This window comes from Sus scrofa, chromosome 5 (genome assembly GCF_000003025.6).
Source record: "Sus scrofa isolate TJ Tabasco breed Duroc chromosome 5, Sscrofa11.1, whole genome shotgun sequence".
NCBI classification, from domain to species: Eukaryota; Metazoa; Chordata; class Mammalia; order Artiodactyla; family Suidae; genus Sus; species Sus scrofa.
The window spans coordinates 33435699-33507787 of record NC_010447.5 but is presented as its reverse complement, the minus strand read 5'-3'; the positions used below and the strand labels follow the sequence as shown (position 1 = coordinate 33507787).

The 72089-nt window shown below is 43.4% G+C and overlaps 1 long non-coding RNA gene across 3 annotated transcripts; it reads left to right on the top strand.

The window, feature by feature from the left end:
* Positions 18982 to 48878, top strand: LOC106510333. Of its 3 annotated transcripts, XR_002344015.1 has the most exons (7): positions 18982 to 19700; positions 36991 to 37145; positions 43856 to 44011; positions 44301 to 44339; positions 45486 to 45541; positions 45919 to 46012; positions 48838 to 48878. It is a non-coding gene; the product is annotated as an uncharacterized LOC106510333 (long non-coding RNA). The 3 variants fall into 3 exon arrangements; XR_002344014.1 differs by lacking the exon at positions 48838 to 48878 and having other exon boundaries at positions 45919 to 48043; XR_002344016.1 differs by lacking the exons at positions 36991 to 37145; positions 48838 to 48878 and having other exon boundaries at positions 45919 to 48043.

Genomic DNA, 72089 nt, shown 5'->3' with positions numbered 1-72089 from the left:
CTTTAATGAAGTAAAGGGATCTCTTCTGCTAAGGTCACATTACCCTAAAGTTTCTACATCAAAAAAATATCCACCTCAGAGTTCCCATTGTAGCTCAGAGGAAACGAACCTGGCTGGTATCTATGAGGACCCAGGTTTGATCCCTGGCCTCGCTCAGTGGGTTAAGGATCCAGCATTGCTATGAGCTGTGGTGTAGGTCACAGATGCCACTCAGATCTGGCATTGCTGTGGCTGTGGTGTAGGCCGGCAGTTTGCAGCCTGATTTGACACCTAGCCTGGTTACTTCCTATGCCACATATGTGGCCCTAAAAAGGGGAGGAAAAATCCACCTCAATTTTCCTGTCACATCTATCTTCCCTTTCTAGTTTGAATTCCATCTCCCCAAACCCGACACATACTAAGCTCCAGTTGAAGAGGTAGGCACTAAATTATGGTTACATGGTGTTTGAGCCACAGTTAGGGCAATTTTGGATGCAAATATACTTCTAAGGGGGAGCAGAAACTAAGAGCTTTTTCCAGAAGCCAGACTTCAAAGACCAAAGTGGACAGAGAGCAGAGGTGAGAGAACATGCTGTCCTAGATACATAAAGAAAGAGAGTGGCTGTTCAGTGTTTCCAGTTACTATATAGACCATCTATACTTACCAAGATTGAGCTCCTTGGAAGTTCCTGGGATTCTCATGCTCAAAGTCTTTCTTTAAGCCACCTTGAAAGGCTTTCTGTTTCTTGCAAATGAATCACCTAGATTATGTGGTTTTGTAGTCCCCAAAGGGGCCTTACTCTTTCGAGGGCACAATTCTTTCAGTTAGAGAATGTTGTCAAGCATTTGGGAGTTAAGCCAGGTACTTGTTTATTTATTTATTTATTGGCTATACCCACGACGAACATGGAACCTGAGCCACAGCAGTGACAATGCCAGATCCTTAACTGCTAGGCCATCAGGGAACTCTGCTGGGTATCTGTTTAGTATACCTCCAAGCTGCACCAGAAACTCTTTGCATATTCTACCTTGGATTCTGACAGGGAACAAATCTTTGCCTCAATCCTTCCTCAGAGTAGGCTCCTAAAGTCCTAGCATTTAATTATTTTTTGTCTTTTTTTTTTTTTTTTAATGGCTGAACCTGCAGCATATGGAGGTTCCCAGGCTAGGGGTTGAATCAGAGCTATAACTGCTGGCCTATACCACAGCCAGAGCAACGTGGGATCCATTCCACATCTGCGTCCTACACCACAGCTCACGGCAACATTAGATCTTTAACCCACCAGGGATTGAACCTGTGTCCTCATGGTTACTAGTCAGATTTGTTTCTGTTGAGCCACGACGGAAACTCCCCAGTGTTTAATTTTTTGAGAAGGTGGGGAGCAAGCATTTAACTCTCCTGTCTTAATTTGGTTTGTTCTTCCCCAAAGCAGAGCCTGGGACTTCCAAGTTGATTTGAGTTCAGGAGGTTAATTTGGAAGGTGCCCGAGGAAGCAGGAAAGTGAGAGCAAGCAGAGAACATGACACAGGGCAGAAGGAAAATGTGAAGTCGTACATAACTGGGCTGGTTACCATTGCAGGTGACTGGGGCTCGAGTCCACTGGAAACGTTATGAAAACCAGTGTAGGCTGTGGGGCCTTAGAATTCACCTGCTCTGTCCACCACTGATTGAGGGTATTGATTCCTCTATACTTTTGGACTGTCCTGCACAGGCTAAGGAATCTTGTGGCTTCAGAAAAAAAAACCCAGATGCAGAACACCTGAGAGTTGCAGGAGCATTCAATGAGGGACACAGGCATGGAGCATGGGAACTGTTTAACTGCTGGTAAAGTCAGACGTGGACTGAAAGGATGTGCCAAAAACCATCTACTATGAAGTCCCTGTGTTGGCTCAGTGGGTTAAGAACCCAACTAGTATCCATGAGGATGAGGGTTCCATCCCTGGCCTCCCTCACTGGGTTAAGGATATGGTGTTGCTGCAATCTGCAGCATGGGTTTCAGATACAGCTTGGATCTGGCGTTGCCGTGGCTGTGGCACAACAGGCCTAAAGCTGCAGCTCCAATTCCACTTCTAGCCTGGGAATTTCCATACATGCAGGTGCGGTCCTCGAAAGCAATAAAACAAAAACAGCAAAAAACCCATCTACTTCATCTTCTCTTTGAGGTGAGGGTTATATTCTAGTACTCTTAGATCTGACTGCAGATGCCCCAAAGCAGGGACCCTGGAAGAATATATAGCAATCCTCTGTGAGGGAACTGCTCTCTGCTAACCAGAACTCCACGAGGTTCTGTTCTCCCTCCCGCTGGCCCACATTTCCCATCCTCCTTTGCGGCTGGGTGTGGCCAACTGACTGAGCTCCCCCCCCCCATGGAATGTGAACAGAAGAAAAGGCCCCTAAAAATCCCCCCAGGGTACTTCTCCATGTTCTTCCCCCTCCTGCAGGCTCCGTGTTGATTCTTGGAAACCACACGGCAGAGATAGTGGAGCCTCTGCTAGCCTGGTCTAACACACATCTCTTCCTCTACCCTCCTCCCATTCCTGCAGCCCCACCCGGAATTGCCTTGCCCTGAAAGACGTGAACTTCTGTGGTGTTTGGGTCATTATGTATTGGGGATTAATTTTTTACATTAGATACTCCAATGAATTTACCCAGCACAAAACTTTATCAGTCCTCAGGGACAGAAATGACTCTCCCCATGTCTCTGAATCCTACAGTTTATGAAAGACTTGAAAGTTTAGAAAGGTAATGATAATATTAATGCAAGCACCTGTAAAAAAAAATTAAACTGTAACAAGAGAGTCTAACATCAAGGTAAAAGTCTCCTGTTTCACTTCTTACCCCATTTTCAGTCCTACTCTCATTAGGTAATTACTTTATTTCTGCCTTTATTTTCCTGAATGTTACCTCTATACAGTCTCCTCTGTTTCTAATTTCACCACCATTAAAAAATATTTAGTGGCATTTTACCATGAAAAGATTTCTTTCAACTTAGGAAAGTGAGAAAGAGTAATAGGCAGAAAAAATAATATGGTGGTAGAAAACCCTCACACCTGCTTTAATTCTATGGAAGAGAAGCAACCTGGTGATGTGGGACAATTTGATTTGATTTCAAATTTTGTGTAGAGTTTGGTTTATACTACTTATTTGCAAGGTTGGGAGGTTTTTGTGAGATGAAATAATGCACCTGGAGGTGTTTTGCTGTGAGTTAATCCCTAGAAATATTTTCAGGGGTCATCACACATCACCAGACCAATCAGACTGTTCTGGAAAGTATGGAGTGAAGTGCCTTGCACATGTCTTTGTAGAAACAAATCTCAGGTTACTAACTTAGCAGTTCAACTGGAGCTAGCACCTTTTGCTCCAGCCAATAGAGGGCAGTAGGAGACATTTTGATCATTTAGAGCTTGGAAAGTCTTGCTTAGAAAACAGGCCAAAGTCAGATTTGAATTCTCAGCCTATCAAAGTGTTGGCCAGAAGCTCAGAAGTATATAAAATTGCCCTTCTCAAATGAAAGATCAATCAAAAAGATTTGGAAAAAAATCCCAGTATATTTCTTAGAACATCATAAAATAATACAAATTCCATGTTAATTTAGAAATAATCAAATTACATATCAAACACTTGGCTTAACCATCAGCTATCAGCTTTGAAAAGACTATGGTTTTGTGGATACTCAGTTCCCATATTAGAAAAATAGCTCATTTTCTTCTTATCTGAACTACATTCAAATCAATTCTTGTGCTGATTCATGTTACTAAACAAGTGACATTATCTATCGCAGAGTGATCTTCTTCTTTTTCTTTCTTTTCTTTTGTCTTTCTTTCTTTTTTTTTTTCTTGTCTTTTTAGGGCCGCATCCTAGGCATATGGAAGTTCCCAGGCTAGGGGTGGAATCAGAGCTTCAGCTGCTGACCTACACCACAGCCACGGCAATACGGGATCCGAGTCATGTCTGCGACCTACACCATAGCTCACAGCAATGCTGGATCCTTAGCCCACTGAGCAGGGCCGGGGATCGAACCCGCATCCTCATGGATCCTAGTCAGGTTCATTACTGCTGAGCCATGATGGGAACTCCCCAGAGCGATCTTCTTTAGTGAAACTCTTCTCGTTCAGACTGATTAAAGGTCCCACTATGGAATTTTTCAGATTGAAAAAAACAAACTTCTATCTGACTAGTCAGTAATGAGAATTCTCATGAATCCTTCAATTACATGAGTGAGTCATGGAGGGAATCTACTTTCAACCGCAAGTGCTAATACGGATTAAAAGATAGATGTCAGGCTTTTCGATGTAGAAAAGTAAGTGCTTGATCTTAGACTTTAGATATATTTTGATTAACTCTAAGTTTAGGCAGGAGGGTAATGAGGGGGAGTGGGAGTGAGGGAAGGAGGAAGATGGGAACACGCCTCTTCTGGAACATCATTGTTGCACTTCTTTAGCAGAAGTAAGTCTGCCAGGAGAGCAGTTGGGAGTCTCATTTTGAATAGGTATTACTTGCCAGAAGAATAAATCATATGACACACAAATGAATTTAATATTTAAAACAAGTAATTAATCATTAATATATATTTTAAACATCTCCATATAATAAAAAGAGAGATTGTGCCCATCATAAATATTCTTAGGTCAATGCATAATTCATTCATATTTTTTTCTGCATGTATTGCTAGAACCTTGATTGAGAATCCTTGCTGATCCTCTAGGTTTGCATATTTAAGTAGAAAAGGATAACACCATTGTTTAAATGTTCAGAATTTATTTGCCATAGGTGTTAGAAAAGAAAGTTGTATTTTTAGACAAAACTCATCAGGAGGTTGTATTGTGAAATGGTTAACTGACAGGCTCTTGTGTCAGACAGACCTGATTTTCTTCATTAGCTCTACTTTTTTTTTTTTTTTTCTGATCTTTTTAGGGCCACAATAGCAGCAGATGGAGGTTCCCAGACTAGGGGTCAAATCGGAGCTGCAGCTGCCACCCTACACCACAGCCACAGCAATGTGGGATCCGATCATGTCTGCAATCTACACCACAGCTCACAGCAACTCGGGATCCTTAACCCATTAAGCATGGCCGGGGATTGAACTTGCTTCCTCGTGGATAGTAGTCAGGTTTGTTACGGCTGAGCCACAACGGGAACTCCTTCATTAGCTCTACTGTTGACTAGTTGTGTGATCATGGGCCAGTTACTTTGCCTCTCTGTGCTCTGGCTTCTTATCTAAAAAATAGGAATAATAAAATGTTCAACTCATAAGTGTTGTTATATTTGAAATATGGTAAACACTTAGTAAATACTAAGTTTTTATTTTAGTGTCAGAAATAATTTTTGAGTAAATGCCTCATAAATGTTAGCGGCCATCATCATTATCTTGAGTCATAACTTCAGTAAATATCCATTGTTTAATTTTTAAGCCTGCCCAGTTCCTTTACTTACTACCTGCATCTGCAAACCAGGGACAGTGCACACTCTGACACTTCTTTATCTAACAAGAGTTTTACAGTGTCTGTCGTATAATTACTGGTCCTTTTTTGTCATTTTTATTTTATTTTTTTGACCACACCTGTGGCATGTAGAAGTTCCTAGACCAGGAATCAAACCTGCACCACAGCAGTGACCCAAGCCACAGCAGTGACAATGCCATATCCTTAACCTGATGCTACACCATAGAATTCCCATAATTACTGGTCCTTGATAGGACCAATCAGTGCGGACTGGAGAGTGTAAGCAGAATCCAGGACTAGAAGGTAAGATTTACAGTTAAGCCTGCAAATCTGAACCTGGAAACAATGGCAGGGGACACACATTTAAGACTGAATTTGGGACATCAGCTTACATGGGAGATGGAGGTGAAGGAGAGAGGGGAGAAAGGCGTATGGAGATATCATTAACCAATTATTTATACTGAATCCAGGATCCTGGGTGCCTAGGACTCAACACAGGAAATCAATGAGCCTTAAACCACCACTACCTGGAAGATCTTTATATGCAAGTGGCATTCAAGAAAATCATGTACAAATTGTAAGCCTCTTTAGTCTGACTATATGGTAAGCTCTTCTTCCACCTGCCCACACTGTTCTGCCCAGAACCAGAAGGCTGCTGCCAGTGCCGTTCCCCCAAATCAACCCAAAGTTGATCATTTGCTAGCTTTTGCCAGTGCGGCAACCGGTTACTGAGCCATTGATTACCTTGTCTGGTAGGGATCTAATTTAGTTGCTCTGCAGGTCTGAATAACGAAGTCAGCCACTTTGTGGTCTGTGTTGAGGACAGCTTCTGATCCAGTGTGTGGCGGGCAATGTGACTGAGGGCAGAGAAGGCAATCAGATGGGCACCTGCTTTCCTTACTGACTCTTACAGGCAAATTGCAGAGGCAGTCCTAGGAACAGCTCCTGGAATGGAAAGCTGAAGGACAGTCTTGTGTTTGTGCCTAATGTGGAAAAACCATGGGTCACCTGCCAGACATTTCAGTAACACCTGCACATTCTTGGTTTTTGAGCACAAATTAAAAACCAAATTTACATTCAGACATTAAAGTCATTTACATGAAATGCTCTATAGTCAATCATACAGAAGATCAGAAGGAGAGCCAGAAGCAGATATTACAGTTTTTAATTCCCATGTGTATTTCGTTAGTTTCCTGAGGAAATCATAAGAGGAATGGTCAAGTGTGAGTTTGAAGGGGGAGGGAGGTGTCCTATTTCTATACAGGAATTTCTTTTAAATTGTATTATATAGACCAATTATTGTATAAGCCTTAGTTCTGAAAGACCTAAGTCTTTCTTAAGAATAGAGTGGGAGAAAAGAAATGCATGGACTTGGAGAACAGACTTGTGGTTGCTAAGGGGGACGGGGAGGGAGTGGGATGGACTGGGAATCTGGGGTTAATAGATGCAAACTATTGCATTTGGAATGGATTGGCAATGAGATCTTGCTGTATAGCACTGGGAACTTATCTATTCATTTATGATGGAGAATAATGTGAGAAAAAGAATGCATATATATATATTTGTGTGAGTGGGTCACTTTGCTGTACAATAGAAAATAGAACATTATAAACCAACTATAATGGAAAAAATAAAAATCAGTAAAAAAAATAGAGTGGGGACCCTGTGCCCCACATCACTGATGGCATCAGGCATAAACAGCCTGATTACATCATGCTGCACATCCTGCCAGCTTCTCTACTGAAACCTTCCTAGGTGTTTTTTGCAGTTGTGAATTAATTATTATTCTAACTGAACCCAGACTCTTATTTTCCTCTTGAAGTTTCTCATTATTAAGTTTACTTGAATTGGTTGATGTGAAGTCACCGTCAATGCAAATTAGCGTTAAGCAATACATTATTAAACACACACAATTGTTTTCATTATGCAGTCTACTGTATTTGATGGCATATGTGGAAAAATCATATTCTAACCACTTATTTTAAAATTCTGTTTTCATTCCTTGATAGTTCATTTTAATGAGTTTGGGAATTTTGTCATGATCTCCTTTTCTTTTCGTGTTCTGAAACCTAAAATGAAAGCCACAAGCGTTTCAGTCTTTTCAGAAAGTGACCTGATTTCAAAAAAGAATATCAATAAATATTTTGCATGAGCACTTTTCAAAAGCAATGCTCTTCTCTGCCTTTATGTACATGAACAAAGCTCATAACAGTTTCATCATGATAAAAAGAATTTAGCAAAACTCGTCATTAATCTGTCAAGATGAAGATGTATAATTCCCCTTTTTCCAGAAGTTTCTAGTGCTTGAACTAAGGGCTTTCAATGAAAGTATCTCTTCAATAATAGCTAGAAGAGAGATGGCTCCTGTATCTAGGGAGTTAGTGGTACTCAGTAGGGGTCTAAACAGGAGACGTTCTAGCATTTGGCACAGAACCCCTACCTGGGGCAGGTCAAATTCTGGGGATGCACTTACTGATGGCTGATGTCCTAATTGACAAATTTGGGTGTTCGGTCGGTTCTAGTCTAAGTCTGAGGTTGGAAAAGAATGAACTAAGCTACAGAGATTGGAACCAGTTTTGATGCTTGGTAGGTTCCACTTTTTCAAGTGGATAAAATTTAAAGAGTCAGAAATTCAGGCTAGAAGCCATCATCTAGCTGATATTCATAAGCCACCGACTTGTTCAAGGAGCAGGACTTATTCTTGGAAGGGCAGACTCAGAGTCAGGCTCCTGGCCCAGGAAGGGAGAGAGTACCAGCAGGGTATTCTAGAACCTCTGGTCATAGAACTCAGTACTCACCTTGGCTATGAATACTCATTTAATGTTGTCCCCATAAGATCCATGAAGGCAGAGACTCCAGACTGGTCTCCCCTCTTCTACCCTTTCATCTGTCCAATATATCATTTGCATAGTGTCCATTGGGGTTTTAAAAATGCAGATCTCATTTTGCGGTCACCTTGCTTATAACCCTTCTGTGATTTCCCTTTGCTCTTAGGAAAAGGCCCAATTCCCACACATGGTCCCCAAGCCAAGCCAGCCACTTAGGCGTCTTTCAGTTCCTCATGCCACACTCTTTGCCACCTTCTCCCCAGCCTTCCCTTCCTCCAGCTAGATCCTTTGCATCCTTTGGCTCTCTGCTTGTGGGTCATTTCCATGGGAAACGCTTCCTTGAAACCCTGGTCTTCCTGGTATGACTTCAAGAGCATCCTCTGCTTCTATTTCATAGCACTTCCCCCAGCTTGCTATTCCGTCATTAGTATCACCTGATTGATGTCTCTTTTTCTGGAGTTCCCCTTGTGGCGCAGCGGAAATGAATCTGACTAGGAACCATGAGGTTGTGGGTTCGATTCCTGTCCTTTCTCAGTGGGTTAAGGATCCAGTGTTGCCATGAGCTGTGGTATAGGTCAAAGACGTGGCTTGGATCCTGAGTTGCTGTGGCTGTGGTATAGGCTGGCAGCTACAGCTCCGATTGGGCCCTAGCCTGGGGACCTCCATATGCCGCTAGTGAGGCCCTAAAAAGCAAAAAAAAAAAAAAACAAACTCTTTTTCTTTAATCTGACATTGATTCCATAAGTGCAAGCAACATACCCATTTTGCTCACTGTCTGCAACATAATAGGAGCCCTAGATATATGTCGAATTAGCTCAGAAATTCTCCAGGTACTCAGGCCAGGAGTAAGGTACTGAGGCCAAAGTGCCTAGGAGGTGATCTGGGAGGGTATAAGCACCCCTTGCCTCAGCTCTGGAGGAGGCTCATTGAACTCTCTTAGCAACCCTGAAGTTAGGTACAGATGAAGAAACTATACCTTCCCAAGATTACACAGTTGGTCAAACTACCTTTACATTCAGGTGTCCCCTTTCACACCAAGGGCTACTTTTCTTTTGTGTAAGAACAATCAGGTAGCAGATAAATAATTATTGAGGTGTTTGCCTGGGACATCTTCTGTCCTGCTTCTGCCTGGCTTACTCTAAGTAACAGCAGCATCTGTGTTACTCATTTATTCTTCAGTCGTATTCAGCGAGGGGACCGGATTATGATGGATGTCGTCTAGAGGTGTGTGCTGAACATCTGTATTCCAGGCTTTGCTATTGTGATTGTCTTCTGCCAGTCCCTGTGGGCTCTGGGCACAGCCAGCATGCTGATGGAGCTGCTCGGGAGGCCGGCGGGAACTCGGGCACACTGCAGAGAGGCTGATGGCAGACACAGTGGCAGAGCAGGAAGCAAGCAAGCAATATGGAGGTTCCTGTCTGGGAAAAGGCTTTGGACAGCAGCAAAGAAGCAGGCTCAGAAAGACGTGCCAGAGGAGTGCCATGTGGCACAGCAGGTTAAGGATCCAGTGTTGTCACTCAGGTCGCTGCTGTGGCTTGGGTTTGATTCCTGACCCAGGAATTTCCATATGCCCTGGGCCAGGGAGAAAAGAAAAAAAAAAAGTACAGAGATGGGTGTGCAACTACGGATCAAATGACATCCAGCAGGCTGGGTGCAAAACCTCAGCCACATTCTCACTAGCCTGCAGACTCTAGCAGGAAGAACACTCCATTTTGCCACTTGCTTCAGTGTGAAAGCTTTTTGTGAGTGAGGATCTCTGCGGTGGGGGGAATGCTCTCCCGAGTGTTCTATATGCTACTAAGGGTATTAGAAGGAATTGGTAACTTCGTGTCTACCCACTCTTTATACAGTTGTGCTCTCTTGATGAAAGGAATTACCCTTGGTATCCTATTTTGTTTGCTTCATTGATCCTCAGCCTTGATTTTAAATCATTTTATAAAACCAGAATTCATACCTAATGAGAAAATCTTTCATTTTGGAAGCAATGTCCCTTGAGCCAGTTAGAGATTGTAAAATCCTGTCTCTGCTTCAGTCCCACATTAAAAATACACCCATGCAATGAAGGTCTCAGAAAATGATGCTTCTTGCTCTCTCAAAAAGTACCTAGAATTCTCTTTTCTAGTTGTGCATGCAAAAATGGATTTTTATACTTTTGTCCCTTTTTGAGCAATTCTAAAAGCTTTATTTCAAATATCTTGGCTAATTTCTTCTGTAATTTATAAAGTTTTGTACCCATATGCCACACTCAGAGAAATGCCTTAAATAAAAACAGTAAATGGCCATAGGAAGATAAAGACAAACTGTTCCTTTTTGTCTTTTTGTGGAATGTTCTTCATGTGTCCTTGGCATTCTTTAGTGAGTTCCGTTTTTGTGTCTGGATAGGCAATATCTGCAGTGATACGTGAATGTGTTTAGAATCAACCTTTGAAATGTTGAACCACTGACTATTTTAAAAACTAAATCAATCATATATCTGAGTCACTTTAGAAACGAGGGTTACATAACATGCTTATTCCTCCGTATTACCTTTTTGGAAGCTTTTCAGATTTAAGATGTTCTTTAAGTATGGCATTATATTTAACATTTATCTCAAGCTATCTTTCCACTTGGTTATGCACATTCTTGAAGAATGGATCTTACGACCACAACATTGATTCACTGATTTGGGGGGTTTTATTCATGGAATGAAAGCTTGGACTTTCTCATAGTCTTTCCAAATTTTCCACCTGACAGTTACTGTTTAAATAAGTGACATAGAATCTCAGGGTTCAAAGAGCCTTTTGGAACTTATCTGGACAGCATAGGTGCTCTTAACATCCCCTCTGCTCAGGAATTTGACCTTGGGTGTCAGGGAAAGGCTCTCAGCCCTGGAGGATGGGACCTCTTCACACCTCCCTCTGCATTTGCTTCCTGTGTCTGTCTTCCAAACCCCAGACTTCTGTTTTTCTCACTCTGGTCTCCAGGAATCCAAGCTTTAGCCCTTTCCAGGCTTCCCAGTGGGCCTGGGTGTGTATTCTATTCACCTATGTTTTATGCATTTTATGCAGCTTCAGCTTTGGTTTTTTTCTTTCTTTCATCTTTTTTTTTTTTTTTTAGGGTCACACCATGGCTGCAGGTGTGACCCTAAACTTTACTCCAGGTCAAGGCTCCCTCTGGCTCAATTTCTACTCTCAGTCCAGCCCAGCCCACCTCGGGAGGGAAGATGGGACTTTTTTTTCTGAATGTGAAACATACCCATCATCTAATCAGTAAATATTTTGATGCTGGTTTATTTATTAAACAGGTATTGGGTACCTACTCTGTGCCAAGTTTGTGTAGGGAGCTGGGTATAGCACATAAAACCATCAATGTCCCTATTATCACCTGGCCGACCAACTGGTGTGGGAGGCAGACATTATTGGAAAAGTCACATAAATGCATATGTCAATAACCAGGGACTGAGAGGATGGTATAGGATGCTCTGAAAGTGTATCAGGGTGACTTGATCTGATCCAATAATAGAGGGGGAAAAGAAGTGGAAAGATTTTTAGACACAGTCCTGTTATGCAGCTTAAACCAGCTCTTCCCAATGCTGATTGCATGAAAATCTCCTGGGGGGCTTTAAAAAATGCTAAAGCTTGGGCTTTACCCTTAAAGATTCTGATGGAATTGGTCTGACCATCAGTATTTTTTCCACAATTCTCTATATGATTCTAAAATGCAGCAGGGTTAAGAGTTTACTGTTTTAAACCTTCATGTTGATGGTTTCTAGGTCCTATGCTTTTATCTGTTGTTCAAATGCAGATCGTCGACATTAGAATTATCTAACTAAAAGTTTCAATAATGTTGAAAACAATACTTGTCACTCCTTATTCTTTTGGATGAAATGCCATGAATATTTTGCAAAATATCCTTGGGTTATCTTTAATACAGTTTTCCATCGAAAAGTAACATGAGTGTCTTATTAAAGATTTTGGCAACTTAAAAAGAAATGCCCAATGTGAGAGTCATGAATTAAGCTTTATTTGGGGCAAAATGAGGACTATAGCCTTGGAGGCAGCACTTTGGAGAGCTCTGGAAAACTGCTCCAAAGAGGAAGGGGGAAATGTCAGTACATATGTGATTTTAGTGAAGGGGGGAGGTCCACGCAATTGAGCACATTTTTTTTTTTTACAGAAGGTTGCTGCTAGTCACGAGGAGCAGACGTCTTCATGAAAGATTTTAGTGCTTTTCCAGATATGAGGAGATGCAAGAATTGGGCTTATAAATTCTCCTGAAAATATCTAATTATCTGAAGACCTGTTCTGCCAGTTTTCCCAGAGTGCACAGAATGCCTCGCTCACCTTGAGCTCTTTCAGGGGTTTGGGGGAGGGGGGGATGAGGGTCAGCAGCAGCAGTGGCTCATCATTCAATCCTTGTAGAGGCAGATGGCAAGTGCCAATCACCAGTTCACAATCTGAAGAAGAAGAAGGAAGCAGAGAAGAAAAAGGGAGGCACACCCATACACTCACTACCCTACTGAAAGCACTGTGAGAATTTGGGTGTATTTTCTTCTCCTCTCCCCCATGCATCCATATAGACAACAATTAAATGGTGATTTAACCTACTAATAGTTTCAATACAAATTATGTAATATTTATTGCATACATTTCTTGGGGGGGTTGCGGAGAAAAATTCGTGAATCCTTCAATCACCTCCTCCACCACATTCAATCCTCTACACCCCCAGGCAGCTCAACAGAGATTCCTATTCTCACTGTTTGGTTGAGCATTGCATGCTGGCTTAAAGGAATAAAACTTGGCTTGGCCAAGGTCACCTTTTAACTGCCAAGCACACAGACTCTTCAGCCCCTATTTAGCTGCTCTTGCAGCATCTGGCACAGAGGAATACTCTTCTCTACTTGAAACCTTTGTCTCTTGTCTTCTAAAACACGTTTTCCCCTCTCCCCACCCCCGCACACTCCATTTTTCCCCCCTATTTCTCTGAAAACCCTTCTTAATTCCCTTTGCAGGTCCTCTTCCTGGTCTTAGATATTGGGCTTTACCAGGGTTATACCTCTGGCCCTTTCTTTTTTTAAATTAAAAACTTTTTTTTTTTTTTTTGTCTTTTTCTCCTTTTAGGGCTGCACCCGCGGCATACGGAGATTCCCAGGCTAGGGGTCTAATTGGAGCTATAGCCGCTGGCCTACGTCAGAGCCACAGCCATGCCAGATCCGAGCCGCATCAGCGACCTACACCACAGCTCATGGCAATGTCAGATCCTTAACCCACTGAGTGAGGCCAGGATAGAACCCGCAACCTCATGGTTCCCAGTTGGATTCGTTTCCGCTGCACCACGAGGGGAACTTCTCCGGCCCTTTCTTTTCTCATTCTACCTACTCTTTCTACAGCATTTTGTCCAAACCCAAAGCCTGAATTACTATCTGTACGATGGTAATTCCCTGCGGGAAGCCTGATATACTGAAACCTCTATTAAGCCTATGGTAGAGCAAGAAATAAAATGCAAACCCAACATTGTAAATCAACTACAGTTCAATAACAATTTTAAAAAGAAATAAAATGCAGAAGTCTGTAGTTAGGGTGTAGCGGGAGATTTCTTACATGGAGACAAAGCTCCATGCATTTGAATGCTGACTTGTTTTCCCCTCTTTGCACCATCCCCTACCCTGCCTAAATAGATAAAAGACAGCAGACTAAGCCCCACAGTTCTGCTTCTCCTGACCTACAGATTCCTCACACCTAAGGACTTTTGAGACCAGAGCTTGGCAGGTGAGGTTACCTGGGCAGATGAGCAAACATAGCTTACCTGCCCAGGTAACCTCAATGAGTATGTATTTTGGCAGAATTTGTTTGGAAGTAAAACAGAATAAAAAGTAGCCTTTGTGGAGTCCTCAGTCATCATTCTCACTAATCCTCAAACCTGGAGCAGCCTCTGTGGCCTACCTAGTTCACTCCTAAATCTGTATTTCTGGTCCAAGCCTCTCATCTGACCAGCCCATGCAACAGCCTCCCCACTCTCCGCAATGCCTCCCCCGCAGCTTACGCCACACACCCTAAGTACATTCTACACCCTAAGTGGGATCTCCATCTTCTTGCACCAAGCTTCTTGGGTTAAATCCCTAACTCAGTGCTTGGCCACAGCAAGCCCACTATTCCAAGCACTCACTCATGTCAGACACCTGAGAATCAATTTAAATTTTTTTTCTCCTCTTCACCATTGTATTCATTCATGAGTCCACCTTGTCAATACCTTACAAGTCTGTTTTCCTCTAATGTCCATTATCACCAGGTTGATCCAAGCTTCCAGGATCTCTTAAGGCTTAGAGTTAAGGCTTAAGTGTGGAGCCAGTAGCCTTTTTGATGTGAAAAATACAGGTACAACTAGGAAATAAGATAAATTTATTCCATTATTAAGAATACTGACTTATGGAGTTCCCATTGTGGCACAATGGAAACAAATCTGACGAGGAACCATGAGATTGCGGGTTCGACCCCTGGCCTTGCTCAGTGGGTCAAGGATCTAGCGTTGCTGTGAGCTGTGGTGTAGGTCGCAGATGTGGCTCGGATCCCTGTGCTGTGGCTGTGGTGTGGGCTGGTGGCTACAGCTCCGATTCAACCCCTAGCCTGAGAACCTCCATATGCTGGGTGCGGCCCTAAAAAGACAAAAGACAAAAAAAAAAAAAAAAAAAAAAAAGAAAAAAGAATACTGACTTATTTTTAAAGTAATTAAATTTCTGAAAATAGAAAGGGTTATATAAAGTCAACATTTATTTTTATTACCTGTGCTACCACAGACTTACTATTAGTTAACTGATGGTCGTCTTATTTTTCCCAAATAATCATGAAATTGGAGACTTTTTTGTTGGCTTATTTTCTTTTTAATTACAAGGTCTTTACTTCTCACAACTGTTAACTCCAATCATGTAGTATTTCTCGCCAAATAAACTTTTTTTTTTTTATTTAAAAACTGTCTTTTTTCTTTAGTTGAATCTTAAGGACTTGAGACCAAGGAAGCAAGTTCAGTCATCTGACGTGGAACAGAAACATGACTGAAAGACAGAAGTATAGTATAGGGCGGGACAGTGCATCTGGAGGGCTGAGAAAGTAAAGATAATATTCCTACAACATGCAAAGACTGTACTGATACTAAAAACAGCATTAGGTAGATTGGAAAGCCCTTTTAAATACCTTACTTTTTCTGTATTCTCCTATATTTCCAAATATAAATTATCATTAGCAAATTATTATGATGAATAATAATACTGTCACTTAATTTCCTGCCAGCTGAGGCCTGGCAGAATTGAAGCATGCTGAACTCAAGAGCGTGCAATTTTGGAATTGAACAATTAAACCCAGAGAAGATGAGAGCAGAGGTTACCATGGCAACCTGATCCCAGGACCTTGTGTGCAGCCATACTGTTTCACTGTTTGAGTCACAGAGGCTGGTTATTATGATTTAAAATCCAGGCAATGTTTGTGTACAAATAGGGAGTTTCCTTGTGCAAGTTTAGAAAGGATAGGTACTTTGGAATCTGCTGAAGAGGATTATATAATCTTCAGTGATGTGAAAATGAATTAATGGAAATAATTAGTTGAGGCTAATAACGATGCTCAGATTTAAGCTATGTCCTAAAAATATTGGAATTATGAGCTCTGTAAAAATCACTGCATTAACATTTAATGGTTAAGTGTAATTGTATAACTAGCATTCATTCCTCCATAATACTGATTAAACCCTAGTATGTGCCAGACCTCACTATACTAGATGCTGGGATTCAGTGAACAAAATGGGGAAGACAGACAATATAAAGTAAATAAATCATTTATAGTATCTAATGTGTTCAAATATAAGGACTATAAGAGCAAAATAAAGCAGGGCAGGGGGATTGAGAATGCTGGAGACAGTGGGAGTGTACGGTGATTTTATTTATTTATTTACTTATTTATTTTTTAGAGCCGCACGTGTGGCACATGGAAGTTCCAAGGCTAGGGTTCTAATCGGAGCTGCAGCTGCTGAAGCCATAGCCACAGCAATGCCTGATTCGAACCACATCTGCAAACCAAACCGCCGCTTGCAGCAACGCCATATCCGTAACCCACTGATGGAGGCCAGGGATCGAACCTGCATCCTCATGGATTCTTAACCCTCTGAGCCACAATGGGAACACCTGGTGATTTTATTTTTTGTTTATTTATTTGCTTAGGGCTGTACCCGCGGCATACGGAAATTCCCAGGCCAGGGATCGAATCCCAACTGCAGCTGCGACTCATGCCGGATCCTTTAACCCACTGTGGCTGGGCTGGGTATTGAACCAGCTCCTCCACAGTGCCGAGCCCACTGCAGTTGGATTGTTAACCCACTGCCCCACAGCGGGAACTCTGGCAATTTTCAATGGGGCTGTGAGAGAAGGCCTCATAGAGAAGATGACATTTGAATAGACTCAGAAAGGTTGAGGGGTGAGTCATGCAGACGTTTGGGGCAGAACATGCCAATGCAAAGGCCCTGAGATAGAGAGATGCTTGTCCTGTTCGAGGAGCAGTACGAGAACTGGAGTAAAAGGGAGAATAGTAGCAGGTGAGGTCAGAGTAGTCACAGAAAGCAGGATCATATAGTGTTTGCAGGTCACTGAAGGTATTATGGCCTTTGTTCTTGAAGAAATAGGCAGCTACTAAAAGATTTTTTTTTTTTTTGTCTTTTTGCTATTTCTTGGGCCGCTCCCGGCATATGGAGATTCCAGTAGGGGTCGAATCGGGGCTGTAGCCGCTGGCCTATGCCAGAGCCACAGCAATGCGGGACCGAGCCGCGTCTGCAACCTACACCACAGCTCACAGCAACGCCGGATGGTTAACCCACTGAGCAAGGGCAGGGACCGAACCCACAACCTCATGGTTCCTAGTCGGATTCGTTAACCACTGCGCCACGACGGAAACTCCAAATTTTGATCGGAAGGGTTACATGACCGGTTAGGAGGCAATAGCCTCCTTAATTATTAAGGGGGAATAGCATGGTCACCAGGAAGTTATGGTGACCATAACTAGTTAGTTATGGAAGTGGGGACAGGTGGTCGGATTCTGGATATATAGTGATAGTACGTAGATACAATGGCATTTCCTGATGGACTGGATGTGAGGTATAAAAGAAAGAGGAGTTAAAGATAACTACACGGTTTGGGGCCTAATAAACTAGAATAATGTAATTGCCGTTATTTGAGATGGGGAAAACTGGGAGGAGGGGGTTTGGAGGTGTAGTGGGGTGGGATGAGAGAGCAGAATAAAATCTGAGATATCTATTGGGAATACATAGAGAAGGAGAAGACATCTGGGGATACAAGTCTGGAGCTTAGGGGGAGGACTGGGCTGGAGGTATAAAGTCAGAAGTCATAGGATAAATAGATGGTATTCAGAACCACAAGACTGGGTGAGCCAACCAGGGCACTGAGAAGAGGCTAGACTGAGCCCTAGGGCATTGGTTTTGTTTTTGTTCTTTTTTTTTTTTGTCTTTTTAGGGCCACACCAGTGGCATATGGAGGTTCCCAGGCTTGGAGTCTAATCAGAGCTGTAGCTGCCAGCCTACACCACAGCCACAGCAACACCAGATCCTTGCCACCGAAATGCTGGATCCTTAACCCACTCAGCAAGGCCAGGGATTGAACCCGTGTCCTCATGGATACCAATCAAGTTCATTAACCTTTGAGCCACAATGAGAACTCCAGCCCTAGGGCATTGCAACTGTATGATTTTGAGAAGAAAAGGTAGGCCCAGCAAAAGACTAAGGGGGAGCCAGAGAGATAAGAGCAAAACACAGTAAGTGTGGGGTAACAGAAGCCAAACGAGGAAAGCATTTTGAGAAGAAGGGCATGATCAAAGGTGTCAAAGACTGCTACCAGGGTAACTGCCATCGAGGTAAACCACGTGGAGGTCATTTGTGCCCCTGACTCATCAGAGTGATGAGAGTGGAGGCTGATTGGAGTGGATGCAAGAGAATTCAGGTGAGACCTTGGAGACAGCCAGGAGACAGATCTTTCAAGGACTGCTTTTTTGGGGTGTTAGCTAGAGGGAAAGTAGCGTCAAGGGAAGGTTTTTATCAGATAGGACAGCATCTGTGCAGCCCTGCACAGGCATTTAACATCATGTTACGCTGTGCATACATGAAATTATTACTATGCTATATTTGATTATTTTATATTGAAATTTATCTTCCAGACACTACAGCCCCAGCCCTAGTACCTTCAGTTAGTCAAACCTTTGCCTTTCACTTGGGATACTGACGCTTTCCTGGCTACACTAGTGCCTTCATTTGATTGGGTGACATAGTGGTTCAATCTGGAATTTCCCACTCCCATGGATTCTGAATGCCTTTTGCCGTTTTGATGTGCCCAATGAGCCACTCCAACACTAGTCCATCCATGATATCATTGGTCTGTGTTCCTCATCTTGGGTTCCACCGTGATGCTGGAGGAAGATGCAGTACACGTGGCTGAGATCTGCCACTCATCCATCACGTCCTGCCCAATCCAGGTCCTTGGCACTGTGCTATATCTTGCTACTGTATCTCTTGCTACTCACCTACTGAATTGATCCCAGTGGGTGAGTCTAGGCTAAATGAGAGCTTTTGCAGGTCAGGTGCTGCTTGGAAGGCCCATCCTCCTGGCCAGAGGACAGGATGGCTGGAAAGCACTGCAGCATCTCGGCAGCCCTGCACAGGCAGAGCTCCCAGGCAAGCAAGAGAGGGGGTGTGCCTTTTGCACAGCAGCAGCAGCAGCTGGCTTTTGCAGGAAGGCCCAGGGGAGCAATGCAAATCTCTTTAGAAATATAGTGGGCTGATTCTCTTGAGGGGTGAACTCTGAGAAATCACAGGGAGACACACTGAATCCCCTGAGACTCCCCTTCTGTGTGTACAAAAACCCTGTTGCTGGAAATGGCCTTTCGGAAGCCGACAAGGGGCTGAGTGGATGGCGCCCAGCCAGGCTGAACGGAGGACTCATGCGGCCAGGGACGGAGAAATTTTCCTTTTGCTGCCCATGGGCCTCAGGTACAAAGAGTTGAGTTAATTATGTTTCTTGGCTCGATGGATACCTCCCTCCCCAGCAAAACCTAACCATCTCACCAATGCCTCCTGAGTGGGGTTATTTACGGTTGTGACAAAACACACATGTGCATTTTAAAGTTAACTCATATTTATAAAACTGTGCCAGAATACAGCTCTTATTCCATTGTGAGAGTTCCGTCTTAATCTTGTCAGCCTAAATCAAGGCAAGCTCAAATGACGAGACATTTATTCTGGGATGGTAGAGGAATTGCAATTAAGGAAATACTCATCACAGTAAGCTGCAGGTGAGTCTGTTGAGGGCGTGGGGTGGGCTGTACAGACAGGCAAGGAACACAAAGGGGGAGGCCCAGCCAGAGTGCAAGCAGTAAGGTGACTAGCTTGAGGATGCGGAGGGCGTCTTGGTGGATGTTCACTGGTCAGGAGGTAAGTCTCCATCTTCTGTAAATCAGGCACATACGGGAGAGCAGTATCTCAGTTCTTAAGTTCGGTTCTTCTGAGGGCCTGTTGTGAGAGTCTCCATTTTGTAGCCTCTGGTTCTGAAACTGAAACACCTCTAACTCGATCCCAGCCTAAACCCAGATTGGGACTTGAACCCGAAGTTTCCTTTAATTAAAACCCTCACCTGGTATCTGGACTTATTGAGGCTCAGGTTCTTTGTACCTCAGGGCAGAAGGAATTCAGCAAGAGGCAAAGTGATAGGCAAGAAGTAGATTTATTAAGATAGGCTGCTAGTGGGAGTTCCTATTGTGGCTCAGGGGTAAGGAAACCTACTAGGATCCATGAGGATGTGGGTTTGATCCCTGGCCTGCATCAGTGGGTTAAGGATCCTGCGTTACTGTGAGCTGTGGTGTAGGTCTCAGATGCACCTTGGATCTGGCGTGGCTGTGCTTGGTGCAGGATGGCAGCTGTAGCTCTGATTCGACCCCTAGCCTAGATGCCAAGGGTGCGGCCTTAAAAAAAAAAAAAAAAAAAAAAAAAAAAAGGATGCTTGTGAGAGATACAAGCAGGCAGGTCAGGAGGCTCTTCCCTGAGGATGAGATGGGCAATACTTTTATAATCCAAGGAAAGTGGAGAGGGGGAAATAAACCATCTTCTTCCTGATTCTTTGAGTAGATGTTAGGCTTATATCACACTAGCTCCTCCTTCACCTCAGGAAAGAGAGTATTTGACCCTATGAGGTCAAATTAGGACTGTCATGGTGCTTATTCAAGTCAGCAGAAGGGTGGTAACATATGCTGAAATATGTTAAATCATCTCAGGTTTCTGTATAATGAAGGTCCCCTACTTTGGAATGTCCTCTTTAAATTCCTGTCCTTGGTCTTAAGGATCATTAACTTGCTGAACTTGAATGCAGGCCTCGTTTTATTTTTCACTTAATGACCCGAGGCATATCTTGTGCTTTTATTTAAGGATTTAGAGTTAAGCAAGGCTGCTTCATTCCACGACATTCTGATAGCTTTCTTGAGCGATTTTTTTTTTTTTTTTTTGGTCTTTTTGCCTTTCCTCGGGCCACTCCTGTGGCATAAGGAGGTTCCCAGGCTAGGGGTTCAATCGGAGCCGGAGCCGTAGCTGCCGGCCTACACCAGAGCCATAGCAACGCAGGATCGGAGCTGCGTCTTCGACCTACACTACAGCTCACAGCAACGCCGGATCCTTAACCCACTGAGCAAGGCCAGGGATCGAACCCGCAACCTCTTGGTCCCTAGTTGGATTCGTTAACCACTGAGAAACAACGGGAACTCCCAGCAATTGTTAATTTACAGTGGACTCCCAAAGTCCTAGGAACCCATCTAAGACACAAGGCATGATGCTTGATACTTTCCATGTAACATAATTTAATTTTCCTAACAACTCCATAAAGTGGACACTCTTAACCTCTTTAGAGAAAAGGATGGTGAAAACTAGTAAAGTTGAGTCATTTTCCCAAAGTGTTTTTCCATTTGGCTCTGGTCTGCTTAACTTTAAAGCGATACTCTTCTCATGGTGACACCTCAATATACTGGATGGTTCTGGTGGGAACCAGGGGAAAGGGAGGCACTAGGGGTCAGGTCAGGTCCCGAGGGTGTTAAGAATGGCTGAGCTCGAATTCCCTTTGTGGCTCAATGGTTAATGAACCCAACTAGGATCCATGAGGATTCAGGTTTGATCCCTGGCCTTGCGCAGGAGGTTAAGGATCTGGTATTGCCATGAACTGTGGTGTAGGTCACAGAAGCGGCTTGGATCCTGCGTTGCTGTGACTGTGGTTAGGCTGGTAGCTGTAGTCCCATTTGACCCCTAGCCTGGCAACTTCCATACGCCATGTGTGCGGCCCTGAAAAACGGAAAAAAATAAAAGCACTGAGCTGTGAGGAAGAAATGAAAGTGAAGAAAGTCAAGGTGGGATTCTAGAGAAATGGTCTCCTGCACCCACTGGGGAGTCCTAGATAGAGACTCTGTAGGTGGGAAGAGTCAGAAATAAAGGAGAGAAGAATGACTGAGTTAAGTGATTGAGCAAGTAAAGCAATTCAGAGTCTTAATCTGGAATCAGAATTACTTCTTTGTGGTTCCTGGAGTATATCACCTGGGTAGACACATCTTTCTTTCTTTTTTTTTCCCTCATTTTTTAGTTTTTATTGAAGTATAACTTATTTACAACATTATGATAATTTCTGCTGTACAACAAAGTGACTCAGTTATACATGTGCACATAACCATTCTCTTTCAGATTCTTTTCCCACATAGATTATCACAGAATATTGGGTAGAGTTCCCTATGCTATACAGCAGGTCCCCATTGGCCAGTCATTCCCTATACCTCAGTACAATAGACAATCCCAAGCCCCAAGTCCATCCCTTCCCCTACCACCTGTCCCCTTTGGTAACCACAAATTTTCAAAGTCTGTGAGTCTGTTTCTGTTACGCAAATAAGTTCATTTGTATCTTTTTTTTAGATTCCACGTAAAAGTGAAATCATATGATGTTTTCAACTGTCTGACTTATTTCACTTTGTATGATAATTTCAAGGTCCTTCCATGCTGTTGTAAATGGCATTATTTCATTCATCTTTATGGTTGCGTAATATTCCATTGTATATGTGTACCACATCTTCTTGATCCATCCCTCTATCGATGGAGATTTAAGTTGCTTCCATGTCTTGGCTATTGTAAATTGAGCTGCAATAAACACTGGGGTGCGTGTATTTTTTGAATTATGGTTTTCTCTAGATAACTGTCCAGGTGTGGGGTTGCCAGATCATATGGTAATTCTATTTTTAGTTATTTGAGGAACCTCCATACTGTTTGCCATAGTGGTTGTACCAATTTACATTCCCACCAACAGTGTAAGAGTATTCCTTTTTCTCCAAACTGTCTCCAGCATTTATAATTTGTAGACTTTTTGATGACGGCCATTCTGGCTGGTGTAAGGTGGTACCTCATTGTAGTTTTGATTTGCATTTCTTTAATAATTAGTGATGTTGAGTATCTTTCTATGTGTTTTTTGGCCATCTGTATGTTAGACCATCTTTCAAGGAGCTAAATTAAGTGTAACATGGGCCACCTCCCATAATTTTTATGTATATTTGTCTTTTATATATACTTGTCACCTGGGAAATTAGGCATCTAGGGGGTGTAGGTTAACAAGTACATTTATATTTTGATTTCTTCTTGCCTTCCTGCTCATTCATCCTTCCATTAAGCCTTTAGGGAACACTAAATACATTAGACTGTGGGCAACCAAAAATCAATAAAACGCAATTCCTGTCAAGGCATTAATAGTCCAGGGGGAGAAAAAGACATTTAAACAACAACAACAAAAACAAAAAGGAAGCTCTGAGCACCCACTGGAGGGGGGCCCTAACTCCAAGAGAATAGTATTCCTAGAGGGGTTTAAGGGAAATGTCCCCTGGATTGGAATTTAGGTTATCTAAGAGCAAAACCAGAAGAATCAATGCACAATGGATGAGATTAGCCATCAGGAAAAATTATCCAATATGTTGTCTATGAATGTGTATTTCCTTTGCTTAAACCCTTCAATGGCTCAAACTACTTACCATGGCCTACATTTATTCCTGCTTGCTTTTCCACTTTCATCTCAGAATTCCAGTGATATCAGTAAGCATGCAAAGTTTGAGAGCACGGGATAATACAGGGGAGATTTGGTAGCGATCTTGGCACTTGGGCCAGCTCTTTCGGCTCCAAACTGCCTTCTCCATCAGCTTTGTGGTCCTGGGACCTCGACTTGGCCAACCACCTCTCGGCTTGGCCAGCTGGCTCGCTGCTAAACTCTGCCTACAGGGGGCACTAGAGAGAGGCTGCAAGGCTGCGGGAGGAGGAGTGACTCCCTTCTCCCAGGGCCCTTCTGTTCCAGAGAGCCTCCTTCTCACAAAGCTTCTCCACAGCTGCTGTCGTCTTCTGGCAGGAATCAAATCCAGTTTGCAGTTTCGCCAACACCCTCAGGACCAGCTTCATCTTGCTCCCTCAGAAAGCAGCACCAGCAGAGGTCTGAGGGGTTCAATGTCCCTCCTCTACCTCTCTTAAATTTTAATAATTCCGATCTCTTTCTTTGTGCCCCTGGCCCTGGGGGTGATAGTTTCCTTAGATGGGCGGTTTCCAACCAGGGGTGCGTTTGGCCCTCAGGGGACATTTAGTAATGTCTGGAGAGATATTTTGGTTGTCACAATTCAGAGGATGGAGGAGGGTGGGTTCTACTGATGTCTAATGAAGAAAGTCCAGGGACTCCACTAAACACCCAGCAATGCACAGGACATCCCCACAGCGAAAAATTATTCGGTCCAAAATGTCAACAGTGTGGAACTGGAGAAACTCTGTGTTGTGGTCTTCTTTTTTTAGTTAATTTTATACATAAACAATATATCTTTTTTCCAATGGTTGCACCTGAGGCATATGGAGTTCCTGGGCCCCAGGGATCAATCTGAGCCACAGCTGCAACCTATGGCATAGCTGGGGCAATGCCAGATCTTTTGACTCACTGTGCCAGGCTGGGGATCCAACTCTTGCCTCCACAGTGACCTGAGCAGTTACAGTTCTTAACCACTGCACCACAGCGGGAACTCTGACATAAACAATTCTTTTTTTAGCGTCACACTGGCAGCATGTGGAATTTCCTGGGCTAGGGGTTGAACTGGAGCCGTAGCTGCTGGCCTACACCACAGCCATAGCAATGCCAGATCCAAGCTGCATCTGTGAACTACAATGCATCTTGTGGCAATGCTGGATCCTTAACCCAGTGAGTGAGGCCAGGGATTGAACCCACATCCTCATAGATACTAGTTGGGTTTGTTTCCGCTGAACCACAAGAACTCCCCATAAATAATTTCTTTATATTAAATTCTTTCTGGTCAAATAGCCGTCGTGGTTCTTGACTGAATCTTGACTGATTCAGCTCTCAATAGTGTTGAAAGAAATTGGATGACTAGGGGACAGCTGAAGATATCCATGGTTGAATCTAAAAAATATAATTAACTATGAGTTCAATCTTCCTGTATCATGATATGAATGAAACCTATAATGTCTAAAGCAGATAAATCAAGAGGCAGTAGTATTATTTAGGAAAATATAACTTTTCTCTTGGGGTGGGGCCTGAGAGAAGCAGGGCAGAGGACGGCTGATTTTCATTTTAAGTTCTTCTGTACTATTTCATAATACCCAAGCTCATGTATTATTTTGATTAAAATATTTTAGAAAAGAAATTCCATTACATAAGTTACCACTCAATAAATATTAACTGAAGCCTCAAGCTGGTGGCTGACAGATGAGTTTTGTTTGGCCTTCACTGTATTTTTTTAAATGGCCAATATTGCAAAGATGTAATAATTTACATAAAAGTACACTTTAAAAATTTTCCTGAAAAAGTAAAAATTGGGCAATGACAAGTCTTAATTTGCATCTGGTAACCATCAGCTATGCTTGAGTTGCTGTGCATTTTAGACAAAATCTATGTTTTCCATTTTGCCACAGTCCCCACCACTCCCTCCTTCCTTCCTGAATACTCTTGCCCAAGCCTGCTTTCTTCATTTGGACTGCTGGCTTGCTCCTACAGTCATTGGAGTTTACAAGCCAGATGTACAGTAATAAATACTCTCTAGTGTCTTATATCATGGTGTCATCAACACACAAAGCAACAAAAGGAATTTACCTAAGAGTCACTGGTTCAAGACTGGCATAAACCTGGTGCCACTGATTTTAAATGAAGGAAGAGAAAGTCCCCTCTTGCATTAACTTTTCATAATTTCTGTGCCAGGTTCTGTTCTAAGTGACTTAGTAGTAACCCAGTTAATCCTCAAAACAATCCAATGAAATAGGTAACAGTCTCCATTTTTCCAGATGAAGAAATCAAGACAGAGAGGTTAATAAATGATACGCTATCACACAAGTACCCTCCACCAGTCATCTATTTTTAACCAACATAAAAAAAAAACCCTATGCAGTTTGTTCAGTTGATTCCGGTATTGGCCGAGACCCTTTCTGCTCCAAATATCAGAAAGCCTGCTCAAATCAGCTCTAAAACAAAACATTTAAAATGTAGCTCAGTGGTTTAAGTATCCATGAGGATGCAGTTTCAATCTCTGGCCTTGCTCCGTGGATTAAGGACCCCATGTTGCTGCAAGCTTGCAGATGCGGCTTGGATCTGGAGTTGCTCTGACTGTGGCATATTTCTGTAGCTGCAGATCTGATCCGACCCCAAGCCTGGGAACGTCCACATGCCACAGGTGCAGCCCTAAAAAAAGAAAGAAAGGAAAAAAAAGAATTAATGGGCTCACACCATGAAACCACAGGATGCCAAGATGGGCGCTGACTCCTGGGGGATTGCATCTAGCTAGTTCTCTTGTTCTCCGTCTTCCCTCTCAGATTCTCTTTTTGTGTTGACTTCATTCTTCCATGTTCCTCTTTGTGGTCTTGCAGGCTGGAAAGAAGACCTTGACATAGGTTTAGTGCTCAGGATGTTTATTATGGAGTAGCCTCAGGATTAATCCCTGAGTCCTGCAAGATGCAGGACTGGGGGGAGGGAAAAGTGGAGCTGCAAGGCAGGCCCAATGCCAGCCTGGGCTGACCCCATAAGGAACTATGGAGTCAGAATGGCTCCTCAGGTGTCCATAGTTGGACAGAGATGGCCTGGCTCTCTCATCAACCAGTCTTTGGATGTGGGCTGCCAAGGGCAGGGGTGACACTGGGTGAGGACTCTCTGTAGCTGAGGCAGTACCTGAAGGCTGACAGCCAGAGGCTCTGTGCCAATAATACTTGCAGCAGCTGGGGCAAGTCCTTCATGGAAGGGGGATCGTGGGGGATGCGACTGCCAGCCATTCTAGGTCACATTCTTATAATTTTCCATCTAAGGAAAAAGAGAGATCTTCCCTGAACTGCAGCAAATTCCAGGGAAGGACTCTGATCTGTCTTGAATCATATGCCTACTCACTGGGCCAATGATTTGGCCAGGGGCTAAGAACTATGGTAGACGCACTCTTGGTCATACCCCCCTCGGAAGCAGCAGGCTGTTCCACAGAGGACTGTGGTCGGCAGCCCCACAAGGCCCCAGAGAGTCACGGAAGGGCATTTCCCCCACAGAAGGAAGGGGTGGTGGTTCTATAACCTCAAGAAGAGGGAGGGGAGTTCCCCTCGTGGCTGGAGTTTCCGTCCTCGTGGCTCAGTGGTTAATGAACCTAAGATCCATGAGGGTTCGGTTCGATCCCTGGCCTTGCTCAGTGGGTTAAGGATTGGGTGTTGCAGTGAGCTGTGTTGTAGTTGCAGATGTGGCTTGGATCTGGCATTGCTGTGGCTGTGGTGCAGGGTGGAGGCTGCAGCTCTGATTAGACCCCTAGCCTGGGAACCTCCATATGCCACAGGTGTGGCCCTAAAAAGACAAAAGACAAAAAAAAAAAAAAAAAAAAAAAAGAAGAGGGAGGGAGTGTATTATTCTGACTAAAACAATAGCTCTTAGAAGTTTCCCCTTCACTGTTTCTCGGTCAGCCTTTCAACTTTTTTTTTTTTTTGGTCTTTTTGCTATTTCTTTGGGCTGCTCCCGCGGCATGTGGAGGTTCCCAGGCTAGGGGTTGAATTGGAGCTGTAGCCACCGGCCTACGCCAGAGCCACAGCAACGCGGGATCCAAGCCGTGTCTGCAACCTACACCACAGCTCTCGGCAACGCCAGATCCTTAACCCACTGAGCAAGGGCAGGGACGGAACCCGCAACCTCATGGTTCCTAGTCGATTCGTTAACCACTGAGCCACGACGGAACTTCAGCCTTTCAACTTTGACCTGCATCTCAGTGATACTGGCAGCTGAACCCTTTACATAGCTGGAAACCTGAGAAAGGCACACATGGCTATATACCCAGGGAGGATAAGTCAGCCGGCCCCTCCAAGCCACAAGAATAAAGGAGCAGTGTCATCTGTGAGTTTTTGACCTTGACTGAGCCTTAGGACAAAGCCTTTATGTTACTTCCCAGATTTTCCCAATGTCCCCCTACCACCAGTTGACCAGTGTAACATGATGAGTCAGGAATGTACTAGTCTGTCTTGGCCCTAGAGCTTTAACCCCTCTTGATACATACTCCTCCAAACACCTGCCAGCTCACCAAGGTAAGATGCAAAACCCTACCTTAATTAGTGGGATATTATCCCAGATCCTCTTATTCGCTGCTATACTGCTTCCTCTCCATGCTTTCTCTGTTGCATTCCCCAATTTTGTCTTCACCTTTTGCTTGAGATCTTCCTGTTCTTGACCTTGGTGCTTGCTTTGGATCTTGCTGAATTTTGCCGCCTAGTCAACAGCCCTCTCTTGGATTCATTGCCCATACTGTCTTTGTCAACTCTGTAGTCCCCACTAACTTGACAGCCACTTGACTGCTGGATCCCCCAGGAGTGAGGCACAAGGGCCTCAAAATGATGCTCTCTGTACATCCATAGGGTTTTAATTTTTTGGAAGAAATTCAAATGGAAAATCATACAGTGGATAAAAATGAAAGTCATGCAAGCAGGAAAAAACAGAAATCTGGCAAGAAACTCACAAAGCAATATTTGCCTGATGGGGTTCCCATGGTCCAGGGTCTGACCTTGCAGGTGATCTTGTCACTTGGTTGTAGTTAGGATTATTGACTGATCCTACTGACACTCCACGAGATGGACAACTATAAATAAAAATGACACCTTCATAGAGTTCCCATCATGGCGCAGTGGAAATGAATCCGACTAGGAACCATGAGGTTGTGGGTTCGATCCCTGGCTCCATCAGTGGGTTAAGGATCTGACATTGCCATGAATTGTGATGTAGGTCGAAGACGCGGCTTGGATCTCGCACTGCTCTGGCTCTGGCAAAGGTCGGTGGTTACAGCTCCAATTAGACCCCTAGCCTGGGAAACTCCATATGCCATAGGTGCGGCCCTAAAAAGGACAAAAAGACAAAAAAAAATTTTTTTTTTTTTACAGAGGAAATGTAACTATGAAAGGGACTAGATACTCAATCCTTCTTGCCAGAATATTCTCTCCTTTATGGCAACTTCCAATATTTGCTCATTTTATAAGCTAATAAGGAAAAAGGCAATAAAGTACATAAATTATTTCAGACGTGGGTAGAGAAACACAGGCGACCCTGATGAATAGAACTATTGGCTGGCAGGCAGCGCCACCTTGTGGCAGCTCCAAGTGCCCACTGGTCAGCTGAGTTGAAAAAGCGCACATTCAGGGTGTAAAATGTCTTCGTGCTACCTAAAAATGTGGTTTGTCTGACAGACACCAGAAAGTCAGGGACTGCCTCTCCTTTTTGCATTGTATTCACATTTGTTTCGATCTCTTAGTGCTATCTCTCTGGTCAAGTCTTGCTGGCTTCAGAAGCACTTTGTCTCAGAGCTGACTGCGTACCTCTGAGCAGCTAACGCAATGTATTTGCATCGCCAAATGAATATTTTCAAGTGCTCAGGGGAAATTTACCATCTCCCTTATGTACAGACCACATGGCTTCCTGCTGTTACAAGAGTCCAGGAAGTAGGGCTTTCTTTCTTCCTGGGTCTCTTGAATGATCCATGTGGTTCTGCTCTGCCATCTTCTACCATAATTACCCCTGGGACTGCTAGAGACCAGCTTCTCTCTAGGGGATGTTTCCAGTTCTTGTTTTCCTTGCTTCATTTGGAATAGATGAATTACCTGGCTTAGTCCATTGTGATACCTGCTGCATGTCCTCATGCCCTGAGCTTGGGGATCCAGTTTCTGTTCAGATCTTCGGTGGTAGGTTGAAAACTGAATTGAATCTCTTTGCCTGTGTTTGGCCTTTGATTATCTGTCCTGCGAAGGATGCTGGCTTTGACCTCCTCCCAGTGTCCCTGCTTATTCCTCCCCTGTTCCTTCATCCATCTTCTCTAGACATGCTTTTGGGCCGGTGATCCAAGTAGAAGACTCCAAACCTTTGCTGGGGCAAACTGTACAGTACCCCCCCCACAAAAAAAAATTACCTATCAAGCCCATCTAACCTAGCATCTCTGTACAGATGCAGCCTTATCTCACAGCATGGATGGTTCCCCAGGGCTGTGCTTAGTGTCACAGAGAAGGTCACGTGCATTTTCCCTGTCACAATAAAACAGGACATGAGAGCACCATTCTTGCATGAGTCATTAGCAGATGTAATACACTCAATTTATTCTTTAGTTTAATAACTTTGCTCCATTATTGAATAGCTGATGAACAGGGTAAATGATGAACAGGATCAGTGGAGTATGGTGCATTTCTGGAGAGGAATATTAGGGGAAAATTGTGCTGAGAGTTTTAATGCATTCAAATGCTACATTAACTTATCACTTCTACCCACTGAGTACTTTTGCGTGATCCATTGAACTTATTTCCCATAAACGTATTCTCCAGTGTGAGACATGCTGATAGGGGTTCTCCTGTATTACTTGGCTTCTCTAGCTTATATTTTGTCACTTCCCACCTCAAGTGCTCCAGCCATTGTAAATGCCATTTACTGTCTCAAATATGCCCATGATCTTTCTTTTTTTTTTTTCTTTTTGTCTTTTCAGGGCCTCACTTGCAGCATATGGAGGTTCCCAGGCTAGGGGTCTAATTGAAGCTGTAGCCACCAGCCTACGCCAGAACCATGGCAATGCCAGATCCTTAACCCACTGCGCGAGGCCAGGGATCAAACCCACAACCTCATGGTTCCTAGTCAGATTCATTTCTGCTGTGCCATGATGGGAACTCCCCATCTCTAACTGTTGGTCTGGTAGTTTCTACCCATCAGTTACATTTTTTTCCAACAATGTAGGAAAATATCCCTATACCTCATATCCAGGTAAGGGTGCCCACCTTATGTGTTTTTCCAGTCAGAACTTCCTGGGATTCTCACCTCTGAGTGTGCTCAAACCTCACTGGAAACCCAGCACCTTATGTAACTGAGGAGATTGGTCCCATGCCTACTGTAGCAGGCAACACTCTTGTGTGGCACATGTAAAAAAAATTAAATAGCTGTCCTCTTTAGCAGACTTCTCTCTGTTGAGCATTTTTACAGTCTGCATTTGCAATAGTACTCAAGGCAATAGACATTCTGAAACTGAAACTTTATTTTATTTTTTTGCCTTTTAGGGCCGCACACAAGGCATATGGAAGTTCCCAGGCTAGGGGTTGAATCAGAGCTATAGCTGCCAGGCTACACCACAGCCACAGCAATGCAGGATTCAAGGCATATCTGCGACCTACACCACAGCTCATGGCAATGCCAGATCTCGGACCCACTGAGCAAGGCCAGGGATTGAACCTGCTTCCTCATGGATACTAGTTGAATTTGTTTCCGCTGCACCACGATGGAAACTCCTGAAACGGAATCTTTAGAGTATAGTGATAGTTACAGTGAATGAGTGATTTTTTTTCTAGTTTCTAAAATTTAAAAATATTAGTATTGTTCCCAAGAATGGGTGAAGTTCTGAAACCAAAGGCACACTTGGGGAAATCCTTACAACAAAATGAAAAATAAAAATCTTTGCCAAATTTTTCAGAACTTTGACTTGCTTAGACATTAGTGGGAATGAATGAGAGTAAATGTACCTAAACATCACCATTTTTACTAAGAGGATAGTTATTTCTTTACAAAAATTCTGTGAATTATATGCCATAGATACACAGCTGTGCAGTAAAAGTGTAACGAAGTGAATGGGGGAGGAAGGAATACATTGGAGGTTCCAACTGCATTTTTAGTGGGTGTTTTCCTCAGTGTTAGGGGTTTTTTTTTTTTTTTTTTTTTTCTCAGTATTATTGAGATGTACCTGTCTCATAACACTGTATAGGTTAAGGTGTACTAAATAATGGTTTGATTTAAGTATATATTGTGAAATGACCATCACAGTTTAGTTAACATCTATCACCTCTCATAGTTACAGATGTTTTTCTTATGATGAGAACTTTAAAAGAAAGTGAAGTATAGTTTATTTTCAATGATAATGAGAACTTTAAGATCTATTTTCTTTCTTTTTTTTTTTTTTTTTGTCTTTTTGCCTTTTCTAAGCCAATCCCATGGCATATGGAGGTTCCCAGGCTAGGTGTCCAATCGGAGCTGTAGCCACCAGCCTATGCCAGAGCCACAGCAACGCGGGATCTGAGCCGTGGTCTGCAACCTACACCACAGCTCACAGCAACGCCGGATCGTCAACCCACTGAGCAAGGGCAGGGACCAAACCCGCAACCTCATGGTTCCTAGTCGGATTCGTTAGCCACTGTGCCACAACGGGAACTCCAAGATCCATTTTCTTAACAATTTCAAGTACTGTGTTGTTAACAATTGTCAGTATGCTGTATATCACATCCTCAGGACTAATTCATCTTATAACTGAAGGTCATACCTTTTAACCCTTTCACCCATTTCCCCTTTTTCTATGCAGTGTTTTATTTCTTAAGTGCTATAATGGATGAACAAGTCTTTATTATGCTATTTTTTATTTTTATGACCACACCTGCAGCAGACGGAAGTTCCCAGGCCAGGGGTTGAATTGGAGCTGCAGCTGCCGCCTTCATCACAGCCCTGGCAACATGGGGTCTGAGCATGTCTGTGACTCACACTACACCTTGTGGCCACACTGGATCCTTAACCCACTGAGCGAGGACAGGGATCAAACCCCCAGCCTCACAGAGACAACATGGGGTCCTTAACCTGCTGAACCACAACAGGGACCAACTATATTATTGTTATTTTATTATATTATGAAATTATCAATAATTATGTTATTAAATTATTGATTATATTATTTAAAAAATTAAAGTTCATTTTTCCTTATGCCTCACTGAATACGTTGAAAGTCGTATCCGGTTAACAGTCTCCCCAGGAAGTGTCTTCCCCTTGCCATGCCCACGGCATTTTGGTATGGATTACACTGGACCAGATTTTGACTGAGACGTGTGCTTCTCTGCCTCTGCCAGTGGACCATGAACTCTCAAGGGCAGGGGTGGTTGATGTCCTGAGTGCCATGTCACACAGAATTGGTGCCCAGTAAATCTATGGGATGGGCAGGTGGCTCGGTAGATGAGGGTAGGCTGAAGTCCTATAAACAGCCAGCCAAGCAGGGCCAAAATTCCAGCCCATAGGTTCCTGCCACTGACTTCCTCTCTCATCCCCCTTCCTGCTAGAAAATTCTCAAGGGGCTGTTTAAGTAACAGGTTGCATGGATAACATGCACACATGGCAAAGCCTCATCCGTAGCTATAATTCCCTACGAAAGAGCTCCCCTGGGGTGGGGGTGGGGATTTCGGGTCTCTCTCTGGGTGACTTTGGTGAGGGGTACTCGAGGGTTTTTCATTACCTACCACGTACTCTGTATGATGCTAGACACTTTCACATAGAATATGCTCATTCAGTTCTCACAACCACACTGTATTACCAGCCCCCTGTGCAAAGATGAGCAAACAGGGCTGCAGAGAGATGATGGACTTTGCCCAGGTTACATCCAGTAGGAAGTGGAGCCCAGGCTTACCCTCAGGTCTGCCTGGCACCAAAGCCCAAGTGTGTTCCTTTCACCACGTACTCCGGGCTGTTGGAGACACGGAATGCTCTGACCTGAAAGGAAACTTAGAGGTTCTCCATGGAATCCACTTTTTGCCATTAGGATAATTTTCTTTCTGTTTTTTTTTTTTTTTTTTTTTTTTTTTTAAATGAGAGCTTTGGAGCATTTCTCTTGCCAAATAGGATTTTGCAAATCACGGTTTTGGCCAAGACAAACAAAGGATGCTCAATTATCCCTTAAGTCTGTAACTGATTGAGCAACTCTTAAAATTAGCCAGGAACCTTTGGGGCCATATTGGATGAGTGAGGCATGCCTTGCCTTTCTACACATCTGGGGCGTGAATTCTCGCTTAGGTTCACCTAGCACAGGGATTACTTTCATTCATCTCCAAAGGTCCCCCACTGGGCTGCTTCACCACTGCTTCTGCTGCCAGCTCAACTCATTTACTTATTAACCAACATTTATTGCACACTTGCTACTTTCCAGGGTCAGGGCTTAGGAATTTTACCTGAATCATCTCACTTAATTCTCCTGGTTAACCCTATTTATCATTAGGAAAAACATGACTTGCTCACAAAGACGATGATCAGTGGATCTGGATTGGGATCCAGATGGCCATGAATCCAGAACCAACGTTTTTATCAGTTTATGAGCTTGACCCATAGGCAACAACACAGTCCTGATGTTATGACATCGATGCATTGCTCTCTGAACAGCTTGCATTACTGCCTCCTGCTGGTCAGCATTACCCAGTGGTCTGAGTCACCCGTGGCAGGTTGACTTTTCTTTCTGCTCTTTCAGGAAGAGAGCTATGATTTGGGGAACTATCAGGCACATCTCCAAAATCACAAATCCCTTTCATAAGGAGAAAGGATTTCCTTTGTCTGGATTTTCAAAGACGCTTTCCATAGAAAGACCCCTTTTGTTGAGAAAATGCAGAGAATTCTGTTTTCAACATGGGCACTTGAAAAAAGAGAATGCAAATCCTTTAATGTTAGTGGCTGTTTCCAGATGGCTCTATAATGTAAGCAGAATGGTCGACGTTGAAGCTATTTTTTCGAAGATTTTTGTGAACAGGATTCATTCGGTGAGATTTATACCATGTCTAGAACTTTGCCACCACACGCTGTTTATTTGTTTTTCAATTAAGAAGATTTATTTCTTAGGTAACACAGATATAAACAGACAGTAGGAAACCCCTGAAGGACTGAAACTGGAGAAGGAGTGGTGTAATGGAAACAGCTGTAGGAGAAATTTCTTAAAGCTCTGGTTATGATCACCTCCTTTTGGGAGATGAGGAAAAGAAAGCAGATGTCGGCTTGTGGGATATATTACAGAAAATTGTTTATGATTATGTCATCCTGAGCAGAAAGAGAAGGGAAAGAGATACTCAATGTTTAGTTTGGAATGTAGGATCAATTAGGGATAATTTGGCATTGCTGAGCCGGACCTAGCCATATGGACAATTGAGCCAATACCAATTAGGGGAGGGGGATTAGTGAAAAACTGGCCCCGCTCATGCGGACAGGAGAGAGAGAGAGAGAGAGAGAGAGAGAGAGAGAGAGAGAGAAGTGTGTGTGTGTGTGTGTTGAGCCTTAAACTTGTGGAAGCAGGTTTTTTGTTTTGTTTTGTTTTGTTTTTTGTCGTGGCATCTATCAATTTCTGACTTGACCCTTTACAACTTCTGACATAGAAAAAGCAACTGTGCAAATTGACAGAACACTGTAAACCAGCTATAATAGAAAAAATAAAAATCATTTTCTCCCTTTTATTTTTTGTCTTTTTAGGGTTGCACGGGTGGCACATGGAGGTTCCCAGGCTAAGGGGTCTAATCCAAGCTGTGGCCGCTGGCCTACACCACAGCCAAGCAGGCCAGATCTGGCTGCATCTGTGACCTACACCACAGCTCATGGCAATGCCAGAGCGAGGCCAGGGATCGAACCTGCAACCTCATGGTTCCTAGTCGGATTCATTTTCACTGCACCACAATGGGAAATCCATAAAAACCATTAAAAAAAAAAAAAAAAGAAAAGAAAAAGCAACTGTGAATTAGTGTTCAGTATCAGTCCTGGCTGGTCTAAGAGGGTCACTAATAGCACATCTGTCCTGAGGAAAATACCCAGCCTGTGAGGGTATCTTTGCAGCCAAAGGTCATGGAATGTGTGTGTGTGTGTTGGAGGGTGAGGGGTGGAGCAGAGAGAATAGGGCATCGTGCCAAAGACTTCCTATTACATTGATTTTAACCTGTCATTTTTCCCTTTTTAAACAGTCTGTTGCTCTTGATTACATTTTGCGATATGAGTGGGCTGAGAATTTTTTGATATCTATTTCCTTCTTCAGAAATATCTCCAGAGGTGCCATCTGCAGTATAGTACTAGGTAAATTAGAAGACAGCAGACTTTCTACCTCTGCCACTAACTAGCTGTGTGACCTTGAGCAAGTCACTTAAACTCTCTGGGCTTCAGATGTGTTGTCAGTGAAATGAATGGATTGATAAGAGGATGATTTCCAAGGTCCTTGTCAATGCTGAATTAACAAAAATATTTTATTGAAGTATAGTTGATCTACAGTGTTATATTAATTCCTGCTGTATGGCAAAGCGATTCAGTTATGCACATGTATGCATTCTTTTTCATATTCTTTTCCCTGATGGTTTATCACAGAGTATTGAATGTAGTTCCCTGTGTGTACAATCGTTTATCCATTAGAATGCTGAAATTTACAAGGCCATTGTTCCTACAAAATTCATTCGAGGTTTTCTATGTCTGTACATATGTCATATTTCAATGGCCATAAATAAACTCGGGAAAGAATGGAAATTCAATTGTAGTGGAAAATATGTGTCTACAATGGATAGTTTCTGTTTTGGAAAAACACCAGTTCATTTCACCTTGCCTAGCCAGTGAAGAAGTTTCTACAGTCTCTAAGCTGAGCCTTGATGAATAGATCCTGAACTCCTTAAAAGAAACATCTGTGAAGAACTCCTGGGGATTTGAAACATTTTTGGAAAATTCTTTTTTTTTTTTTTAAGGACATTGTTTTAATTATTCTATTCTATTCTATCCTATCCCATCCTATGCTATGGCTGCACCCATGGCATGTGGAAGTTCCTAGGCCAGGGACTAAATCTGAGTTACAGTTGTGGCAACCCAGAATACTTAAACCCACTGCTCTGGGCCTGGGTTTCGAACCTGTGCCTCTGAAGCAAACTGAGCTGCTGCAGTCAGATTCTTAACACACTGTGCCACAGCAGGAACTCCATTTTTGGAAGATTCTTAAAGTTATTCATTAGCACTTTAAATATAGCATTTATTAAATAGTCTCAGAGACTTGGATAATCATTTAATTCTTAACACATTTTAAGGAAATATACTGAATGGAACCTAAATCTTTATGTAATCATTTATTGCACGTCATTGTAACTTCTCTGTTTTTATTTATTTTTAAAATAAAAAACTGGGGGCTGAGCCCACAGCAGGCAGAAGTTCCTGGGCCAGGGATCAAACCTGTGCCATAGCAGCGACCCAAGCCACAGCAGTGACAATACTGGATCCTTAACCTGCTGAGCCACTAGGGAACTCCTAACTTCTCTGTTTTTAAATCTGCTTTGCTACTAAATTGTAAGCCCCTTGCTGGTAGAAATCATATTTATCTCTTTATTCCCTGCTGCTGAGTATAGTATTCTGACTTATGAGTTTGTCTTTTGCATAAAAGATAATTAATTCATCATCTTCCATCCATAGTTACAATTCAGACTTGGCTCATACCTTCCTCATGCATTGTGTTACGAAGAGAAGAGTCATCTGGGATTCACAAGGTTCACCCAAAAGACTTTCAGGCTCATCCTCCCTCCCTGTTCTCACACCTCGTGGCGATGGAATGGATGTATTTTTAAAAGGTATCCAGATGATTATAATGTATTTATTTCCCATCTTTCCGAGGGAAAAAGAAACAAGCACTCAAAAGTCACATATTTCGCAGCCATTCTTCTGTGGGCTCTGGCCTGTGCAGTTCCTAGGGTTACATAAGAGATACAAGGCATCACAGTGAGCTGCGGTGGAGTGGAGATGGATTTTTTTTTTCCCCACTGTGCAAACCTGCATGGGAGCAAAGAGAGGAAAAATCACATGCCCTTCTCTCGGTGCCTGCCTGCCTTCTCACCAGGAAGGAAACCATACACACCCCAGCTGAAATCTCATGCACCAGGAATAAGCATGTTTTTAAGGCTACTTTTTTGTTGTTTTTTAATTTAGTATTTATTTATTTTTTCTTTAGGGCCGCACTCGCCGCATATGGAGGTTCCCAGGCTAGGGGTCAAACTGGAGCAGCAGCTAGCTGCTGGCTTACATCACAGCCACAGCAACGCCAGATCCGAGCTGCGTCTGTGAGTTACACCACATTTCGTGGCAAGCCACATCCTTAACCCACTGAACGGGACCAGGGATCAAACCTGTGTCCTCACGGATGCTAGTCAGATTTGTTTCCGCTGAGCCACGACGGGAATTCTTAAGGCTGTTTTGTTGATGTGGCTGACACAGACACATTAAGAAGCAAAGGGGGAATAGAGAACTACTTCCTATCAAAATAAATCCTCCCAATCAAGCATCAAATGAATATGGAACTGTTCACAAAGGAGAGAATGTCACATCTTTGGAAATAGTGAACCAAAGCAATGAAACTGCATCAAGTAGAAACATTTGGATAGAGTGTTAATTGGAAACATCCCGGGGTATCCACAAACTGTATCGAAGTTTGAGATCTTCAGCTCAAACGCCCCCTCCTTGGAGGTCCTTCCCTGACACCTTGAGCAAAAGCAGCCTCCTGGTTCTCAGTCCTCTGTTTCCTGTCACTCTCTCTCATCACATTGTGCTGTTTTATTTTTATTTTTTTGCACAGCACATATCGTCTGAAATTTTCTTGCTTATTTGTTTTCTGTTGAATGTCCTTAAGTGTGAGCATCCTCTCTGTCTTCTTTCCCACTGTGCCCTTGGCAGGAGTAGGTTCTCAATAAATATTTGTTGACTCGATGACAGGATGCATATCATGCATAGCTCATGGGAGACAGTTCCTTCAAATTATTTTCCAAGATGGAAAAAATTGTCAAAAAAAAAAAATCACTGTTCAAGATTTGCCTCAAAAGAATGCTTGGCAAGTCGCCATAGCAGAGTGGTTACCAGCACAGAACAGAGTCAGAAGACATGGATGTGTCTCCCATAGAACCTGGAAAAGCACCCACGAAAAATCTGTTGAGTGAAAGTTTCAGGATTTAGTTCAAGTTTGTGCTCACAGCATTAAGCACATGATTTATTTTGAAACACTCATGCAGTGGGGCCCAGATGTAGCAGAAGAATGAGATATGAGATTCTTTTAACAATAAGTTCCATGCTTCTAGAATGCCTATACTTACTAACCTCAAAAAATATAGTCTCCCATGAGAACATCAAGCTATTACAAGTTTTTAAAATCAAACATGGCACATGATTTGTCCTGTTGGCTGCTTTTTGCAACAGCACGGAAGGTGGAGCCAAAGATACTAGTTCTGATTCAAACTGCCACTTACTAGTATGAGTAAGTCACTTAATCCCTGTGAGACTCACTTTCTTTATCTCTTCAAAATTAGAAAGGCAACAATACTGACTAGTATATCTTGCCCTTCCCAGGGTGGCTGTTACACTTTAGGGGTATGACCTATGTGAAAGGGCTTAGTATTAGTGCTAAACATTAAGGGTTGTAAGGATATTAGTTTTTTTTTTTTTTTTTTACATTGATGATGGAAGGATGTGTCAGCCTAAAGAAAGAGGTAAACGGAGGAGTGCCATCGTGGCTCTCTGCAGTGATAAGGAATCTGACTAGCATCTAGGAGGACGCAGGTTCATTCCCTGGCCTCTCTCAGTGGGTTAAGGATCCCACATTGCTGTGGCTGTGGTGTAGGCCAGTGGCTACAGCTCCAATTTGACCCCTAGCATGGGAACTTCTTTATGCTGCAGGTGTGGCCCTAAAAAATAAATAAATAAATAAATAGATAAATAAGTAAAAAGAGGCAAACTGAAATCAAGTTCAAATTACAGAAACTGTGTTTTTTTTTTTTTTGAGAATAGCAGAAAGACAGCAATGGGAAATGCATGTGGTAGAAAGCTACAGGCGAGTTTGTCGAGGGCTTGGAGTGGGCTGTATTTACCAGCAAGGAAGACAGAGTGGGGAGGTCCAGCCAGAGTCAAGGCAGTAAGGCGACTGGCTTGGAGATGGGGAGAGATTCTTGGTGGGTGCTCATTGATTGGGAGGTAAGTCTTGTCTTCCGTAAATCAGATTTGCAGTCCTTAAGTTCAGTTCTTCTGGGGGGTGAACGCATCAGATTCTCTATTTCCTATCCTTCAGTTCCATTTTAGATTGAACCCCTTTCACAGATATAAGCACATTAGGACTTTGAGACTGGTGGTGAGTATAATTCTATTTCAGTGGTTATAGCAAAACCGTCAACTGCCTGCACTAGCAATATTCTTTGACTTCAAGAGCAAATGAAGTGGTAAATGCAAGAAAAAAATGATATAGTAGAAGCTGAAGTTATGGAGTCACTGCTGTGCTAACTGGGCCAGATCTCAGCAGTGTGCTTATCAGAAATTTAGCAACTGGAATAAGTATCTATAATTATACGGTCTCTTATCTGTAGTAAGAGAGTTAAATTGGAAAATTATCTCCTGATCCCTCCTACTTATTCAAATAGTGAAATCTTTTCTTATTCCACCCTTTCCCTTCCATCCCATCAAGACTCCTTTTTTTTTTGTTTGTTTTTGCTATTTCTTTGGGCTGCTCCCTTGGCATATGGAGGTTCCCAGGCTAGGGGTCGAATCGGAGCTGTAGCCACCGGCCTACACCAGAGCCACAGCAACGTGAGATCCGAGCTGCGTCTGCAACCTACACCACAGCTCACAGCAATGCCGCATCGTCAACCCACCGAGCAAGGGCAGGGACCGAACCCGCAACCTCATGGTTCCTAGTTGGATTCGTTAATCACTGTGCCACACGGGAACTCCATAGACTCCCTTCTTATATTCAATTACATTATTATATTTATCTGTACCTGCCAAATTTCCATAATGAGCATTTATTCTTCCCATACTAAGGAAAAAAACAAGGAAGCAGATTTATTTACGCATCGCTCAAAGAGTGGTTTATTTTAGATAATACTAATCCTAAGGAAGAGAGCTGACAAAATACCTTTGGGAACTACTAGACACTATCTCCTTCGGGAAGAGTCCAAAAACCCATGGTACCCAAAAACCAAACAAAAAAAAAAAAGGAATTCCCTGGTGACTCAGCAGGTTAAGATTGGTCATTGGTCACTGCTATGGCTCAGGTTAGATCCCTGGCCCAGGATCTTCTTCATGCCATAGGCACAGCCAAAACCAAAAATACATAATATGCTGAACACTTGTGAGATCCTGCAGCAAAGAAATCTGTTTAACTTTGTTTAATCCAGAACTTTTCCATAAATCATGACTTTTCATGCAAAATCTGTAAATTTTTTTTGTGAAGCTAGTGACCACAGAATATTTTTCTGAGCAAAATAAGTGATAGGGAGCAACTTTCCTTGGCTGAGCATGAGGGTGACATGGCTTTCTCCTCCGGGATCCATGGATCACTAGAGGGTCCACTGGTGGGCTTCAGGGAAGTACCAGAAACCCCGGAAATTATATGCACAATATTGAGTGTACATATTTGTGCTTCCTTCCTGGAAAGAGCATCCACATTCTCAGGCATCCACATCCTGAAAAGATAAAGGGACCACAGATACAAAGTAAAATCAACTTCTCAAGAGCCATCACTTTTGCATAAGCGACACTTTGCCATCAAAAAAAAGCAGAAAGATCAAGAAATCTGGAGTTCCCGTTGTGGCTCAATGGTTTAACAAACCCAACTAGTATCCATGAGGATTTGGGTTCGATCCCTGGCCTCAATCAGTGGGTTAAGGATCCGGCATTTCCGTGAGCTGTGGTGTAGGTTGCAGATGCACCTCGGATCCAGGCTGTGGCCTGGGCGGGCAGCTACGGCTCCAATTCATGTTGGAACCTCCATATGCTGTGGGTGTGGCCCTAAAAAAAGACCAAAAAAAAAAAAAAAAAATCTATTGACATATTTGGCAAAAAAAAAAAAAAAGAAAAATGGTATGCCCAGTTAATTTTAGTAATTTCAGATAAACAGTGGACAATATTTTTAGTACAAGGATATAGTATCTGGGATATCCTGATGCTAAAATTATTTGTTGTTTATCTGAAGTTAAAATTAAACTGGGGCATCCTGTATTTTATTCATAGGCTTAGTTAACTAAACTTTAACAATACTGGGGCTGTGGAAAACACTATGAGAAATGCTTTTCGACTCAAAGTGTGGCCCATGGCCCATCAACATCACCTGGAAGTTTGCTAGAAACACGACTCTCAGGCTCCACCCGCAGACCTGCTGAGTCGGAGTCTGCCATGAATCAGTATCACCAAGTGGCGTTCCCTGGTGGCCTAGCAGTTATGGATCCAGCGTTGTCGCTGCTGTGGCATGGGTTCGATCCCTGGGCTCGGAACTTCTGCCTGTGCCAGACTTGGCAAAAAAAAAAAAAAAATCCCCAGGCGAAGTATTCACATGTTGAAGTTTGAAAAGCCCTGATGTAAAGAATTCCTGACTTGCATATTGGAATCATCTGGAAGATTTAAAAATACACATGTGTGGGGAGTTCTCATCATGGCTCAGCAGAAAAGAGTCTGACTAGTATCCATGAGGACACAGGTTTGATCCCTGGCCTCGCTCAGTGGGTTAAGGATCTGGGAACCTCCATATGCCACAGGTGTAGCCCTAAAAACACACACACACACAAATAAAAATACACATGTCTGGGCTCACTCCCAGTGCATCGGATTTAGCTGATCTGAGGTAAAATCCAGAAATTAAAGTTTTTTGTTTTTTGTTTTTTTTTCTTTTTAGGGCCATACCTGTGGCATATGGAAGTCCCCAGGGTAGGGGTTGATTTGGAGCTGCAGCTTTGGGTCTATACCACAGCCACAGCAATGCCAGGTCTGAGCCACATCTGAGACCTACATCACAACTTGATGCAATGCCGGATCCTTAACCCACTGAGCAAGGCCAGGGATCAAACCTGCATCTTCATAGATACTAGTCGGGTTCTTAACCCACTGAGCCGCAACAGGAACTCCACTTTTTTTTTTTCTTTTTATTGAAGTACATTTGATCTACAACACTGTATTACTCTCTGGTATACAGCAAAGTGATTCAGTTATACATTTCTTTTTATATTCTTTTCCATTATGGTTTATCACAGGATATTGAATATAGTTTCCTGTGCTATACAGTGGGACTTTTTAAAAATTTATTTTACATATAGTAGTTTGTATTGGCTAATCCCAAACTCCTAATTTATCCCTTCCCCACCCTCTTTCATCTTTGGTAACCATAAGTCTTTTTTTTCCCCTATGAACATTAATTTTTTTTGTCTTTTTTTTTTTCCCTAGGGCTGCACCCACGGCATATGGAGGTTCCCAGGCTAGGGGCTGAATCGGAGCTGCAGCCGCCAGCCTACGCCAGAGCCACAGCAACGCAGGATCGGAGCCAAGTCTGCGACCTACACCACAGCTCACGGCAACACCAGATCCTTAACCCACTGAGCAAGGCCAGGGATCGAACCCACAACCCCATGGTTCCTAGTCGGATTCATTAACCACTGAGCCAGGACTGGAACTCTTGGACATTAATATTTTTTAACATCCCCTCACCTCAACCCCCAATGATTCTAATGTGAAGCTGTGATAATGTGATTTCGAAGAAATATCTGTTTGGTCATGTAGATAACCAAAATATGTATATATATTTGGTCTTCATACACAGTTCCTGACTCACAGCTCCCCAAACTGGAATTCCCTGAGTGATAAGAGCAATGGGAGCATCTTTCAGTATAATATTTGGCCTCTTGTCCTCCGTTCCTGAAGGTGCTTCAGAGCCATAAAGAGGGCTTGGGGGTTGTTTGTAACCAGCCCCTTTCCACCACTGTTGGGTTTCTGTTAATGAGGTGACTTTTGGAAGCCACCTTAGGATGGAGGCTGGTTGCCAAGAGAACCACGTGATTGGAGCGTTGGAAATCTCAGTCCCTTCCCGAACCTCCCCGACCAGGGGCTGCAAGTTGACTCGATCTCCCATCAGTCATGCCTATGTATGGGGAGCCTCCATTGAAACCCAGGAGCAGAAGGTTTGCAGAGTTTCTGGGTTGGTGGAAGCGTGGTGAGGTGGGGAGGGGGCTGAGTTCAGAGAGCGTGAGCGCCGTGCTCCTTCCCACGTACGTGCCCCGCGCGTCTCTTCCATCTGGCTGTTCCTGAGTTTTTTCCTTTTATCATAAACTGGTAATATGGTAAGTAAAATGTTTCTCTGAGTTCTGGGAGCTGCTCTAGCCAATTAGTTGAACCTGAGAAGGAGGTCATGGGAGTTTACAGCTAGTCAGTCAGAAATGAAGGTAACAACCTGGACTGTTGACTGGCATCAGGCACTGGGGACGGAGGGGCGCAGTTTTGTAAGACTGAGCCCTTAACCTCTGGGATCTGATGCCATCTCCAGGTAGAGTGTCAGAGTGGAGTTGACTGGACACTCCAGCTGGTTTGAAGAATTACCTACTGGCATACGGAGCCTTTCAGCCTCCGCAATGGGCATTGGATGTGGAAAATTTAGTAGTCAAGGGCGGCACCTTTCTATCAAGCTGGGGACCCAACCAAGGTGAGGACTTTATCGGAACCACTGTGGAGAGCTTCCCCCCATTTTTGTGCCCAACCCAGTTCAACTGGACCAGTTTGTTTAGGTGTGGCTGCAATTTCAGAATGTATCACTGCTGTGTCTCTTCTGCCTTTGGGAACCATTAGTGTGGAGGGCACCTTAAAGTGGAGTTTAGGGGCTGCCCTCTGGGCACTGGGATACCGAGGGAAGACGGTCCCTCCCCCACCCCACCCCACCACGGGAACTTGGCGTTCAACTTGGCTTAGGTTTGGTTTTCCTCCTGTTCTCCCAGCACCCACAGAACCACAGGTGGAAGGACACAAAAGACAAGGTAAGGTGGCCTTTGCCCGGAAATGTCACGAACCCTCTTTTTTTTTTTTTTTTTTTTTGTCTTTTTTGCCTTTTCTTGGGCCACTCCTGCAGCATATGGAGGCATATGGGGGGGGTCTAATCGGAGCTGTAGCCGCCGGCCTGCGCCAGAGCCATAGCAAGGCGGGATCCGAGCCGCATCTGCAACCTACACTGCAGCTCATGGCAACACCAGATCCTTAACCCACTGAGCAAGGTCAGGGATCGAACCCACAACCTCATGGTTCCTAGTCGGATTCGTCAACCACCGAGCCACAACAGGAACTCCGAGAATGTTCTCATTTCTAAGAAGAACTGCTGCGGTGCCTGAGGATAAAGGTGTTCACCGTTTCCTGCCAGATGAAGTCATTTCTTTTAACTCTTGGGATGTGAAAGGGCATCCCACAGGTCCACTTAGAATATTAAATGAATTATGAAAATGGATTTAGCAGAAGTGGGGAATGATTTAAATAATCCTGGGTTATATTATCCAGTGCAGGCGGTGATTTGTTCGCCTGCAGATAATGTAAAACACAGCTGCAGAGAAGACATGAAGCGATTGTGTTGGATCCCTGGGCTGACAAATGGGCTAAGCGGTAACAGTTCAAGAAATCTCTGCCTTCTCTCCAGCCGCACATGGTAATTGAGTGCAAAGCTTGATAAGAGGCTGGCAGAATTTTAGTCAAAGGAAAGAAATCTCTAAATCTTTGTGCATTTCATCTCAGGTTGAGCCTGCAAGATGTCTTGGTCCCTTAGATGGTTTTTTTTGCAACTTCTTTTGGAAGAAATTGAATATATATATATATATATATATATATACATATATATATATATATATATAAAACAACACCCACTTTTCTCAGCCGTGATTTTATTTTCCTACTGGTTAAAAGAAAATAAAGATTTTTTTTTTTTTTTCCCTTGAGGAAGGATGAGAAATGGGGCATAAATGCAGTAAGCGTTGAGAAGGTATCTTTGATAGAAACAAATAGGCCTATTTCTGGGCTTATGACCACTTTGGTGGCCTAGAGGCTTAATGGCTAGTTCATTGGGGTTGATGACATTGACACAAGGCAGCCGGGGGCATCGCGTTCAAAGGAGGCAAGTTGGAGTTTTTATTCTTTTTCAGAAGTTCCGCAGAGGATCTCCCCTCTCAAGGCTGAAATGTTGGAGAATTTTATTCAGGTAAAATGCACTGTGGTTCACTATCTTTATTCTGTTAAGCCCTCCAATTTTATTGTGCTTGGGGATCATCTGTGGATCTTATTAAAATGCGGTTTCTGATTGAGTAAACCTGGTGTGTGACCTGAGCTTGTGCATATTTAACAACCTCCCAGCCGATGCTCATGCTGGAGCCTGCAGACACTCCCCTTTTCTTTGAGCCACGAGAATTAGGGTTTTCCAGAGACAGAACTAATAAGATTGAGATATATACACATATACAGCCATACCTTGTCTTATTACATTTTGTTTTCTTGCATTTCACAGATACTGCCTTTTTATGTTTTATTTAACAAACAGAAGGTTTGTAACAACACTGTTGGAACCATTTTTCCCTACAGGATTTGCTCACCTGGGGTCTCTCTGTCACATTTTGTTAATTCCCGCAGTAGCTGAAAACCCTCCACCAGCATAAAGATTATAACTCACTGAAGGGTAAGATAATGGTTAGCATTTTTTAGCCATGAGGTATTTTTAAATGAAGGTATGTACATTTTCTTAGATAAAATGCTATTGCACACTTAATAGACTACACTAGTGTGTAAACATAAATTTGGGGGGAACCAAAAAACTCGTGTGACTTGCTTTCTTGCGAAAAGCAATTTATTGCCGTGGTCTGGAACAGAAACCACAGTATCCCTGAGGTATGCCTGTATACGTGCGTGTGTCAAGAGAATGATATTTATTTTAAGGAATTGGCTCCTGGCGATTTGGGGGGTTGGCGAGTCCAAAGTATGTAGGACAGACTCAGGCAGGAATTAGTGTTACAGTCTTGAGCTAGAATTTCTTCTCCAGGAAGCTCCGTTTTTGCTCTTAAGGCCTTTCAACTGGTTGCATGAGGCCCGCCCACCCCACGTTCTTGGAGGTAATCTGCTTAAGGACAACTGATTATAGATGTTAATCACATCTACAAAATACCTTCACAGCCACACCTCGAGTATTAAATAACTAGAGCCCTGCCAAGTTGGCCCATAAAATTACCTTGTACCTTGGAACTCTTTAAAGAACAGCTTCCACTTAGGCCTAATGAGCAAAATAGAACAAAGCAGAAATGCTCTGGCTAATTTAGAATTGGGGGTCCTGCAGCCGGCCTCTCATTCCTCAGGCTCCTGGCCAGTCTCAGCTCTGCCTCCTCCCCCAAGGGAGCTCTAAGAAACATAGTTTCAAACACCTGGCCTTATATTTCTAAGGAACATAGTTTCAAAAACCTGTAAAATAAAGATAGTAATACTTGACTGGGGATTACATTAGATCACCTGAGTAAAAGCTTTTAGTGCAATGTCTGGCATATTCATAGGAATTTTATACATATTAGCAGCTTCTACTATTCTCAATCAGAACAGTTGAAAAATAACTTTTCTTGCAAAGAAGGGAATGCTTGAAATATTTTGGTTTAGGCCTTGGTGTGTCACAGTGAATTCCTATGGAGTCCTTCAGCCTCTCTACTCTTGCTGCTTCCCTGGTGCCCAGGTGAAACAGCTTCTTATCCCTGGCACCAGCTGAGCTTCTGCATGGACGATGTCTTTGTGGTCCCAGCACTGGGACAAGCTGTCAGATCTGAGGGGGTCTTTGTTCTCCTTACTGCCTCTTGACCAAGGGCATAACTGGGGTTTATCTCACCTGGCAGCTGGAGAGAGTAAACACCAGATCTTCCTTAACTTCAACTGCAAAGAAATAGCATGATGTCAACTTTGCAATTTTCTGTTATGTGAAAACAAACAACAGTGCTCTCGATTCTTAGAAATTAGAATTTGAAAAGCAAAAGAAGTTGCTTTCTATAAGGCTCACTTTGCCTACAAATAATTTAATAGAGGAGGGGACACAAATGTGTTTAAGGGAACAAAAGTCTGATGTTTATAAGGGGCCTTGAGCACCTAGGAGTTTAAAAAGCAGTGTGGAACAACAGAGAATTTTCTTTCTCAAACTATGGGCTAATTACATTACGAGATTGTATTTCAACAGCATGGGTTTTAGAAAATCACCCCGGACTTTGGAAAAAAAGTCTGCTCATTTCAGTAACACATGAAGATAATATACCTCCTTTAATTTCTCTGACAATTGGTATTTATGCGGCGTGGGATAGAAGCGCCTCTAGCTCATTGCACTACAGCTGTATTGACTCTTATGATAAGAAAAGCAGTGGAAAAAAAAGTCTGCTCTTTTAGTAAAGTGGCAAATATAACTTGAAAACAAATGTAACTTGAAAGTTCCTTTGAGTGTGACTTTGCTAGTTTCCTGATGACAGCCTTAGTTTACATCAAGTGGCTTAAGACAATTTCCATTCAATATAACGGACATTTCTTATCTATATTTAATGTTAATTATTGCTATAGTTAAGGCCGAAAAAAGGCAGCGTAGGAGTTCCCCTTGTGGCTCAGAGGGTTAAGAACCCAACTAGCATCCATGAGGCCTCGCTCAGTGGGTTAAAGATCTGGCATTGCTATGAGCTACGGTGTAGGTCACAGATGTGGCTCAGATCTCAAGTTGCTGTGGCTGTGGCGTTGACCCCTAGCCTGGGAACTTCCATATGCACTCGTAAAAAGGAAAGATGTGGCCGTAAAAAGAAAAGAAAAAAAAAAAAAAGGCAGCGCGGAGGCAGGGTAGAGTGAGTAGTTATGAATGGTTATTCTGACACTTTGGTTTCAGACAGGCTTGGGTTCAAGCTCAAGTTCCAGTTACTTACTCTGTGATCTTGGGCAAGTTCTTAAACCTCTCTGAGTTTAATTTTCCTTGTCGATAAAATGTAGTAATACTTCATAGGGTTGTTTTGAGGATTAAAGAAAATAAAGTTTGTCAGCCTTCGATAAATCTAAGATACAACTGTTTGGGTCAGGAAAAGAGAAAGATGACCCGGCCAGGCCCTTTGGGGGATCATCAGGCTTTGGTGTCTGTAGGAAACTACAAAAAAGTTGTAAGAGATTAAGTGAATCACATGGCATCCTGTTAGAATCTTTGAGGGGCCTATTAGGATGAATTCTCCCACAGCTGTGTTACTGCGGGCCCAATATCTTCTCTAAGCTGTGGTTATCTGTAAGAGTCATAGCACCTACCTCCTTGGGATTTTTCCTTAATGAACTTTTTATTTTAAAGTAATTTTAGATTTTCAGGAAAGCTGCAGAGATAGTACAGAGTTTTCCCTTAGACCTCTGGCCCAGTTATCTCCATCATTTATATCATATATTATCATCTCACATGGTACATCTGCCAAAACTGACACAGATATTGATAGATTTTTTATTTTATTTTATTTTGCTTTTTAGGGCTACAACAGCAGCATCTGTAAGTTCCCAGGCTAGGGGTCGAATCGGAGCTACAGCTGCCAGCCTACACTACATCTCATGGCAACGTGGGCTCCCTGACCCACTGACCAAGTCCAGGGATCGAACCTGCGTCCTCATGGATACCAGTTGGATTCGTTTCCGCTGCGCCATGAACAGGAACTCCCTGATAGATGATTAATGAAACTCCAGACTTCATTTTGACTCCCCCAGTTTTTGCATTGCTGGCCTCGTCATGTTCCAGGATCCAACCCAGGAAGCCATGTTTGTATTTTGTTGTCCGCAGTCTCCTCGGGTCTGTGACAGTTTCTCCAGCTGTCCTGATTTCTGTGACCTTGAGAGCCTGAGGAAGAGGGTTTCCTGCAGAATGTCCCCCAGTCTAGGTCGTCTGCTGTTTCTCTCAGGATCACCTCAGAGGGACTTTATGGGCATTTAACAAGAGAATCTGTAACGCTCTCAGGACTTTATTTGGCAGGTATTTCATTATTGATGTACATTTTAAATGCAAAATTGAGTCGTCGTTGGTGTGGAAAGTAACAATGTCTTTTCTATCAAAGGAAATCGTGGCGACTCCATTTTGCTCCGGTTTCGGCTGAAACGTCCCCTGCAACCCCCTCCTCTTTCCCTCCTTTCCCAGCAACAATTTGTTTCAATGAGCCAACCGGGAAGCATGTGCGCCCTGACCTGACCCGTGGGAAGGGGACAGGTATATCACCTGCGTTAGGGATAAATAGGGGAGGGTCCTGTGTTCGAAGCACGTGCTTTTTGGAGTACCCGAGCCCTTCTGCAGATGTACAGAGCCTTGTCGAGATTTCTCCTTGTCCACATGTCTCACTTTCCAACACTGACGACCCGAACCAGAGTTATCTTAATTTCCAACATTGGGAGCAGAGACTCTTCTGGCTACAACCTGAGTCCAGGTTCTGCGGCTGCTGCTGCTTTCTGGCTGTGTAACCCTGGACACATTTTTAAACTCTGTGTTCCTGACTTACAAGTAAGGCTAGTAATAGCACTTTTCTCATAGGCTCATTGTGAGTATTGAATTGATGTACATGTGAGTTTATAGATGTGCAATGCTCCTTACATTCTGGTCACTTAAGAGCTCCCTTTCCTTTTTGCTCTTAGTATTATTCCCAGTAATAGTGTGAGGCCATTTCTCTTGTTCATCTTCGGGATGATTCTGAATCTTCATGTAGCCATTTATTTCCAGGGGCTAAGCCTGTGTGAGACACCACGTGTCCTAAGGGTGCCCCATCCCAAGTGTCATTGTGAGCGAGCACAGGTCCTTGGGCAGGTTTCAGAATCCCAGGAAACAGCCTTCAGAAGCTTCCCTGCAAAATTCTCTGCTTCCCCGTCAGCCCCATGGGAGGGTAGGACCAGGTGAAAAGGTGGAGACCTCGCCTTGCAGGAGGGTCCCGATTCAGGCAAACAGCGGAAGGACGGGTGCTGGGTGGATGGGGGGCAGTGGTGAAGAGCAGAGTGCCTGGGCTCCGTGGGGTTACCTCACATCGTCTGTATCATTAAGGTCAGATTTCATGGAGGGATCCCTTGTTCCACACACACAGAGGATGACTCAGTCACACCGCAGGGTGGTGTAACTAATCTTGGAACAAACTTCTAAAATTATGCAGTTAAAGACTTCACTAGAATGAAGTGTCAGAGGGCATGATTTAACAAAGTGGATCAAAAGGGATATTAAAATAAGAAAAGGAAAGAAAAGTAGGGAGCAAGAGGGAAACAATAAGCCTGGGAAGAAAAAGAAAATTGAAACCAATAACTTCCCGCTTCCTGCTGTCTCACTCCTGCGGTGCCTTTTTGTCTAGTCTTATTTGTCTTATTTACATGATAATTCCCCCACCCCACCACCAGGCGAGAAGGGTGTCACTCTGGTTTCAGTGCAGCTCTAAGGAGCAATTTCTTGGATGTTAAAAATAGCAATAACAGTCTCGTCCCAATCATTTAAGAGTCTTCTTTACATCTTAATACGTTACCCATTCGTGAAACATAGTTTTGAAGTGTTATAAATTTGGAGATTTTATTTTTTTAATTTATTTTTATTTTTTTTTTGTCTTTTTTCCATTTCTAGGGCTGCTCCTGCGGCATATGGAGGTTCCCAGGCTAGGTGTTGAATCAGAGCTGTAGCCACCAGCCTACGCCAGAGCCACAGCAATGCGGGATCCAAGCCGCATCTGCCACCTACACCACAGCTCACGGCAACGCCGGATCCTTAACCCACTGAGCAAGGCCAGGGATTGAACCCGCAACCTCATGGTTCCTAGTCGGATCTGTTAACCACTGAACCACAACGGGAACTCCTAAATTTGGAGATTTTAATCTTTCCAGCTATCTCATTAGTGGGTGAGTGGCAGATATTTATTCATTTAACAAATGTGGAGTGTCTACCACAGGCCAGGCACTGTTCTGGGTACTTGAGACACCTCAGGTACAAAGCAGAACAAGATGTATGCTCTTATGTGCCTGCATCTTAGTGGGGGAAGACAGCACTCAGAAGCAAGACAAACAAGTATATTGTGTGCTTAGAAGGTGATAAGCACGATGGAAAAAAGAATAAGGGAATTTGGAGTGGGGGGGTTGGAGGGGGCGAGTTCTCAATTCTCCTCCTTGGCCATTCGGGGGCTGCATCAGTGGAAAAGCTCTCCCCTCTTTCCCTCTTAAGCTCTGCTCTAAGTTTTGTCTGGGTGTCTTTGACCCTTTTCTGTGTCTTTTTTTTTCTTTCTTTTTTGTCCCTTTTTTAGGGCCACACCCAAAACATATGGAGGTTCCCAGGCTAGGGGTCGAATCAGAGCTGCAGCTGCCTGCCCACACCACAGCCACAGCAATGCAGGATCCAAGCCGCATCTGCCACCTACACCACAGCTCACGGCAATACCGGGTCCTTAACCCACTGAGCAAGGCCAAGGATCAAACCCTAGTCCTCAAGGATACTAGTCAGGTTTGTTAACCACTGAACCGTTGCTAAACTCGAACGGGATGACTGGAGCATTTGTGTAAATACTGTCACAAACTTAGTGTATCTAGGCAATATCCTCAGGGTAACCTATTTCTTCAGTATTGACACTCAAGGATTCTTCCATAGTGAATTGTTAAGCTTAGTGAAAGGTCTTAGAGATAAAAGAGAAAGTGGAGTTCCCGTCGTGGCTCAGGGGTTAATGAATCCAACTAAGAACCATGAGGTTGCAGGTTCAATCGCTGGCCTCGCTCAGTGGGTTAAGGATCTGGCGTTGCCGTGAGCTGTAGTGTAGTTCACAGATGCAGCTCAGATCTGGCGTTGCTGTGGCTCAGGCATAGGCTGGTGGCTACAGCTCCTATTAGACCCCTAGCCTGGGAACCTCCATATGCCGCAGGAGAGGCACTAGAAAAGGCAAAAAGACAAAAAAAATAAAGAAGAAGAAAAAAAAAAAAGGAAAGTTTTTTAAAGAGGAAGGTTGAACCCTTGTAATGCACCTCCATGATGTGGAAATCTATCCTTTATCACAAGGACAAGATCAAGGAGCTGGACAAGCAAAATGTCACCTGCTAGTACTTTTTTCACCCCCTAGTACTCACACAAGTGCTACCTTAACCTTGTCTCAATGGTAGAAAGTCTTTTTTGTCAAGGGAGAATTAAGAAGCTCCAACTTTTCAGACCAGGTTGTATAGCAACCTGGCTTAAGGCTTTCACTGATCTTATACCTCATTTTCCAATAATGGATCCCTACCTTGGTTTCCATTTTAGGGCCCCAGTTCTTCCCATACCCTCCCAGAGGCTGGTGTCCTGACAGTCTTGGGGGAGACATTTGGGGCTCAGCCTGCCTGCGTCCATCCTATCTCCATCACTGTTCTGTCCACCTGTCAGGACTTCTTTCTATCCTGGATCTCTCCAGCCAACACTCTGCCATCTTGGACCACCCCTTGCCACCTAAGTCTCCAGATAAAAGACGCCACACTCTGTCTGGACATGCTGTATTGCACCTGTGTTTCCTTTCCTCCTTCTCTGGCTGATTCCACTGTTCACCAAGTTCCCAACCTGACCTCAGAACTGGAGGCAGTTGTAGAAGGTAGAAAGACGTAAGGTTATATGTGTGAGAAGTTCAATTCTGATCCAGAATGTCAGCACACCTTTCTCAGGAGGCTGCAGTGAGGATTAAGTGAGTATATGCTTCTAGATGACTCTGTAGCATGTGTCTTAGCTTAACCTGAAGCATGAGGACTTACCTAGATCTGGAGGATGGATAGATCAGAGGGAACAGCCAAGTAAATCCTGGACACCAGTGTCCCACTGCCCAGAGGCCCCAGGGTGTCCCATGGACCAAGAAAGATGTCTATCACTCTGGACATCAGGGTTATGGATTCAAAGCCTCCTCAGAAGGCTCCCAGCTCAGGTTGCTGCCCCCCCCCCCATTTCATCTCCCTTCCCTCCCAGCCAAACCTTTTTGATTAGACTGTAAGGTGCTAATTAAAATCACTAAGTGAATCATTTCCTTAATTTTCAAGCACCACCATAATGATGCATATTATTAAGTGTGTCAGATTAGCTTGGCTCTAAATTTTAATTTACTGTGACACTGAATTCCATTTATACAAGTTCTCCTTTTCAGTGAGCTGTTCACATAGCGAGGTGATATTTTGCAAAGTTGTGAGCATCGGTTAAATATCATGAGTCCTGTATTCAGCTACTCATCATCATGTCTGTTTACTTACAAATTTAAGTAATTCTTCATGTAATCAAAAGTTCCACAAAACACAGAGTGATACTTCTTTAATCCATATTAACCTATATGCTTGTTAAGTGCCTTTTACCCCAGGAGCATCTTAATTGATTTGCTTTCATCGTGTTTTTTCATATGCTTATATTTTAGAATCTAAGAAAGGGAGGAAGAACGTTCAGCAGGAGAAAGTTGATGGTATTTGGTTATTTTCTACCTAATTTAGCTTACATGTCTAGTAGCCTTCTCACCAGTATAGCTAAAGATTAAGGAAAGACTGATCTGCATTTTTCAACTTGCTTTTTAACCTTTTCTCTCTATGTTTTAACCCCTGGTGTGTATTTGTGTACTATGGGATAAAACTCACTTCTGATTAATTCATACAGGGGTCCAAGACTCTGTCCACAATATACAGCATGGAGGAGTTCCTTTGTGGGACAGCGGATTCAGGATCCAGTGTTGTCACTGCTGTGGCTCCAGTCACTGATGTGGTGTGGGTTTGATTCCTGGCCTGGGAATTTCCACATGGCATGGGCATGCCCAAAAAACAAAAACTCAGATCTAAACAAACCAAAAAACACCAATAAACAGCATGGAAGCTCGTCTATTATTATTATTATTATTATTATTATTATTATTTTTAGCCATGTCCATGGCATGTGGAAGTTCCAGGACCAGGGATTTAACCCATGCTACAACAGTGACAACACAGGATTCTTAACCCACTGGGCCACCAGGGAACTCTGGAGCCTCTTGATAAAGCTGTCATTAGCCAACTCTTTGGTTGAATTGGTTATATATATCAACCTTGGAATATGCGGAGTTGTTATACTTTTGAGATGGTGATTGGATTTGTATAATAAGCTATGTCCTAGAGGGACATTAAAAGTTCAAAGACGAATGATAAATTGGAGAAAATAGTTATATGTTGTACTGACAGGTAAGGATTCGTATCCTTAGTATATAAAAAGCTGGTTTTGAGAATTCATTTACCCCGTTGGTCAGTCTTCATTAATTCAACAAAAATTCATTAAGCACTTTATGTGTTGAATTATGTCCTCCCCAATTTCCTGTGTTGAACGCTAACCCTCTGTGTCTCAGAATGTGACCTCGTTTTGAGATAGGGTCTTTAGAGAAGCAATCACATTAAAGTGAAGTCACGAGGGTGGGCCCTAATCCAATACGACTGGTGTCCTTATGAAAAGGGGAAATTTGGACACAGAAATACACATAGACAGGAGACAATGTGAAAAGACGTAAGGGGAAGATGGCCGTCTACCAGCCAGGGAGAGAGCCTGGAATAGATTCCTCCCTTATGGCCCTCAGAAGGAACCTACCTTGTAGACCACTCGATCTTGGACTTCTGGCCTCCAGAACTGTGAGATAATCATTTTTCTGTTATTTAAACCACCCAGTCCCTGGTACTTTGCTAAGATGGCCCTCGTAAACTAATACAAGCCCTCACTGTATGCCAGACACTGTCCTTGGTGCTGCGCATATGGCAGTGAAGAAAACTGACAGTGTCTGCCTTTCTGGAACTCACATTCCAGCATGAGAATCAAGAGCATAAACAGATATAATATAACATGTCAAACCAAGATCAATGCTGTGAGGAAATGTGAAACAAGTGACAGAGAATAATGGACTGTGTTTAAACTGGGGGGGAGGCAGTTCAAAGAGAATTTCTCCAAAGGGATATTTGAACAGAGACCTGAATGAAGTGAGGGAGAAAACTGTGTAGTTATCTAGAGAAAGAGGGTTCCTGGCAGAGGAAACAGCAAGTGCAAAGGCCCTGAGGTAGATGTGTGTTTGTCCTTCTTGCTCTTCCTTGATCATGTCCATGTGTTTGGAGCACAGCAAGGGAGGAAGAGGAGTGACAGACAATGGGATCGGAGAAGAAGGGCAGTTTCAGGTCCTGAAGGACCAGGCCTTGTAAGGATTTGGGGTCTTATTCTGTGTGATGAGAGCCATCAGAACATGTTAAGTGGGGCAATGATAAGATCTGATTACTTTTTAAAGGCTCACGCTGGCTGCCATATGAAGAATAGAGATGCTAGTGATGCAAGAATGGAAGCAGGGAGACAAGTTATATAGTGAGAGGCTATTGCAGTAATTCAAGCCAGAGTCCTCATGGCAAGGACCAAGTTGGCAGCAGAAGAGAGGATAAGAGCTGGTACGTCTTTGATCTATTTCATAGTTAGACTACATGATTTGTTGGTCAGTTGGTTAGGAAATGTTAAAGAGTCAAGAATGACTCTAAGTTTCAGGGCCTGAAAAACTATGTGAATTATGCAATTTATTGAGATGGGGAGAACTAAAAGAGGAGCAACTTTGGGAAAGAAAACTAAGAGTTCTGTTCTGGATATGCTGATTCAGAGGGGTCTATTGAACACACAAGAGATGTTTAGGAGAGAGGTCTGAGCTAGAGACATAAACTGGTGAGACTCTGGGATAAAAATGATCATCAAAGCCAAGATCCTGGGCTCCAGGGAGTGACTGTAGAGAAGAAAGTGGTCTGAGACCAGAGCCCTGAGGCTTCACACGATAGAGGAATGAAAGACGGGAGATCCAGGAAATTGTGCCCGAGAATGAGGGCCACCAAGAGAAGAGGGGCAAGTTGTCCTGGAAATCAAGCATGATGGCATTTCAAGGAGGGAGTGATGAACCCTGTCAATGGCTGCTCTTGGGATAAGATGAGGACTGAGAACTGCTCTTTACAACTGGAAGACCATGGGTCACAGCAAGGAAAATGGTTTTGGTCAAGCAGGAAATGACCACGTCATTGAGGTGGGTTCCAGAGAGAATGGGCCGTGAATAAGGGGAGACAGGCCTTTCATCATTCTTTTTAGAATTTTATTGGAATATAGTTGACTTACAGAATTGTGCCAGTTTCAGGTGTACAGCAAAGTGAATCAGTTATACATATATACATAGCTGTTCCTTTTCAGATTCTTGTCCCATATAAGGTACCACTGAGTACTGAATAAATTTCCTTCAGGGAATTTTTCTACAAAGCAAAATGAAGAAGTGGGCCCTAAGAAGGTTTTTTTTTTTTCTTTTCTCCCCCCACTATGTTGGGGCATGCGGGAGTTCCGGGGCCAGGAATCGGACGTGTGCCACAGCAGTGACCTGAGCTGCAGAAGTGACAACACCAGATCCGTAACCCACTGAGCCACCAGGGAACTCCTCTGGGAAGATTTTAGTCATTGTTTTAAGCCGGGAGATATTATGTCTATATGATATGCTTCAGATTTTATGCTGAAGGAAATGATCCAGTTAAAAGGGTGAAATTGATGTTGTAGGAATCAGGATTCTTGCAGAGCTGGTGAGAGCGATGGAACCATGCACAACAGAGAGGTTGGTCTTAGAGTGGCATCCTGGTCCTTCACAGTCAGGATGACTTGCCCAGTGTTAGAAAAGGAAAGGCAGGCCCACAGGAACAGAGGCAGAAAGAAGGGGAGATGGATGCTTGATTTTCTCAGTGAAATAGGAAGTAAGGTCATGAGCTGAGGAGAGAGGAGGGCATGTTGAGGGGTTTGAAGACAGAGAAGAAGATGTGAAATAATTCTCTTAGGGAATGGGTGAGTGGATGTAGTAGGGGTGGGTGAAGACTTGCAGATTGTTTCACTCAAGATTGGAGAGTCTAAGTTTAAAGTGAGACTAGGAGTTCCTATCGTGGCTCAGTGGAAATGAATCTGACTAGCATCCATGAGGATGCAGGTTTCATCCCTGGCCTCGCTCAGTGAGTTAAGGATCGGTGTTGCTGTGAGCTGTGGTATAGGTCGAAGATGTGGCTTGGATCCTGCATTGCTGTGGCTACCAACAGCTACAACTCTGATTCTATCCCCGAGCCTGGGAACCTCCATATGCTGTGGGTGCGACCCTAAAAAGACAAAAATAAAATAAAGTGAGACTAGTTGGAACACGTTTTTTCTTCCTCTGCGCCTGGTTGGGCTGCTTGGGTGAAGCATGAGTAAAGAGTGGATTAGATCTAACCAATGCTCTGGACTGGATCGTGTCATCCCCAAATCCCCCTCCTCCTCCCAACAAGTTCATGGGTTGAAGCCTTACCCCCAGTGTAACTGTATTTGGGGATAGGACCTATAAGGAGGTAATACTGCTTAAATAAGGCCATGAGGATGGGGCCTTAGTCCCATGGAACTGGTGTCCTCATAAGAGGAGGAAGAGACACAAAAAACTTTAGGTTCCCACATGCGCACAGAAGAAAGGCCATGTGAGGACACAGCAAGAAGGGGGCTGCCTGCAAGCCTGAAAGAGAGCCCTCACCGGAAACCGACTCTGATGGCCCTTTGATGATGGACTTTTGGCCTCCAGAACTGTGGGGAAGAGAAATTTTCTATTGTTCAAGCTCCCCAATCTATGGAATTTTGGTGCAGCAGCCTGAGCCAGCTAACACCACCAGAGACAAATCTCATCCCAGGCGAATGTTATACAAGATGGAACAAGGCATGAATATGCAGGTGGATGGAATGAGAAAATGGATGTAGAAGCCTAAGCCTAGTGTTTAGAACATGCAGTTCTTCCCCCTGCAATTCTCAAGCCCTCATGGTCTGATTCTGCTGAGGCCTGAGTCTCTAAGGAGGGAGAGAAAGGAGGCCAAAGAGGCCAAGGAAATGGGATTGCTGATAAACATGTCACCGAAGGGACTAACCAGAAAGCGAGCTGTTTGCAGATTGGAATTTGGGGACTCAGGTCTTGGTGAAGTCCAAGAGCACATTCTGGGAAGTGGAGACTCTGGTCTGAGCGGAACCTCTGAAGAGCTTGAGGAGGCACAGACATGAGTGATGACAGGCCCGGGTTGCCAAAAAAAGAGAGACCCAGTGGGACAAGGTGAAGGGCACAAAGAGATCAAGGAACCAAGAGATCCAGGCTAGATGTCATTGAGGACAATGGAAGGGTTGAAGACAGAGGTGCATAAGGGGACCCCGAGTTTAAGGGGAATGATGGGGCTTTCTGGAGATGGGAAGTACAGTGGTGGAGAGATGTGGAATAGCAGAACCTGTAAACATGAACTCACACACCAAAAGGGATTCGGCAGATGTGGTCAAGGATTTTGAGATGGGGAGATCATCTGGATTATCCAGATAGAATCAATGGAATCGCCAAATGTCCTTAAGAGAGAAAACGGAGGCAAGAGTCAGCAAAAGAGAGATGGTGACAGTGGAAGCCGAGTGATGCGATTGCCAGCTTTGAAGACAGCGGAAGGGGTCACAAACCAAGAAGTGTAAGAACCCAACAGAAGGTAAAAAAAGCCAAGGAAATGGACCCTCCCCTGGAGCCTCTAGAAGGAACACGGAGATGCTGACACCTTGATTCCAGGCTGGTGAAATCTATCTTGGACTCCTGACTTCCAGGACTTTAAAACAATGAATGTATGATGTTTTATGCCATTTAATTTTTGGTAGTTTTTACAGCAGTAATAGGAAACTAATAGAAATGGGATGTTGGTTGATATCTTTTTTTCAAAGGGAGGGCTTTGGGAAAAAAATATGAAAGAGCAATATTCTGTGGACAGAAGCCCAAAGCCAGGACAAGCTACCTCTGGCCATCAGCTTGAGCAAAGATGATCCTTGAGCAAGGGTGTCTCCACATGAGAGGGCTGCAAAGGACACAGAGCCCTCCAGGGAAATTCAAATTTCCACTGAAGCCAGGGAGGAGAGGAGGTAGTGAGGGAAAGGCTTAAGAGTGTGGAGGACTATTCTAATTTTGGGCAATAGATCAAGATTTTCAAAGTGAACGGAGTTCCCATTGCGGCTCATGGGAAATGAATCTGACTAGTATCCATGAGGACACAGGTTCCATCCCTGGCCTCGCTCAGTGGGTCAAGCATCCGGCGTTGCTGTGAGCTGTGGTGTAGGTCTCAGATGCAGCTTGGATCTGGTGTTGCTGTGGCTGTGGTGTAGGCCAGCGGCTATAGCTCTGATTTGACCCCTAGCCTGGGAACCTCATATGCCATGGGTGTGGCCCTAAAAAGACAATAAAAAAAAAAAAAATCAAAGTATATAATGTAAATAGTTAGAGGTCAGGTCCCAAGAGAAGACCAAATTGAAGAATAAATATGCTTAACAAGATCTGTGGCCTCCATGGGTGGCAAGCTGTGCATATACCATGGGCCCTTGCTGAAAATCATATGGAAAAAGGGAGGCAGGGCCTTGTGAGGAGGAATAGGGAAGCTTTTTGGCTTCCCCTTCAACCTAGCGAGTTTTGGGGCAGATTGCCTGCCTCTGCTGGTCTTGGTCAAATTCCAAAATGAAAACATTGGCTTTCTAAAGGACTGAGACCAACTTTTTGTGGCCCACATCATGTGCCATGCCAACTCATTAATAACTGTCATAAACAAGTCAAAATAAACTTGTTTCTTCACCAGCTATAGTAAAAATTTGTTTCTGATTTGGAGAAAGTCTTGTCCATATTAGGCTTGTAAGCGCTCATTCGATTTAATTGAATTAAGAAAAGTCACAAAGTGCTGGAAATCTTGGATTTAGCTCCGTGTGAGCACTAAATCAGAGAATCATGAGGGAATGACCTTGAAGGTTCCTTCTATGCAAATGTCAGGTTTATGACCTCAAACCCTTTAGCCCCATTAGCTGGGCTCAACCATGTGTGGGTCAAGGGCTTCCTTCTGTACCTCTGGCAAAGACCTCCAACAAAAGCAGGTTTAGTTTCTTCCCACCAGGCCTGTCCTTGAGCCCTGGCCTTGGGATATCATTATATCCCTGAGAAAGGGAAGCAGGAAGGGTAACCTCCAAAAAAGCACAGAGGAAAGAGAGCATTTCTCTAGAGGATCTGGAGCAGAGCTGGCCTTGGCCACCCACCTGCCGGTCCTCACCAGGAAGAGCATCCCTCCCAAGCAAATGGCCACCCCCAGGGCTCTTTTGTCACACCAGCTGCAAAGATAAGAAAGAGAATCCCAGGAGTTCCCATTGTGGCTCAGTGGTTAGCGAATCCAACTAGGAACCATGAAGTTGCAGGTTCGATCCCCGGCCTTGCTCAGTGGGTTAAGGATCTGGCGTTGCCATGAGCCGTGGTGTAGGTTGCAGACATGGCTCAGATCCCGCGTTGCTGTGGCTCTGGCGTAGGCTGGTGGCTACAGCTCCGATTCGACCCCTAGCCTGGGAACCTCCATATGCCACAGGAGCGGCCCAAGAAATGGCAAAAAGACAAAAAAAAAAAAAAAAAAAGAAAGAGAATCCCAGAGAGGCAACAATAAAAAGGAGAGGAATCCAAGAGACCAGCTACTGGCAAGGAAGAATTTGTCTTTCGTTTTTTTTTTCGTATTCTTCTCCATTATGGTTTATTATAAGATACTGAATATAGTTCCCTGTGCTAGACAGTAGGACCTTGTTGTTTATCTATTTTATATGCATAGTAGCTTATGGGCTTTTTTTGTTTGTTTGTTTGTTTTTGTTTTTGTTTTTTTGCTATTTCTTTGGGCCGCTCCCATGGCATATGGAGGTTCCCAGGCTAGGGGTCGAATCGGAGCTGTAGCCGCCGGCCTACGCCAGAGACACAGCAACGCGGGATCCGAGCCGAGTCTGCAACCTACACCACGGCTCACGGCAATGCCGGATCGTTAATCCACTGAGCAAGGGCAGGGACCGAACCCACAACCTCATGGTTCCTAGTCAGATTCGTTAACCACTGCGCCACGATGGGAACTCCTAGTTTATGTTTGTTAATCCCAAACTCCTAATTTATCCTTCCCTACCCCCTTCCCCTTTGGTAACCATAAGTTTATTTTCTATGTCTTTTTTGTTAAAAAGATTTATAGTTGATTTGTAATGTGCCAGTTTCTGCTGGACAGCAAAGTGACCCAGTCATTCATTTATCTATCTATCTATCTATCTATCTATCTATCTATCTATCTATCTATCTATATACACATTCCTTTTCCTATACTATCTTCTATCATGGTCTATCCCAAGAGATTGGATATAGTTCCCTGTGCTATACAGTGGGACCTCGTTGCTTCTTTATTCTAAATGTAATAGTTTGCATCTACAAACGCCAAACTCTGTTTCTGTTTTGTAAATAAGTTATTTTGTATCATATTTTAGATTTCACATGTAAGTGATATCATATGTTATTTGTCTTTGTCTGATTTATTTCACTTAGTGCGATAATCTCTAGGTCTAACCAAGTTGCTGCAAATGGCATTATTTCTTTTTTTGACTGAGTAATATTCCATTGTATGTATGTACCATATCTTTATCCATTCATCTGTCGATGGACATTTAGGTTGCTTCCATGTCTTGGCTACTGTAAATAGTGCTGCTGTGAACACTGGGGTGCATGTCTTTTTGGACTAGAGTTTTCCCTGGATATATGCCCGGGAGTGGGATTGCTGCATCATATGGTAACTCTATTTTGTTCTTTTAAAGGAAACTTCTGATGTTCTCCATAGAGGCTGCACCAATTTATATACCCACTAACAGTGTAGGTAGGTTTCCTTTTCTCCACACCCTCTCCAGCATTTGTTATTTGTAGATTTTTTTAATGATTGGGCAAGGCAGAGTTTTTGTTTGTTTGTTTGTTCATTTTTTGTTTTTTTCTTATTAGGGCTGAATCCACAGCATTTGGAAATTCCCAGGTTAGGGGTCAAATCGGAGCTGCAACTGCTAACCTATACCACAGCCACAGCAACGCCAGATCTGAGCCACATCTGTGACCTTTACCTCAGCTCACAGCAATGCCAGATCCTTAACCTACTGAGGAAGGTCAGGGATCAAACCTATGTCCTCATGGATCCTAGTTGGGCCACAACAGGAACTCCCGGAGCAGACTTTTTAACCTTTTTGTTGATCATATCAAAAGTTCCCTGGTGGCCCAGCTGTTAAGGATCTGGTGTTGCCACTGCTGTGGCTTGGGTTCAATCCCTCCCTGGCCTGGGGAACTTCTGTGTGCCATGGGTATAGCCAAAAAAAAAAAAAAAAAAAAAAAAAAAAAACCCAACAAAAAAAGTTGCACCCTTCACATAACAGCCCAATTATGTCCTTGACTTTCACTCCCAGCAAACACCTCTCCTTGGGGTGGGGAACACTGAGCTTCTCTCTATAAACCAGCAAATACATACTCCCTTTCAAACACGGAGCTTTTAAACTAAAATTGTTGATATCTATATTTGTTGTGTCTGTGTTCATTCATTTGTTTCTTTTTGTGTACAAAGTTAATTACTTCTTTAATTAAGCACGCTTCACTCTTATTAGAGCTGTTAGCTCTTCGAGAACATTTGCTGCTCTTGGTTTCCCAGTGGAGCAAGGCATGTATTTTCAGGAACCAGCTGGTGTCGTTTATTTGTACAGTGCGTATCAGGTGCGAGAAGGGTAATTTACTGCCTTTCAAATACCTGTTTCTTCCCCTTCAAAGAAGTGCACCTGCAGTGGAACCCAGGGTGTCTCCACTCAGTTATCACTGGAAAACCATTTCAGCAAAGCTGACAGTCTCCAAAGCCGGACACAGAATCAGCTGTGTTGGAGCCCCTTGTCTGTGAATCCTGAGGCGATGTGCAGGGCAATTTGGATGAGGACCTGCCGAGTTCAGGGGCTGCAGAAGTAGGACTGAGACACATGGAATCACTGCAGTGTCTGTTTGTGGGGTCACCATGATGCTTGGTCTCGTCGTAATGGTTATCCTCGGGCAGGAAAAGCACAGGGGTTGTTCTGAATTATATGAGCACTTTTCCTTTCATAAATATTGAGCTGGGTATTCTCAGGGCGGGTCCTTATCTTTCTGGAGACCAGAATTCGCAAAGGGCCAATCTGATGAACGTTTGACTTGTATGGTTACACAAGATCCTGCACTTTGAAGGGCCTCATGCTTGGTTTAATGCTCTGTGGCTGCTGTCTTGAAATTTTTTTTTTTTTTTTTTTTTTTTTTTGGTCTTTTTGCCATTTCTTGGGCTGCTCCTGTGGCATATGAGATTCCCAGGCTAGGGGTCGAATCGGAGCTGTTGTTGCTGGCCTACACCAGAGGCACAGCAACTCGGGTTCCGAGCCGCGTCTACAACCTATACCACAGCTCACGGCAACACCAGATCCTTAACCCACTGAGCAAGGCTAGGGATTGAACCAGCAACCTCATGGTTTCCAGTCGAATTTGTTAACCACTGAGCCACGATGGGAGCTCCGAAGTTCTTAACTTAAAAATAAGGAGCAGTATTTTCCTTTTGCACCAAACTCTGCAAATTATATATCCTACCCTACCCTGGTCCCCAACATGGTTTCTTTGGTGGAAAACCTTCTAATTTCAGAGTTACTTCTCCAATAGTCCCAAACCCTCTCTTGCACCCTTTTATTTATGTGTCTGTATCCAGGTCTCCTGAGGGCATGGCCTTTCTTATCCCTTTTTCTCCAGGGCTTGGAAGAGTGCCTGACATACCATAAGTCATGTGATGATGTTTGTTGAATGACTGAACGCTTGAAAGAGGCCTCAGGGATATTCCCATAGCCAAGGTAACAAGCCGACTCGGGATAGTGTCACATTTGGTATCAAGTTCACCATAAAAGGGGTCATTAATTCCGGACACTCCTTCCTTACCTCCTCCTCAACCACTTCTCTCTGTCTGAGCTGTAAGCTGCTTTAATGCTCGATTGCCCACATTGATTCTCTATTCACCTGACTCCTGATTCTGTGAGCTGAGCGAGGAATCTTGTACTGACCCAGACAGCTATGCTATGGGCCAAGTTGAGTGGCTGTTGTCAGGGTTCAGGGAGGCAGAGTTTTAACCTGGGACTAGAATTCGCACGCCTTCACCTGGGTCCAATGTTGCTATGAGGCCTTAGAGAAGTCAGTGTGAGAGCAAAGACTGACTTCTAAGATGGTTCTATAAAGAGGTCCCATCCTGCCTGCCCTTGGAGTTGGACCATGAATCTGGCCGATGTGAGCCCCATACGAGCTACACCTGTGCCGTGGGTCACTGTAGAGGTACTTTCCTTAGAATATTTAAAGTGCCCAGTCCAACAATGTTTATTGCATTTTAAATAAATCAGAGGAGAACAATTTAAATGGAACACCTATGTCTGGGGACCACACATGGGCTTCATTTCCAGTGACTGCCAAGAACACTGTTGAATAGCGTCCTAAGAGTACGAGGATGAATTAGTAATGTCTGCATGGCAACTTCTGCTTGTGTTTGTTGAGAGACCTGCACAGGATTGAATACGTGGTAACTGCTCCATGCGCTTTTGTTGACTGGATGAATAGATCAATAAGACTTGCCATTGAAGGAGTGGTTCAGAATGTGCCACCCCAGGAATTCCTGTTGCAGCACAGTGGAAAGAATCCGACTAGTATCCATGAAGATGCAATCCCTGGCCTCGCTCAATAGGTTGGGCATCCGGCGTTGCTTCAAGCTATGGTGCAGTTCACAGATGCAGATCAGATCTGGCGTTGCTATGGCTGTGGCTTCAGCTGTGACCCCTAGCCTGGGAATTTTCACATGCCACTGGTGCAGCCCTAAAAAGTAAAAAAAAGTAAAATAAAATAAAATATAAAAAAATAGACTCTAGCTAAACAAAATCTAACTTTTTTTTGTAAGAGACTTTCCTAAAAGGAGAGAGAAGAGAAATCTAAATCAGAAATATCAGTATGAGACAAATTAGAATTTAAGGAAAAAAATATTAAAAGGATTAGCAAGATGTTTTTAAGGACAACCCCCTGAGAACAGGACAATCATGAGCAACATAACAAGCAGTAATAAAATTAAAAGGATAATTGAGATTTTGAGGACAAACCTCTTTCAGAAGTTGATAGAACGAGCGGCTTGTTAGTGAACGTGTCTGATGGGGTCACTGAGCCCCCTGACTCAGCAAGTGGAGAACACACATTCCTTTCTGATGCTCCTGGAACCTTTACACAGTAAAGATGAACAGAGATGGTGCTATAAGTGGTTGGTAGGTTTAAGTGAAGAGTTTTTTGTTTTCTGTATGTTTATTAAAATAATTGCAATTTAAACCATCTTTTATTGTTTTGGGATATTTCATGCTGAGGATGGGCTAGAATCTCGAGTGATTCTATTTCAAGATAACATCTATTGAGCCGGGTGATCTTGTGTCTTCAAGGAGGCTTCAGAAGCCCCTGCCAGTCAGATTAGAAGGACTAGGACTGGACTCTGACCCAAGGGATGTGGCTGGAACCAGAAGGGATGTAAGCAGGGCATGAGAACAGCTCAGGAGGAGGCAAGCAGCGAAGCCATGTGCAAAACTTCTCAGGAAAGGGAATTCCTGTTGTGGTTCAGCACTAGTGAATCTGACTAGTATCCATGAGGACACTGGTTCGATCCCTGGCCTCGCTTAGTGGCTTATGGATATGGCATTGCCGTGAGCTGTGGGGTAGGTCTCAGAGGAGGTTCGGATCCTGCGTGGCGGTGGCTGGTAGCTGCGGCTCCAATTCGACCCCTAGCCTGGGAATTTCCATATGCTGCCTAAAAAGCCAAAAAAAAAAAAAAAAAAAAAAAAGCGCCACCCCAAATACGCTCCTTTGGCACACTGATTACTGTTTTGAACTGAAGACACCTGAGAAACAGCAGATGCAAGAAGGGTTCTCTGACCACCCCCTTTGTACCTAAAAGCAGGTCATAAATTTCCCATGACTGAGGGAGAAGGGACATGCATGTATGTATGATTGGGTCACTTTGCTGTACAGTAGAAATGATCACACCCTTGTAAATTAACTGGGCTTCAAGAAAACTGAAACCGAAAAATTTCCCATGAGAAAGATGCCCTCCCTGCTCCAGGAAGAGAAAAACATCCTTATCACCAAGACTGGGGATCGATGCCTAGAAGGACCTGTCCAAACCAACCTATTGAGATAACCCTGATTTTTCCATTGGTTTTCCCCATATATTTCCTAGTCACTGTCTTATCATTTGTTGCCGCCCAGCCCAAAGCCTCTTTGTCTTGTCAAATTCCCCAAAAGTATAGTTCTTCCCATTAAATGGTATAAAAGCTTCTGGCCTAAAGGGCTTTTGGCCTCCTTTGGATCTTTATTTTTGTTCTGAAGACTCCTGGGTGCACATAAAAATATTAACTAAATTTGGTATACTTTTCTCCTGCTGATCTGTCTCAGGCTGTTTTTATTTGTTTGTTTGTTTTGTTTTGTTTGTCTTTTCTAAGGCCGCACCTGGGGCATATGGAGGTTCCCAGGCTAGGGGTCGAATCGGAGCTGTAGCCGCCGGCCTACGCCAGAGCCACAGCAACGTGGGATCCGAGCTGCATCTGTGACCTACACCACAGCTCATGGCAACGCCGGATCCTTAACCCACTGAGCAAGGAAGGCCAGGGATCGAACCCACAACCTCATGGTTCTTAGTCAGATTCATTAACCACTGAGCCACGACAGGAACTCCCCTCAGGCTGGTTTAATTCTTAGGCCCTGCTGTACAACCTAAGAGAGTAAAAGGAGGTTTTTCCTCCTTTTACACCGTCGATGCTCCAAGTCTGTTCCTGGAACTAACTAGGTAATTTGAATGAGTTCTCCAGCCCAAGCTTCAGTTTCCTTAGCTGTGAAAAGACTTGAAATATCTTCTAGTCCTATTATTAGGTAATCATGTCAATCTCTGTAAAATGAAGACAGCTTGTGTGAGATAATATCCTCCTCACAACTCCATCTTGTCTGTATATGCTTAAGACTCCATTTCTATAAAGCCCTTCTCTGGGGTCCTATCTTAATCTTCTTTCCTTCCTTCCTTCCTTCCCTCCCTCCCTCCCTCCCTTCCTTTCCCTCTCTCTTCCTTCCTTTCTTTTTTAGTATTTTAAAAAATGTTTTATTGTAAACAATTTTTGATAAAGAGAATAGAATAACTCACTGCCATGTACCCATCTTTCAACTTCAACAATCATCTACTCATGGACAAGCTCGTTTCATTTTTACCTCTGCTGCCACCCTCCCCCACAAACTAAATTATTTAAAGGCAACCCCCCAATGACAGATCATTTGATACATTCCCATTTCAGTGTAATGCTTATCAAAATCCTTATCAAAAGATAAGGATTCCCCTTTAAAAACATAATCAGCATTTTTTTTCTAAATTTCTAGTGCAATAGAATATATAATACATTTGTCATAGAATTGCCAGAATATATTTCTTTTGAATCTGGATTGTGGCAATCTAGGCTGTGGCTGATGCTGAGAAGGGGGATTTTAAGAATACATCTCAAGGTGACCACTGTGACTTAGGACCCAAACTCACAGCCTTGTTTCTTTAGTGTTTCGTGAATTCTAAGAGATGAATGTTTTCCCCAGAGTTTTGTGATTCTTCATGGCGAAAATTGGAAACAGACACTTATTTTTGACTATGATGTCTATGGAGGGGGCTCAACCAATAATATAATTAATTGCTTACTGTGTTTTTCTCTTCCTTCTTCCCAGGACCTCCCCCCAACTCATATCCAAACAGTATGCTCCCTCCTAACTTCAAGAGAAGCTGCCTAGGGAACTTCTTAGAAATCTGACCCAGAGTCAGAAAACCAGAGGGAGTATTTGAGGGGGACCTGGGATATGATGGCTTTCTTTATTTTGAATCATTAAGGAACCAGAGTGGCAGGGATCTGGCCTGGTCCTTCTGCATCGGAGGCATTGTCTAGCTTAATTTACAAAAGGCATCAGACATCAGGAAAGCTTATTGACCACACAGGTGCTTGCATGCAGAACTGACAATTGCCACATGGGGTGACTTCCAGAACCCCAGGAATCCCTCCGGATCCACATGGTTTCCCCTTTAACTTGCCTTGATCTCTGATCAACTTCATTAGAGAGTCATTCTTTGGAGTTAAGGTCTTGTCCCCCTAATAAAAATAAAATTCTCATGGGAGAGAGAACACGTTGAATGACTATCAGCCAACATTTTTGTTTGTTTGTTTTTTAGGGCCACACCTGCCGCACATGGAGATTCCCAGGCTAGGGGTCCAATGGGAGCTACAGCTGCCAGCCTTCACCACAGCCACGCAGGATCTGAGCCACCTCTGTGACCTACACCACAGCTTATGGCAATGCCAGATCCTTAACCCACTGAGCGAGGCCAGGGATTGGACCCGCAACCTCATGGTTCCTAGTCAGATTCGTTTCCGCTGCACCACGACGAGAACTCCAGCCATCATTTTTTAATGTTTATTTTTATGGCAAAAGCAATATGCTTTTGTTGTTAAAAACCAAACCAAACTAAACCAAACCAAACCTCCCAAATAGTACAGACAGTGCTCAGCATCCCTGACCGGGACCACAATGTTACACAAATTCACACTGATTTTTGCCATGGGTTTTGCGGTACCGACCTCAGACCCTGTCCCTCTGGGACCACCCTCATCCCAACTCTATCCTCCTTCCAGAGGGAAACATTGCTATCAGTTCAGTATACACCCTCTAGAATTTTTTCCGTGTGTTTGCATACAAACGTGTACCCACAGAACACAAGGAACTGTTTTGCATTGTGTTTCTTTACATATAAATGGTATCATAATGAATATATCACTCTGAGATGTGCTTTTTAATTCCTTTTATTTGAAGTAGAGTTCATTTACAATATTTCGGGTGTACAGCAAAATGATTCAGTTTTACATATATATTTTTTCTTTTTCAGATTCTTTTCCACTATAGGTTATTTCAAGATATTGAATATAGTTCCCTGTGCTATAAATAGGTCCTTGTTTATTTTATATATAGTGGTGAATATCTGTTTATCTCAAATTTCTAATTTATCCTTCCTCCCGCTTTTCCTGTTGGTAACCGTAGTTTGTTTTCTACATCTGTGAGTCTGTTTCTGGTTTGTAAAGAAGCTCACTTGTATCACTTTTTATTTATTTTATTTATTTATTTAGTCTTTTTGCCCTTTTCTGGGGCCGCTCCCTCGGCATATGGAGGTTCCCAGGCTAGGAGTCCAATTGGAGCTGTAGCCATCAGCCTATGCCAGAGCCACAGCAACACGGGATCTGAGTCGCGTCTTCGACCTACACCACAGCTCACGGCAATGCTGGATCCTCAACCCACTGAGCAAGGCCAGGGATCGAACCCGCAACCTCATGGTTCCCAGTCAGATTCATCAACCACTGAGCCATGATGGGAACTCCTGTATCACTTTTTAGATTCCATATAGAAGTGATATCATATGATATTTGTGAGGTGCTTTTTTTTATTACTCAATGAATTTATTACATTTGTATTTATATAATGATCATCACAATCCAATTTTATAGGGTTTCCATCCCACAACCCCAGCGCATCCCCCCACCCGTGAGGTACCTTTTTAAACTTACTTGGAGATCTTCCCATATCACTGTAGACATTTTTATATATTAAAACATTCAACCAGTTTCACAAATGGTTAAAAAAAAATCAGATAACACAGAAGACGTAAAAACAGCTGTCTTCCTTCTCAATGCTCCTTTCACTCGGTTTTACATCTTGGAGGAAACTACTTTTAACAACTTCTGCTTTAAATTCTCCTGACAGTTACTTTTAGATCTGTTTAAAATTTTCTTGATTTAGCAACTTGAAACACTGCATGCTAACTTCCTGTTATGATGGATGAGGATTTAACTTCCGCTCACTGCCCCGGTTACCTGCTCCCCCTCCAGATTCAGCAATAGCACCGCCTTCGCTTCCTTCCCTGGTCACAACTGTACCTTCAAACCGCCAACTCAACCTGCACCCTCCTCCTCATCAACATTTGGCTGCCTCTCAAATTTCTGTTTTGAAAGACAGTGATAAGGTAATTTAGCCTGTCCCCTCTTCAACAGCAGACCTCCATCAAAATTTTTCTTGCCAAGATTGATATCATTTCATTTTATTGTGTCATTGTAGTCAATTTTCCATCATGGCTCTACGGGTTGGTGTTTTTTGTTTTTTTTGTAGTATATTTTTAATTCTGACTTTTAAACTTACCTCTTTTGACATTTACTTTTTTTATTTTTATTTTTTTATTTTCCCACTGTACAGCAAGGGGATCAAGTTATCCTTACATGTATACATTACAATTACATTTTTCCCCCCACCCTTTGTTCTGTTGCAACATGAGTATCCAGACAAAGTTCTCAATGTTATTCAGCAGGATCTCCTTGTAAATCTATTCTAAGTTGTATCTGATAAGCCCAAGCTCCCGATCCCTCCCACTCCCTCCCTCTCCCATCAGGCAGCCACAAATCTATTTTCCAAGTCCATGATTTTCTTTTCTGAGGAGATGTTCATTTGTGCTGGATATTAGATTCCCATTATAAGTGATATCATATGGTATTTGTCTTTGTCTTTCTGGCTCATTTCACTCAGTATGAGATTCTCTAGCTCCATCCATGTTGCTGCAAATGGCATTATGTCATTCTTTTTTATGGCTGAGTAGTATTCCATTGTGTATATATACCACATCTTCTGAATCCAATCATCTGTTGATGGTCATTTGGGTTGTTTCCATGTCCTGGCTATTGTGAATAGTGCTGCAATGAACATGCGGGTGCACGTGTCTCTTTTAAGTAGAGTTTTGTCTGGATATATGCCCAAGAGTGGGACTTCTGGGTCATATGGTAGTTCTATGTATAGACTTCCAAGGTGCCTCCATACTGCTCTCCATAGTGGCTGTACCAGTTTACATTCCCACCAACAGTGCAGGAGGGTTCCCTTCTTTCCACAACCCTTCCAGCACTTGTTATTTGTGGACTTATGAATGATGGCCATTCTGACTGGTGTGAGGTGGTATCTCATGGTAGTTTTGATTTGCATTTCTCTTATAATCAGAAAATCATGGACTTGGAGAAAAGACTTGTGGCTGCCTGATGGGAGGGGGAGGGAGTGAGAGGGATAGGGAGCTTGGGCTTATCAGACACAACTTAGAATAGATTTACAAGGTGATCCTGCTGAATAGCATTGAGAACTTTGTCTGGATACTCATGTTGCAACAGAACAAAGGGTGGGGGGAAAATGTAATTGTAATGTATACATGTAAGGATAACTTGATCCTCTTGCTGTACAGTGGGAAAAAAAAATCAGTGATGTTGAGCATTACAGGTTGGTTTTAATGCTGAAAAACAACATACAGCAGGTGCATTATGAAACCCAGGCACGTGGTGCTGCCTGCCCAGCTCCACAGCACTGCTGCTGCACTTCTGGTCTTCAGATCTGTGGTCAGAGCTCCTGGATCCCTCAGGAGACCATTCAGAGCTTCAAGTAGAAATGAGTTCTCCTCCTCCTTCCTCTCCTCCTCCTTCTTTGGACTCATCTTTTCTACTCACACTTTCCTTTTTCACTGTCTTTTATTGTTTTAATTAAAAAAAATTTTTTTTTCTTTTTACAGCCATACCTGCTGTGGTGTAAGGAAGTTCCTGGGCTAGGGATCAAATTCCAGCTGCAGCTGCCAGCCTACCGCACAGCTACGGCAACACCAGATCCGAGCAGCATCTTCAGCCTACACTGCAGCCTGTGGCAACTCTGGATCCTTAACTCACTGAATGGGGCCAGGGATCAAACCCACTATTGTCGGTTTCTTAATGCTCTGGGCCACCACGGGAACCCCTACTGTCTGTCTTT